At 32.2% G+C, this 63,160-nt stretch overlaps 5 protein-coding genes and 1 long non-coding RNA gene across 8 annotated transcripts; 3 read left to right on the top strand and 3 right to left on the bottom strand.

The window, feature by feature from the left end:
• Window positions 1-17,633: 17,633 nt before the first annotated feature.
• LOC112420281 (protein MAINTENANCE OF MERISTEMS-like) lies at window positions 17,634-19,416 on the top strand. Its single transcript, XM_039832112.1, has 3 exons — window positions 17,634-18,347; window positions 18,465-19,064; window positions 19,405-19,416. The coding sequence occupies exons 1-3, from the start codon at window positions 17,823-17,825 to the stop codon at window positions 19,414-19,416; spliced, it is 1,137 nt and encodes a 378-aa protein (XP_039688046.1). The 5' UTR covers window positions 17,634-17,822.
• Window positions 19,417-21,421: 2,005 nt separating this feature from the next.
• Window positions 21,422-21,782, bottom strand: LOC120579721 (uncharacterized). The gene is made up of 2 exons (XR_005645465.1): window positions 21,725-21,782; window positions 21,422-21,520 (listed from the first exon to the last, which is right to left on the bottom strand). It is a non-coding gene; the product is annotated as an uncharacterized lncRNA (long non-coding RNA).
• Window positions 21,783-24,303: 2,521 nt separating this feature from the next.
• Window positions 24,304-28,320, bottom strand: LOC11442253 (uncharacterized). The gene is made up of 5 exons (XM_003603275.4): window positions 27,711-28,320; window positions 25,494-25,556; window positions 25,219-25,281; window positions 25,065-25,133; window positions 24,304-24,969 (listed from the first exon to the last, which is right to left on the bottom strand). The coding sequence occupies exons 1-5, from the start codon at window positions 28,008-28,010 to the stop codon at window positions 24,727-24,729; spliced, it is 738 nt and encodes a 245-aa protein (XP_003603323.1). The 5' UTR covers window positions 28,011-28,320; the 3' UTR covers window positions 24,304-24,726.
• Window positions 28,321-35,072: 6,752 nt separating this feature from the next.
• LOC11442252 (probable receptor-like protein kinase At1g80640) lies at window positions 35,073-40,070 on the top strand. 3 transcript variants are annotated; one of them, XM_024777938.2, is made up of 9 exons: window positions 35,076-35,365; window positions 35,474-35,658; window positions 35,741-35,873; window positions 36,001-36,064; window positions 36,429-36,525; window positions 36,636-36,735; window positions 38,923-39,041; window positions 39,131-39,220; window positions 39,476-40,070. In XM_024777938.2, exons 1-9 carry the CDS (start codon window positions 35,233-35,235, stop codon window positions 39,638-39,640), a joined length of 1,086 nt encoding a protein of 361 aa, XP_024633706.1. In that variant the 5' UTR covers window positions 35,076-35,232; the 3' UTR covers window positions 39,641-40,070. The 3 variants fall into 3 exon arrangements, with proteins under 3 accessions (XP_039687758.1, XP_024633706.1, XP_024633705.1); XM_024777937.2 differs by having other exon boundaries at window positions 35,078-35,365; window positions 35,468-35,658; XM_039831824.1 differs by lacking the exon at window positions 38,923-39,041 and having other exon boundaries at window positions 35,073-35,365; window positions 35,468-35,658.
• Window positions 40,071-41,764: 1,694 nt separating this feature from the next.
• On the bottom strand, window positions 41,765-42,456 carry LOC11435427 (60S ribosomal protein L39-3). The gene is made up of 3 exons (XM_003603273.4): window positions 42,295-42,456; window positions 42,114-42,217; window positions 41,765-42,021 (listed from the first exon to the last, which is right to left on the bottom strand). Exons 1-3 carry the CDS (start codon window positions 42,295-42,297, stop codon window positions 41,973-41,975), a joined length of 156 nt encoding a protein of 51 aa, XP_003603321.1. The 5' UTR covers window positions 42,298-42,456; the 3' UTR covers window positions 41,765-41,972.
• A 13,976-nt stretch (window positions 42,457-56,432) lies between these two features.
• Window positions 56,433-57,594, top strand: LOC11427311 (protein PPLZ02). Its single transcript, XM_003603271.4, has 2 exons — window positions 56,433-56,659; window positions 56,870-57,594. Exons 1-2 carry the CDS (start codon window positions 56,577-56,579, stop codon window positions 57,354-57,356), a joined length of 570 nt encoding a protein of 189 aa, XP_003603319.2. The 5' UTR covers window positions 56,433-56,576; the 3' UTR covers window positions 57,357-57,594.
• Window positions 57,595-63,160: the final 5,566 nt, after the last annotated feature.

The following is a 63,160-nucleotide window of genomic DNA, read 5'->3' as shown; positions in this document are numbered from 1 at the left end:
ATGGACAAACAAGTGGTTGTTATCACAAACTTTGAATCAATAAACTTTCCAAGAACCCTATTTTTTCAAGGAGTGTGTACGTGGCTTTGTGTGAGCATCAGGACAAATGGAGATTGGAAGTGTCTTATAACTCAAGTTTAGGCGTGAAAATGGCGCAGCCCCCACTCCAAGATATGTGGTGGCCTTACTCAGATTATGACACTTTATTGGATTTATCCATATTTTTCCTCTTCTAAAGTTGACATAACCTCGTTGTTATAACTTATAACTCATTTCCGTGTATGATTTTTAATTTATCTTTGTGGCTGAAAATGATTGTTCGGGTCCAATAAAAAAAAAAAGGTATAATACCATGCTGCGTTTAACTAAACCTGTATATGATCATGATATGGTCGAGCATGAAAAAGTGATTAGTAATATTGTCTTAAACACGTATGAAACTTCAAAAGGGAATGACAGTGTTTTGCTCTCGTTGTGGAGGGATGATTAGGGACGACAATGATGTTTGGGTTAGTGGATCATCAAGAATCTAGGTCAAACTACTGCATACATGACTCAAATATGGGGAGTCTAAGAAGGCTTGTGCTTGGCTACCACGAAAAGGATTGTGAATTTGATTGTGCAAATTCACTCGGAAAAGGGTGAAAGATGTGCGATACAAAGACTTTTCAAGAGGTCGTGTATGTTATTAACTTTAGTCGCCATATGTTAACTTTAAAAGATATAAGAGCAACTCCAACATTTGCTTGTTTCATAGCGCGTGCCAACTATCATCACCAAAGAATGGAAATTTTGCATGAATTTTGGCTAGAGTACTCCAACATGTAATTATGGTTGTTTCATGAAGCATCGGTTATTTTGATTAAAATAACAATAAAAGGAATAAAGTATTGATGTGAGGTAAATTTGTGGGACTCAATATGAGTATTTTATAGATCATCATTGGAATAAAAAATAGAAGAGTTGTTTCAAGATGATTTGACACAATATAGGGTAGCACTTGGGTGACATTGTGGTTGGTGACATTGGTGACATTGGCCAACCAAAATAACAATGGATAGTGTTCACCGTTGAAGGTGGTTTAAGGTACCGTTTGAAAAATAATTAGTAGTATTGTGCGTGCCATTTGGGTGTGTTATTGTTTGATTGATTAACGAAGGTCCCCCTCTTCCCACCATATCATGTTCCTTTGCCACCCTTCAACTGCCTTCAAATTAGGCTTTCATGAACTTGAGGACCACATAACCACTTACAAAGCACTGTTTCCTTCCTACCCAACTATATAATGTGATGATTTTATCTCTTAGCACACCCACTTTTTTCCTCAATTGGAGTTACTTCGCATAAGATGCGGCATGGTAAAAACTGGTAACCAATGGAAAAGAACAACTTAATCATGTGAACGTGAGTTGGAAAGAATTGAAAAATATACACCAATGTCCGAATTATATGATGCATCTCAAAATTCACATGAGTCATCTATTTTAATTAAAGGGAAATGTTAACTAGTGCCTATAAATCATGAGTTTTAAATAATAACTTTTTATAAGAATGAGTTAGACTTCAAGACTCGTGTAACATTCATGAAAAAATTTACATTTACCTTCCTTCGAAGAAATCAAGAGGACTCAACATTTGATAATTTGTGAGATAACATATCAATGCAACGCGTCAACACTTAGTTAAAAAAAAGTATGGAAGTGATTGATGGACTAACTTGATTAACATTGTGCAATGTCAATGAAATTTGAAAACTGCGATAAAGGAAGTGACTAGCTTGAAACAAGTGTCAAAGTTGGAAACTAAGTTGAGCATTCAACTTGTGTTAAGTTTTAAGGTGATATAAATTGATTTTGAATGAATTGATTTTGTAAAATTGATTTAAGATAAAAGTGACTAGAATATAAGATGATTTATATTCGGATAGATTAATATAAAAGTAGATTTAACAATAAATTTAAAATTAAAGCTAAAATCACAGTAAAACTCAAAAACTTCAAATTCTATCTAATGTGGAATTAATCCCATCTCTACACCTTCAAAATTGAAATCAAACATATAATTATTTGACTTGACCCCTTCAAAATTGAAATGAGACATACAATTATTTGAGAAAAAATATTTTATATATGTTGTGAATAGTGACGAAGACCAGAATAAGTAAGGGGCCCAAATGTCCCCACAAAGGCAATGTAGGTGAAATGATAGATGAGGAAAGAAAAGGCGTCAGAGGAGCATATATCATTTGATTATACGAGCAAGCATGCATTCGTTCAGTCACAGATATATCATAAATGGTCTATGTGGAACAATAACAATGTTCACGTTTTGTCACACCAATGCTTTTCATTTTTATTTTGTATGGTCGTGGTCGTGCTTGTGCATTGTTTGTTGAATCAAATACGATGAACGTTAAACACTTATATATACGAAGCATGCTTTCTTTGCAACAACAATAAGGAGATCATAAATATTGCATTTCATGCAATGGGAGGGTTTGTAATTGTATCAAAGATTCTCACCTGTAATATTCACTGTTTTATTGATGAAACAGGAACGGGGTGTTGTAATTATTAACCAGGACAAAGAAGAACTATTGACATACCGGTCATTTATTTGTATATATTAGTTTGCTTGAGACATGGTCTAAGTTTATAAGTGGGACAATTCTCATGTAACAAATGTTGGAAATTTAGGTCTTAATATAAACAGATTTCATAATACATGTTCAACAATTATGAATCAATAGCGGAAGCAAACAAAACATTGAACATGATTATGATCGGATCTACGACATGTTTGATTTATTAAGGATATTAAGAATTAGGGTATTATGAATACCTGGATAAAGCTTTCAAGGCAGCCCTCTCATCAACAACGATAACCAAAGAGAGGAGATGATCTGAAACACACAATAGAGTTAGCGGTGGCTGATTTGATTCTTCCTCAACCGGTACCTTTATGCCTCACGTTCTCTTCAGATGGGGAGAAGAGAGAGTTTGCCATGTACGGTATATTGGGGACCATAGCCTCTTTTATATTGGATGGCCATTAGGGTTTCCCATTATTCCGTTAATGGGCCATCCGGACATCCACTCATTGAGTCCATATCAACTAATTAAATATTTAATTAATTATCCAATTAGAAATCTAACAGCCTTATTACTTAATTTGATCACTAATCAACTAAGGCCCACAATTGATAAATAGCTAATATAATTATTGTTACGATATTTTCCCACATAATGATATTGGAATATAATAAATAATAAAATATTCCAACAATCTCCCACTTGGGCTACATATCTTAATAATTATATCAGAATTCTTTAGGCGCGCAACTGAATGCTATTTATCTTTAGATTTCAACTTTACAATCTGGTCCACCTCATACATTAATAATGGGACCACCGCGGCTGTCGTCACTGACGTATAACGTGACGGAACCCCGGCGACCACCATACCAATGCACTTGATGACATAGATTGATATGGATGAGTGGCATGGAAATTTCATGTAATTGTGATCTCTGAATCATGCCTATTTCCAACTGATCCAACTAAAGTCTTTAATGAGATCTAACTGAAGTTTTGCAAATTTAAAATTTGCACAAATGATACAGAAATGGTTATAGCAATAATAACCTCATGAATTTTATTTCTGCAGAAAATCATAACATAAAGTCTGTATCAATATCAAAACAAAAGTATAGAACATAAAATAAGAGACTCCCACTAATCCAAGACATCCTTAATGACAACAACCACATGAAAGACCTTATGTGTCATGTCTTTGATTAGTGGTATAGCTAGCATAAAGTTTGTCTCTATGTGTTCTATCATTTAACAACAAAAGGTAATGAACCTTGTAAACTTTGTTATCAAATAAATATACAACTGAATTATGTCACTATATAACTTTAGTGGTCTTTCAATACCTTTAACAATATACAACCAAGTGACATAAATACTTACAGTAATTTCCTGAGTTGGATGTGTATTATATACAAACATCCAAAAGCAAGAGTCTGACACACTAATGATCTCCAAATTATCAGATTTCTAATGTGAGTAATAACTCTCTTGTTCTCTTTAATAATCCTTATGGTTGTCTTTTCAACAATTCAAACTTTGAATTGCTCAAGTATCTGCCAAACAATCTTATTATATACATTATTTTCAAATGTGTATAATAAAATCATACATAAAAAATCCTATAGGCAAAGTGTAGGAAAATACTTAAATTTCTGAATTCATAAATTTTCTAATGGGCAATATTCGAGACTGGAAAGTCTTTCTCGGTGGTTGAGGTCATCCAAAAATTATGTCATTTCATTTACAACTTTATTGATATAACTCTTTTGTGATATCCGAATAATACCTTGAGAAGAATCTCTAAGTATTGAAATGTCTAATACAAAAGAGGTGTCCCCAGGATCTTTCATCACTAACTTTTGTTAGAGATTTCCTTGGTTTCACATAACAAACATATATCATCGTTGACTGAATAAAATAAAATTAACATATTAAACTAGAAATATAAAATTACTCCCACTGAACTTGCTAAATCCACAATTCTCCATAATATTATCTCAAAACCAAATAAAATAATTACTTAATGAGAATTTTTGGTAACACAAAGAGACAAATTTCTTAACTTATAAGTGGATTTCATGACTTTGCAAACCATTTACTTTGTATCAATTGACACAAAAGTTTTATTCAAATGCACCATATTGTATCGTTAATGTCACCATTAAGAAACACTATATTGAAATCCATCTTATGCAGCTCCAAAATTATAATAAGCAAACTAGTATCATGACTGTCCTAATAGAGTCTTTCAATCAAACTAAATAGAATTTCTCTTTTCAGTCAATTCTTAATGACATTAGAATCTCTAATTCTTGAAGGTGTTGAGTTTGATCAAGATGAAATAGTTTCTTAACTTAATTGAGAGGTAGAACAATAATGTCCTCATGAAGATCCAAATATACTATAATAAAAGTAACTATATGAATTAGTTTAGAACTAATTCTTCCTCATTCAATTTTGTTCTATTACCATATCTCTCCCCCAAACTCAATATCCTCAAGAAAACTTAACAATTTATGTCTCAAAATTTCCTTAATTTTGTGGGACGAAAATCTTATAGTTTTCAAAACCTTAAACAATATAGAATGTCACAAGTCATAACTAAATTGACTCTAATAATTGAACTTAAAAGACACATTGAAATCATCGTTTGAAAATAAAACTCAAAATATCTTGATTTCATCAAAGAGAAATTAAAACAAAAAATTAATTCAAATAATGATTCACTAAATTGTCTTTTAAATACAAAAAAAAAAAAAAATGCTAGTAACGACAATCTAAAATTGGTTTAAAAATGAATAAAGAAATCTTTATCGACTTTGTCCATTCTTAATTGACATATCTTTCAACATCATTGGACATAAGTCAGTCAAGATTACCATTCTTCATTTGCCCTTATCTTTTGAGGTATTTTCCGAATGAGCACTATTTTATTTTCTCTTGCTTCAGCCTTTCTTATTTGCACACTTTATGAATTGATCATTTAAACGATCATTTCTAACTGTAACAGTTATAAACTTAATTGTGCAAAGATAATACAAAATACTGAATTCTCGAACAAGTCATATGATAGTCGAAATTACTGAATTTTCGAACAAGTCATATGATAGTCGAATTTTTAGCGTCTTAGCAAAGATTAAATGTTTACATAATGTGCTCCTAACATTTTCTTTGCCTAATAACCTTAACGAAATACCCACTCTCCAATGAGAGCTTGTCTTTCTCTATATTGCTTTTAAAAAACACCTTAGTTTAAGCAAAGAAAATATGACAAAATTTTTGTCATTCTAAATAACATCTCTAATACGTATGATATTTTGGCTTTATGATCTTACGTGACCTAAGAGATTTGGTGTATATTCACTTGTCAAACTTGATTCTCACATTAGGTGCTGAATTTGTGAGAGAATGTGAGTTTCACCACCCTTATCTAAGGTCTAGATCCAAGAACAATATTAATATTATTCTTTAATTCCTAAAAGAATTTTTAAGAGTTAAAATTTAACTTAAATTAACAGATACATAAACTATATTAGTTTAAAGAGAATAAGAGAAGCAAAAGTACTCACCAAAATACCTAGTGCATCATCAATATCAAGTCTTCAAACATTAATATCAATTGCTAGTGGTAGTTTACAACAATGATCAAACATTGACAATTTACTTTGACAAAGAATAAATTCTTATAATTGTCATATGTTTATCATAATATATGTGAATGTAAACTCTTAAATAATTAAATAAGTTTACACTAACACAACATCAAACATGCTTCTTTATTTGTAAATAAAAGACCTTAACAAGATACCAAGCGCACCATTAAAACACAATCTTTGGATTGCTAAGAATTAACTGCAAGCGGTACTCTCAATGTAATGATCAAACATTGGTGATAAGTCCTGTCAAATAATAGTCACCTTTGGACATCCTATTATCCACATGGATAATTACGTTATAATCACCACATATTTACCATCACAGGTATGTAACTATCCGGCCAAGTTGTGCCTTCCTTGGGGCCGACGAAAACTCGCATAAATAATTACACACTACATCTTTTGTAACTTCAGTTGAATCGAATCTACGCAACAGAGGTTACTTGGGCAACATTATTGTTTCAACCAACTCAACTGCAGTTACTAGATAATCTTAATATATATTAAATGAGGTGATAAATCCTGTCAAATAATAGTCACATTCAGGTGTCCTATTATTCACATGGATAATTACTTTATAATCACCATACATTTACTATCATATGTATGTAATTATCCGGTCAAGTTGTGCCTTCCTTGGGGCCGACGACAACTCACATGGATAATTTCATACTACGTCTTTTGCAAGTTCAGTTGAATCAAATCTACGCAACAGAGGTTACTTTGGTAACATGTTGCTTCAACCAAAACAACCGCAATTACTAGACATTTCACAGCAAATTAAATGGGAATGATCTTAAATTTACAAAGCACTACTGACATAATGTAGGCTGAATTAGTCCATTATGTTGCTAAGTAACCATAAGGTCACTCGACAACCCTTAAGTGTGAAGACAAATTCACGAATTTGAAAGAAGATGAAAGTCACAAATCACACCAATGTGTGTATGACAATACTTTAAGTGTGAAGACAAACTCACGAATTTAAATATATCGCATAAAAGCAGCAACAAACATAGCATGAAATATATTCAAAATGCATGATAAGACAAAATATTATTGTAGAAAACTTAATAACAATAAACTCTAATATGATAATCATGCTATAACCAAATATTCAATTTCAAATAAAAAAAATTGAATCTTATATATACAAAAAAAAAAAATATTCATGCCACAATTGATTCACATATACCAATTGATTCTTTAAATAAAACAATGAATAACTCTAAACTCAATTATTTCCTAAATAAGGAAATATACTTTATGTTTATAAATAAACAAACAAACAAAGAAAACTAGAGAATCAATCAAATCCCTGTCTTATGTGTATATTTGAGATGCGTCATTATACGCAAAGAATAAAGACACTAAATTTTCTACAATTATATATAACAGCCAAATATATATACTAATTTATATGTGTCTTGCTTCTCAAACATAAAACTTTAAGCACAAAATCTACGTGAATCAAAATTGAAGGATATGATAAAATTATTTGAAAAAATAAACCAAAAGTAAAATAATTGATTCTAACTCCTTCAATTTTCCAAGCAAATCACACAAAAACAAAATAAAATCCAAATATGCTCATATATTTTCAAAAGGTCACACATGATCCAAAATTTGAAACGATTTTCTTTATGAAATCCTTGAGTAAGCAGCAAGTGTAAATATAAAGGATCATCTCTTTTACTGGACCAAAAAAATGGATGTAGCACATATATTATTATTCACACAAAAAAAGTGTCAGGATCTAAAACTTATAAACACAATAGTAATCCCCATTGATTATGGCCACAAGAAAATTTTGATTATCAGAAACAAATAAATCTGATCAAACATAAGTATGTGAACCATAAAATATAAAACAAGTGAGCCAAACTTTATTTTCCTTAGCTTTCTATACAAAGTTAAATATTATCCTCAATTTAATCAAAACCAAATCAGTGGTATTGAAACCGAATAAATAGAAACCAAAATAAAGCAACTAAAGTTGATTGGTGAAAGAAAAAAAAAATCAACTAAAATCGATTCGTGAAAAGTAAAATTTCACGCTAATTTTGGTGCACATCCATCAACAAATAAGCCATCAAAATAAATAAAAAACGTCATACACTAACCATGATAGCATGTAATACACACAAGTTAATTCAAATATAAAAACAACGATGGATATACATGCCTTCAAGAATAAAATATTAACCTTTTCTCTTAATATTAATCAAATATAAGGCCAATAAGTTGCTTGTAAAATCAATCGGCTGTACCATAAAGAATATCTATCAATGATCAACAAAACAATAGTAGACCATGTGGATGAAGCTTTGAAATAAAAGCAGAATTATTTCGGCATCTTACGACATCAAAATAAAGCCGTAAAAGAAAATTTTAGGGTTCATAAGAAATAGATGCAGAAACTAAATCCAATTATGGACAAATAAAAAAAATTGGAATTAATCCCAATAAATCAAACATGAAGACCGCTCTGATACCACTTGTTGGAAATTTAGGTCTTAATATAAACAGATTTCATAATACATGTTCAACAATTATGAATCAATAGCGGAAGCAAACAAAACATTGAACATGATTATGATCGGATCTACGACATGTTTGATTTATTAAGGATATTAAGAATTAGGGTATTATGAATACCTGGATAAAGCTTTCAAGGCAGCCCTCTCATCAACAACGATAACCAAAGAGAGGAGATGATCTGAAACACACAATAGAGTTAGCGGTGGCTGATTTGATTCTTCCTCAACCGGTACCTTTATGCCTCACGTTCTCTTCAGATGGGGAGAAGAGAGAGTTTGCCATGTACGGTATATTGGGGACCATAGCCTCTTTTATATTGGATGGCCATTAGGGTTTCCCATTATTCCGTTAATGGGCCATCCGGACATCCACTCATTGAGTCCATATCAACTAATTAAATATTTAATTAATTATCCAATTAGAAATCTAACAGCCTTATTACTTAATTTGATCACTAATCAACTAAGGCCCACAATTGATAAATAGCTAATATAATTATTGTTACGATATTTTCCCACATAATGATATTGGAATATAATAAATAATAAAATATTCCAACAACAAACTCATTTTATCCTAATATATTTTTGTGCAGACGGATGTTTGTTGTTGGTTGTTATGTTAGTAACCTTTTTATTGTAGTTTTACTGGGATTAGTTAGGCCCAACTAAAATTTCTAATATGATATCAAAGTTTATCTAAGATTTGTTGAATCATCTGCTATCAAGTTACCTATGTCGAACAACTCCGCTTTAAATATTTGACATTGAACGTGAGAGAATATTTATTAATGAATAAAACTTTCATCTTACAAGCAGATTTAGTAAGAACGAATTAGACTCCACTCTAATTTCTAATATATATTTTGTTTCTGGGACAAAGATATCAATTAACAAGCTTCTTTACAATTAATTAACAAACTACTATTCAAGCATGATTAGACATAAATAAATAAATACAAATAGTATTGGCTTAAACTATTACTACTACTATTTTCGACCTTTCAACCATTCTTATGGGAAATATATAAACCGGTGAATCAAACGTGAAAATTGGATTCTAACAGGGTGAATGAAACAGAGGCATGTGGAAAAAACAGACTGGGCAGCTGATAAAGATCAATGTGAACTTGCGCTGTTTCTTCCAATAGGACAAAAAAATATGGTTGAGGAAACCTTGAATCCAATCTATACTTTGAGGTTTCGTGCTATTCTAATTACAAGCCATGCATGCATAGTTAGGATCAATTAGATTTTCAATCGCTCTCAATTGTGTGCCAAAGTAACATATATCCTTTTGGGTCACTTTCTTTCATCCATATTAGTTACAAACTCTATCAAACCTTACAAAGCACCACGACCAAGTGGTTTCCAATGCATTTTTTTCAAACAATACTGGCACATTATTGAAGCACATTATTGAAGATGATATTTTCAATATGTTGCATTTGGCTTTTCAAACAGGCGCCTTTGATCCTGGAATTTCTGACACCCTCGTTGCTCTCATTCCTAAAACCGAACCTCCCAATACCTACAAAGACTTTAGACCCATCAACCTTTGCAATGTTGTTTACAAGCTTATCACCAAAGTCTTGGTTCACCGTCTCAGGCCGCTCCTTAATATTATAATCGGTCCCTATTAGAGCAGTTTTCTGCCTGGTAGGGGCACTAATGACAACTCAATTGTTTTGCAGGAAATTGTTCATTTCATGAGAAGATAAAAAATAAAAAAATAAAAAATATGCGGCTTTTAAGCTAGACCTTGAAAAAGCTTTTGATAATGTCAACTGGGACTTTCTTCATAATTGTCTGCATGATTTTGGATTCTCAGACATTACCATCAAACTTATTATGCAATGTGTTTCTTCTTCCACTTTCTCTGTTTTATGGAATTGTAACAAATTGCCGCATTTCAAGCCTACTCATGGTCTTCGACAAGGTGATCCTCTTATCTCTTCATCTTTTGTATGGAAAAATTCTCAGTAGCCATCAACAATGATGTCAATCAAAGGAAGTGGGAACCTATCAGAATCAATAACACATGACCACATTTTTCTCATCTCCTTTTTGCGGATGACGTACTTCTTTTTATCAAAGCCAAAAGCTCCTAATTCAAGGTTGTTTTAGAGATTTTTGATGAGTTCAACAAAGCTTCAGGTTTGAAAATATATGTATCAAAATCGAGAGCCTTCTTCTCTTTAGGTACTCCACAAGCTAAAATTCACAAGCTCACCGCAATCTCAGGAATCCGCAACACTATCTCTCATGATAAATACCTTGGCTTCCCTATCCTTAAGGGGTGGCCAAAGAGAAGTGATTTTCTATTCATTATTGAGAAAATGCAAAATAGGTTGGCATCTTGGAAAGGGAAACTTCTCAACAAAGCAGGGAGGCTGACTCTTGCTTCATCAGTGTTATCTTCCATTCCAACTTACTACATGCAGCTTAATTGGTTCCCTCAAAATATTTGCGACAACATTGATCAAACTACTCGCAATTTTATTTGGAAAAGGAGTAATAATAAAGGCGTTCATCTTGTTAATTGGAAAAAGATTGCTAGTCCGAAGAATCCAGGGGGTCTTGGCATTAGAGCAGCTAGAGAAGCGAACATTTGCCTTCTAGGGAAGCTAGTTTGGAATATGGTGCAAAAAACGGATAAACTTTGGGTGAATCTTCTTTCCTGCAATTATTCTAGTGGCTCTAATTTCCTTTTTAACGCTTCAGCCCGTCCCAATAGCTCTCCTTCTTGGTCCTCTATAATCCGTGCTAAAAATGTCCTAAAAACCGGTTATATTTGGAGAGCAGGTTCATGTAACTCTTCTTTTTGGTATAGCAATTGGAGCCCTCTTGGTGTTATTGGCACTCAGGTACCATATGTGGACATTCATGATATTCACCTCACTGTTCATGATGTTATCACAAATAATGGTCAGCACTCTCAATCTCTCTACACCATCCTTCCCACAGACATAGCAGAAACCATCAACAACACCCGGTTAAATTTCAATCCATCTCGTATGGGTGCTTATATTTGGCCTCATCGAAAAAATGGTGTTTACTCCACTAAAAGCGGATACGATTGGCTAATCTCTCATCACAATCATGATACTCAAGTTACTGATTCATGGAGTTGTATTTTGAGATTAAAAGTACCTGAAAAATTCAAATTCTTGATTTGGTTGGCTTGTCACAACGTTGTCCCCACTTTATCATTGCTCCATCACCGGAACATGGTAAATTCAGCAATTTGCTCTTGATGCGGTGTCCATGAAGAAACTTTATTTCACTGTTTAAGGGATTGTAATTTTTCTGCTGCAATTTGGAACAAAATCGGTTTCTCCTACCAGCCTTTCTTCTCCTCCATTTCGATGTCAGATTGGTTGAGGGAAGGATCCAGATGCACGCGTTCAACACTTTTTCTTGCTGGTTTATGGTGGATTTGGCGGCACCGTAACAACATGTGTCTCGGCAATACAACCATGTCAGAATTCCAGCTCAGCAATAACATCTTCAATTTAGCAGATTTCATCACTAATGCTTTCCGTAAAGTTGAAGGCGCTGCCCCTTCACCTAGGTTGATCCGCTGGAACAATAACAACTGTCAGTGCACTATTTTGAATGTTGATGGCAACTGTCTCGGTGTTCCGATTCGCGCAGGTTTTGGAGGTGCCTTTCGTGACAACACATGAACATACATAGCAGGTTATTCGGGCTACATCAGTCATTCTTAGGACATTCTATTTGCAGAGCTCACAACTCTTTATCAAGGGTTAAGGTTGGCGATCAGCTTAAATTGTGAGGTATTGGCGTGCTATTCAGACTCCCTTCTTGCAGTCAACCTCATCAAAGATGATTTAAATCATTTCCATGTTTATGTTGTTCTCATTCAAAACATTAAAGACATCATGGTTTCTCGTAATTTCAACATTCATCACTCACTTAGAGAGGGAAATCAGTGTGCAGACTTTATGGCTAAAATTGGAGCATCGAGCGATGTTGAATTGACTCTCCAATCTTCTCCTCCAGAGGACCTGCTGCCTCTGCTTAGGACGGATGAATTAGGAGTCCTCTTTATGAGGCACTAGCCTCTTTCCTTTTGTCTGTTTTGTTTTTAGCCTTGTAACAAAAAAAAGATACATTTTTTACAAGTTGGTTGAAAATTTAATTTGAGGACAGAAATTAAATGTAGAGAAAAATGATACAGGCTAAAGAGTTTAGTTTTAAGATAGAATCAATTCAAGAGTTCAAATCAATTGCATTCAAGATCATTCAATCATATCAAAATTAATTTTACCTCCTTAAATATTGGAATCAAACATATATTTTAGAGATGTTTACAAGATCGAATATGAATGTTAGACCATCCCCAATAGTTTTTTTTCTTTCAACATCTACTTTTTCAATTCCCAACACTCCACATCATTTTCTCTCTCTTATTCAACACTCATTCAACTTTTACCTTTTTCAATGATTTTTCATTCAACACCCAACCCCACCACTTTTTATTTCTTATTCTTATTTAATTTTATATTTTTGTTTTATAATTACATAAAATTACAATTATCGATTATAAATAAATTAAAATAAAAAACACTTAACAATTTATTTTTTTTGTTTTTGTAAAAACAAAATTTATTTAAAAAATTTATTTTTATTTTCTTAACTTAAAATGTAATACAACAAACTAAGCACGCGACACACAAATAATATTAAGATAGTGAAAACTTGATTTTTTTTCTGTGTCCAAATCAAATGAACCAATTCTCTATTTATAGACAAAAAAAAAATCATGAATTTTGGCAAAAAAAAAATTTAAAAATAAAATAATTTTCAATGAAATAATTGAGTTTAAAATTTAAGATGAGATAAAAAAAAGACAGCCAATAAAGAACTGTCAAGTGTCACCCACTTATCCTTTCAACATGTTGAAGGCATTCATCACCTCTTTCCTCCACATCATCTTCAACACTCTGCCTCCAATGGTTCAACATATTGACTCACCCTTTCAATAGGGTCATTGGACATGGCCTTAGAAAGAAAAAAAAGTTTTACAGATTTTCTGTCATTAGAAATCAGTTTTTTTTTTTTTTTTTATGAAAAAGTCACAAAATTGAATAAAAAGTACCATAACTTTCATGTTCAAAAGATTTGATTTAAATACTAAAAAACATCACTAGTAATGGATTTTGTTTATCACTATAAATCAACTTTTTATCACTTATTTAACTAAGAAAGAAAAACAATTTCAAGGAATAAATTTGGATCAAAATTAATCATAAATCACCACTTTTTTATAAACCAAAAGAAGAAAAGTGACGAAGACTAGAATTTAAAAAGGAGGAGAGAGATATTATGAAATTAAGTCGTAAAGAACATATTTAATTTTCCCCTGTATTTATCTCATAGCAGAAACAAGAAATTCATATAATTTAATCACTCTAGTTTCAAAAAAATTACCTCACTTATTCACCTAGTGGCTAGAATCATGGACGTTTAAATGATAATTTCTATTTTTTTTGACTTATTAGTGGATATTCTTTTTTTTTTTTTTGTAGTTTAGTGGCTAGAATTCACCTTATAAAGTGAATAAGTGGGGTGTCCGGGGTTCGAACCCCGACCCCTGCATATAATAATGCATTGTCCTACCAACTGAGTTAAGCTCACGGGATATTAGTGAATACTCTTTATTGATTTATTTTTACACTTTTTATATTGTGTTTTAATATTTATTTTAAAAATTTGACGGGCCAACCCACCATAAGAACGGATATGCGATTTTTAACTTTAAATTTTTAGTTGGTCTATCTTCTCGCCATCACTTTAAACATGTTAATAGATATATTTGTTTTGTCATCCCAACATGTCTGATGATAATTGTTGAATACACAATAGAAAATTTCAATCTTCTTATCTTCTATTTGATTTATTATATTTTCTCTTAGACTACATTTCGGAGTTTAGAATGAGAAGACTTTAAAAAAGAATGAAAAAAGAGAAAGAGAAGGAATAATAATTTCCAACTTCGATTTATATGGTTGAAAGGGAGGGTAAAATAGGATCTATAATGAAGGAATGGGAAGAATTATGATTATATGTATACATGTTTGGTTCAAAAAGGGGATGAAAGTGATTTAATTACATATATATATGATTCACAAGTAAAATGGAAGGTTTTGAAACAAATTTACTTTTTTATCTTTATAACCTTACACCAAATTTCATGATTTTAAATATATTTCACTATATTACCGTTTACTGATTTCATTCATGATTCAGAGAGAAATGGTATATGAAAAAATAATGTATGAATTTTTTATCCATAAAAGAATATTCATACATTATTTCTTGAGCAAAATTATAAATAAATATTATATAAATAGTTTTTTTTTGAATGGCAAATATATATATATAAATAGTATAACAGAACAAATACTTGTAAATTAAACACCATGTTCTTTTTTGAACAAAAATACTTGTAAATTAAACATCTATTTATTGTAATTTTTATATTTCTTTTGATCAAAATTGTCATTTTTATATATTCTCGTTGAACCAAAAATTGACTTTAATCAATAGGAGTCCTCCTTTTCTTTTCTTTTCTTTTCTTTTTTATGAACAATAGGAGCCCTCTTTTGTTGATTCTATACTTTATTTTTTTGGTGGGGTTTAGCCCTCTTTTGGGATTTGAAGGAATGAATAATTCTGTTTAGGTTAACAAGTTGTTGTTGGTGGTGTTTTATGAGTTTGTGATGTTCATGGTGATGCTGGATGCATGAGAACAAAGATGATGGAAGCAAATGCTTTTGTTTGATGGTGGTGGTGGGTGAGGGGGGACATGGAATAATGGAATAGAGAGGGGTGGAAGATCATTTTACTCTCGTGTAGAATTCTAGATCTAGAGGATGAATAATGTGTAGATAGACCATGATATGATCAATACACCTCTTTAATCTAATGATAAAAATTCAACTTTTCTATGTTGGGAAAAAACTTCACTTACCTAGGCTAAATGCCACCTATTCTTTTTGGTCCATTTCATTTCGCATTTGTATGAAATGAAGTAGTTGTACGATTCCACAGTAGCACTATTGGAATAAAAAAAAAAAGTAGTTGTACGGCCACAAAAGTACCGCCAAAGTAACAATAATTCACGAGAATTGCTGTTCCCACATATAGTATGGCTGTGTCACACGAGTAAAATACCAAAATGCCCTTCGGCAGTTTGCTACCGAAGTTTTAAGGAAACCGGCGGCAGTTAACTGCCGAAGAAAACCTCGGTAGTTAACTGCCGAGGAAATCTGAACATAACCAGAACGCAGAAACTCAGTTTTCTTCATTCTTCTTCAAACTTCTTCCAAACCATCCAACTTCTCCAAATTCGTTTTTTCAGCAAAATCAAGTGCATCATCTTCATTTAAACACAAGTAAGTATATTGACTCATTTTTAATCATAATGTTAGTTTGGGTAGGTATTTTTTTTTAAAAAAATGGTAGTTTTCATGTGGTTAGGGTTAATGTATGAATTGAATTTTTGATGAGTGCATGTAGTTTATAATTGAATGTAGTTGGTTTAATTGATGATTGAATGATGTTAGGGTATAATGTGGTTTTGATTGGTGGCAAAATAACACATTTTGAATATTTTGATACTTTGCACACAAAGTGTTTGATAAAATGTGTCAATGACAATTTTATTGATTATTTAGTTAGTTTAGGTATTGGATACGATCTTGATTGTAATTCGAAAACGTGTATGTTAAATTAAGTTGAATGCATATTGAAAAAGTGTATATTGAATTAGGTTGAATGTGTATATTGAATTATGTTTAGTGTAGGTTGAATGTGTATGATAATGCATTTGATTTTTTGCGTTTGAATGTTAATGATAATGTGTATGATAATGTTTAGGTTCAATCAATGTCTTTATTTTGGTAAAGTGGTTTAATGTGAAAGCGGTTATGTTTAGGTTATGTTTAGGTTGAATGTGAAAGTGTAGGTTTTGTTTAGGTTTACTGTTTGTTGATAAAGTGGTTGAATGATATTAATTTTTATTTTTTATTTTTTGTAGATATGGCCGATCAGGACCCCATTGATCCATCGAGGATGATTGGTGGTAGGCGTGCCATGACTCAGAGCCACCGCAGGGAGAGACAGAGTGCCCACATCCCAAAGAGGGGTAGAGGTCGGAGGGGAGATGGCTCAGGAAGCTCTCAGGCTACACAGCCTGAGGAGTCACAGGTTGTTGACCCGTCACAGCCCGTTGACCAGACTGGGGTGGAGTACCTGAACTATCAGGATCAGGTACATCATGATGTGACGGACGGTGGATATGACCAGGATCATATACCACATGAGCAGGATGCAGGAGACGAGGATGACATTGCAACAGCTGCTGCACCGGAGGTGTTACCTACGGACCCTCCCTTTCCTGGTGGACCGGCTGACTTGTCCTTGCTCCACTCTTATGCCGGTCATGTGGCGTTGCCACTCTGGTATAATTCAAATAATGTAAGTGTATTTTTTTTAATTGTTTTTTCTTTATGTTAAAATATTTTCTTTAATTTAAATGTGTGTTTGTTTAATTATTATATCCACTTTTATATGTGTTTTTTTTAATTGGTTTTTCTTTATGTTAAAATATTTTCTTTAAATGTGTGTTTGTTTTAATTATTATATACACTGTTATATGTTTATTTTTTTAATTCTATTTTTTATGTTTAATTGTTTTGTTTATACGTGTTTTTAATTATTATATACACTGTTATACATTGTTATGTGTTTTTATGTTTAATTATTATATCCATATTTTTTTTCTATTATTTCAGGTTCGTAAGACCCGCGTGCTTAAACCGATTAATCATGGGGCGAAGATTCTCACTCTCGGACGCCCTAACGGGAATGAGAATTGGTTTTGGGATGCGCTTCAGCAGAGCGGGCTACATGACTTGGTCTACTTGGGGTACTCCTCCGTGCCTCATGCCCTGCTGCTTACTTTATGCGAGAGGTGGCATCCGAAGACCAGCACCTTCCACATGCCGATGGGGGAGATGACTGTGACATTGGATGATGTCGCATGTCTCATGCATCTTCCTATTGAGGGGCGGATGTTGGCCCATGGGAAGAAGATGCCCAAGCATGAGGGAGCGGCACTGCTGATGACGTATCTTGGTGTGGCCCAGCATGAGGCTGAGAAGATCTGCAACCAGGAGTACGGTGGGTACATTAGCTACCCCAGGCTGAGGGACTTCTATACCTCGTACCTTGGTAGGGCCAACGTATTGGCGGGTACGGAGGATCCTGAGGAGGTTGAGGAGCTGGAGAGGGTCAAGACATACTGCGTCCGGTGTTACCTTCTGTACTTGGTCGGATGCTTGTTGTTTGGCGATAGAAGCAACAAGCGCATCGAGCTGATATATTTGACGACCATGGCGGACGGCTACGCAGGGATGCGTAATTATTCCTGGGGAGCTATGACCCTCGCCTACCTATACGGTGAGTTGGCGGATGCATGTAGGCCTGGACACAGAGCGCTTGGGGGGAGCGTGACACTGCTCACTGTAAGAAAACTGAAATTTTATATTTATGTTAACTTTATTTTTTTGTGAACTTTTAATTTTTTGTTATATTTTTCCGTGCGTAATAATTTATAAATGTTATTTGTTTGGTTTGTGCAGGCATGGTTTTTGGCGCATTTTCCAGGGTTTTTCAGTGTTGATCTCAACACTGACTACCTGGAAAACTATCCGGTTGCAGCGAGGTGGAAGCTCCAGAAGGGTCATGGGGAGGGGATCACGTATCGGTCACTGCTCGATCGTATACAGTTAGATGATGTATGTTGGAGGCCGTACGAGGAGCACAGAGAGATCCAGGACTTCGAGGAGGTTTTCTGGTATTCTGGATGGATTATGTGCGGCGTCCGTAGGGTGTACCGTCACTTGCCCGAGAGGGTTTTGAGGCAGTACGGATACGTGCAGACCATCCCCAGACATCCGACTGATGTTAGGGACCTCCCCCCGCCTTCCATTGTGCAGATGTTCATCGATTTCCGCACTCACACGCTTAAGGCGGACGCTCGGGGTGAGCAGGCAGGAGAGGATACATGGCGGGTGGCGGATGGCTATGTCCTGTGGTACACTAGGGTGTCTCACCCTCAGATCTTGCCACCTATTCCAGGAGATCTTCCGAGGCCTGCAAATGAAGAGCAGATCATTGCAGAGCAGTGGCAGCGGTATGAGGCGGGAAGCTCGCCTGACACCTATGACATGGTTAGTGGCGCTGATGCGCAGTTAGGCCAGGAGGAGGTCATGAGCATGACCCCTCAGCAGTGGTATGAGGCCATGACCCATATGAGGGAGCAGATCGCGCCGATTTTGACCAGGAGGAGAGCCCAGAGGCCGAGGAGGAGGCACCATCATCAGGATCAGGACTAGTAGTACTATTTTCCTTTTTTAGGATTTATTTTTTAGTTTTAGTCTTTTGATGACATTGAGTTATGTATATATGTATATTTGTATATTTGTATATTTCTACTTTGATGACATTATTTTTAATTTCATGGGTTTTTTTTACTTTGTTTAATGTGCAAAAATAGGTTGCTTTAATGTGCAAATATAGGTTGCTTTATGAACATAAAACATAAAAATAAGTTGAGAGTAGGAAAAATAGGGACGAGAGAGAACTTGACAGAATATAAGTGTCCCGTTGATTTGCTCGCAATTCGTGAAAGAAGAATTGGCGAAGATTTGAGAGAACTTGAGAACTTTGTGAAGTATGTTCAGTTTTCCTCGGCAGTTAACTACCGAGGTTTTCTACGACAGTTTTCTTCGGCAGTTAATTGCCGAAATTTGCTCAAATCCGGCTGCAGTTAACTGCCGAGGAAAACCTCAGTAGTTAACTGCCGAGGAACTTCTGCACTACAAAATCTGGCAGAATCTCCTCTCATCCATTATTGATCTTATCTTCCAAAAATTCTTTAAATGTCTCTCAAATTCTCTCTAACAAACACAACCAAATCCAACAAACTTTATTCAAAAAAATCACAAGTAAGTAATTATAATGCTATTAACTTACATTTTAGTTGTTATAAATGTTATTATTTTTTAGTTTTTGAGTACATTTATTATTTTTTAGTAGATTTACATGTTATAATTAAATTTTAGGGTATATGTTAGTTGATTAATGTTGTTAAAATATTTGCATGATGTTTATGTTATATGATATAAATTTTTTTATTTTAGTAAGAGTATATGATTTATAATTTTAGGGTTATTTTTATGAATTTTAGAGTGTATGTATAATGTGTTTTTGATTGATTGTTTTTAGTTTCTTATTGTGTAGATTTAAAACAATGGCGGGGTGGATCGACGTTCATGCGCAATTCAACGGCGGAGAACCTCAGAGGTTGAAGGTTCGGTGCCTTGGTGTAACGTTAAGAGGTCTCAAGGATACACTGACTGAATTCAACCAAGGAGTCAACCCCAGAGACACAAGGATGGTGGAACACATTTGGTATAAACGTCCAACACTCGACGAGGGGAGAGTATCATTCAGTTGGGTGGAATTAACGAACGACGAAAACGTGACGACCATGTTTTGGGAGCACAGCATGTTCCAGTGGATCGATATGCGGGTGAAGTTGCTTAGATCAACTGAAGATATCATCAAAAGTTTGATTCCGCCACAAGATCGTCATTAGTTAGGGTAAGGTGCATTCCAACTACAACAATTGTATTCCTTTGAATGAGGTAATTCAAACTTGTCAAACAACAGGACTCAAGCATTTCGCAAGCACCTCATGTTTCTCCTTTGAAAATATTAAATTTTTGTTATGCTGGTTTAGATGAAGGTATTAAGTGTCAAGGATTGAACCTCAATTCGGTGGCACTTGAATACCATCATCTAAAGCAAGCCTCACAAAAATTTATTATTTTCAAAGGGAAAACATGAAGTGTTTGGCGAAATGCTTGAGTCCTGTTGTTTTGCAGGTTTGAATTTATCCCATTCAAAGGTAACACAATTGTTGTGGTTGGAATGCACATTCCAACTGCAACAATTGTCTTACCCTGGATGGGGCAATTCAAACTTGTTAATCGGCAGGACTCCAGTATTCGATGAGCATCTTAGACAATGGTATTCAAGTGTCAAGGAATGCACCTCATTCTTTTGACACTTGAATACCATCGTTCAAGATGCTTATCGAATACTGGAGTCCTGCTGCTTAGCAAGTTTGAATTTGCCCTATTCAGTGGTAAGAAGATTGTTGCAGCTGGAAGGTAAATTTCAGAATGTAATGTAAAATGCAATGTAATGTGATAACATATATTTTGTTTTGAATGGAACAATAATTATCTTATTTTGTTTTCAAATTTATTTATTCCAAATACAATTTTATTCTAAATACCATAATGTTAAACAAAATGTGTGCGACACAAAAATAAAACATAAAAAAATCCAAAACAATTAGGCATTAAAAGTCATTACATTCATTCTTCCTCGTCACACAAATCAATCGGCTTGTCCGCTACAGTCCCTGCGGTACCTTGTTTTGGTTGAGGACCGAAATAGCATGTCCTCCCGCTCCTCCTCAACCTCGAGTGATTGTACACCGGCACCTTCGAACCCTTCTTTTTTTCGGAACCATCGCAAACAATTCCATGCCATGTCATAGGTGACTTTTCTTTTTTCGTCTCATCATCGTGAACGTTACCCTGATTCTGATTCTGAGACATATCTACATTTAAAAAAATATGGCGATCAATTCAACCTACACTAACCTAAACTATCCTAACAATTCTAACCATTCTAACCTAAACTATCCTAACATATCATAAAATCAACAAATCAATATAATCGAACCTATATAATCGAAATTTAACAAAAAATAACATACAATTCGACCACAAAGCAACTATTGCATAGGATTCAAAAAACTTACTTGTTTTTGTGATTAAAATTGGCTTCTAATGGCTTCAAATGACTCAAAATCGCACCTTCAAAAATTAAAAACGCAACAATGGAGTTTTGGAAACTCCTATGAAGTTCTGATCTTATAACATTCTCCTCGGCAGTTAACTACCGAGGTTTTCCTCGGCACTTAACTGCCGCCGGTGTCCTAAAAACTTCGGCAGTTAACTGCCGCCGGTTCCTAAAAACCTCGGTAGCAAACTGCCGAGGGGCATTTTGGTATTTTACTCATGTGGCACAGCCAAACTATATGTGGGAACAGCAATTCTCATAATTCACGTGAGAAAGAAAAACGAGAGGCTCAGGAACAATTTCACTGACTTGGTTTTTGTCCCAACAAAACCGTCCAGGGCATATTGCTTTTGAGTTTTGACCATTTAAGATGCAGATGCAACTCATTACTGTTTTTCGTGGAAATTGATCTCCTTTTACTTGGTCACAACAATTCACAAGTTTTTGTTGTGTAAGATACCATAAACTGTGCAGAGATCATATGCAGGGGCGGATCTTCCTTGGGACAGGCAGGTGCCATGGTACCCCCCAAGTTTTCTATATATATTAGATTAGGCATAGTCTTAACGCTAGTATTCAGTTGGTGCGGCGGAAATGAAGTATGGTTTTCATATGGAGGTCGCGTGATCGACCCTGCCATCCCCTTTTTCTTTATTTTTCTGTAATATTTTTTCTATTTTGTTAAAAAAAAGCCCTTACACAGATTTGAACCCGCACCCCCTACCCTGCAATCAAGCAAAATAAACCACTGGACCAGTTAACAATTATGATACTTTCTTCACACAGTTTAAAATATATTTCATACAATACTGGCACCCCCAAGAAATTTTTTCAAGATCCGCCACTGATCATATGCCAACCAACAACCGATGAAATATTTGCTGAAAACAGCTCAAGTAAAATGAATAAACAATAAAATACTTATTCGTTGAAACAATGTAAGTGTCAGCAGGCATTTCTAGAAAAATAAAATTAAAAACGACATGAGGAACATGGTCACTAATCTTAGCCCATGATTTGTTTATAAAATCTTATAAATGCCTTCACAATCGTGTTAACGATCCTTTGAAGTGACTAAAATGTAAAGAGAAAAATTAAAACTTGTTATTTTAATAAACTCGTGATTTGCTATAATGCACCTACAATATTTATTATTAATTTGTTAATTAATAGTTGATATTATCCACTTGACGCTATAAAATGAATTGTTTATTTTAGATATTCATATATAGAAGATCAAACACCCACAATGTGAAAAGGAGCAAGGGACCGACAACACTATATGTTTCAGCTTGATCATTAGGATCTGAACTATTTTGCTAAAAAGAAAATAATATAGATTATTGTTGTTAATCTTCTGAGTCTTTGGGAAAAAGATATGATAATCTGAAGTTCGACCATAAGATAAATATAACCTAACCAATAATATAGGTTAATACCAACAAAGTCACTAGTTAACCCTAAAAAAAAAATCACTAGTTAAGTTCAGCAGCACCTTGTTTGTTTTCCAAAACATGACAAATTCTGCGCTGAACCAACACTTCAAAACTATTCAAAATTTCTCAAAAGATCGTTGGACCTCTTACTAGTATTGTTGTTATTATATTATTAAGCTGCACTTATTATATTATCAAGCAGCGATTATGTGTTAAGGTGACAATTATATTATTAGACAGCCACTGAATAAATGGGAAACTCAATGAAAAATCAGTAGGCAACATTGATTAGGAGAGAGACCAAGATCTTAATTTTTTAGAAGGGATAGACCCAAGTCACTCAAATTTCTTGAACATCCACTGTTATTTAAGTGTATTTTCCGTTTTTTATCATTCTCTGATTAATTTACCACTATTTTTTGGGTAATCCTACCATAAAAGTCAATCATTACTATTAATTTGTATTTTGGTGTTTGATTTCTTCAAAAAAAAAAATTGTATTTTGGTACCAATTTGCATTTGTATAAGATACATGTACAAAATAGACATTTACAATCATTAACCTAACTAGTGATCCATTTGATTTCATTGCCTGTTTGGTTTAGCGGTGCAATGTTTGTCTCAAAGACCAATTGCAGTGAAAAAGCAAAAGCTGGAAAACATAGCTTCTCCAGTAACGTGATTTTCTGCATGATTTTACATGTGCAAACGCCATACCAAACTCTCAATTTATCTGATGGTACCAGTTCAAAAAGAAACAAATGCAAGGAGAAAAAACGTCTAAAAAGTCAAAACTGAACTCATCCAAAAAAGTCTCAAAACTGAAATCAATTCATTTCCTTTATTTTTGTCGAAAATCATCCCACTCGTGATAAACAAATATGACCACGAGCTTCTACTTTAAAGAAGAACATAGGTTGTCATTTGGTATTTTGAGTGATTTTCGGTTTACTGAAAGCAATTGATCAAAGTGATCTATTGTACGCATCTGGCATGCTAGGGCCTTCCACATCCATATTGTTGGGGTAAAAGGACATCTAAAAAACATATCGACCGACATTTGTGTGACACTTAAGCTTTCAGAAGATGTGTGAGCTTCAGATTAACACTCTCAAACAAATGAAACATCCTATATAACGAAGGACAAGACACATGAATTTGCAGAGTGAAGTGCGATCATTCAAAGTTGCAATTTGTAAATAACTTTGAAGACATCTTAAAGAAATCCAAAAGATTTAACCAACAAAAGAATGGTACATTGGTACTTATCTTACATGAATCGGAAGAACCTGCTACTCTAGTAGTATAGTATCTCTACTCTACAGCCTTTTATGGCTAGCACTACCCAAGAAAATTTCCCTTTTTACCATTCACTTGTTTTCCCTTCAAGAGAATTGTAGTTGTATCAAGCAATGTTTCTCATGGCCACTGGATTCTATTGGATGGAGTCTTCAAAATGCTCTCTATCGACCTGTACATTGCTCAGAGTAATTGTTCCAAAAGTCTTGAACAAAGTAGGTCTATCTCAACTCATACAATCATCAGATGGCATCATATTTAGGTCTGGTATCATGAAAACACTTTCTCCAGTAGACTCAATCCTGTTTGGCCTAGACTCTGATGCTTGTGAATGAGTATCATCTTGAGTGGCACATGTGAGGACCTCAGAAGGTACTATTCTCCGGTGGGGTTGACCAGCAAGCGTACCCCGCAGTTCAACGGATGTTGAACAACTTGGCTTGCTATGAGATTTTGATCCGAAACCAAGCTGAGAATACAAAAAATTGGAGTAAGTACCAAACAAAATGAACACATCAGAAAAGTAATCCAATATGACTCACAGGGAAAAAATTGTTTATATACCTTCATCCTCTTCAAACTTTCATTTGTAGTTCTCATCACCTCAAAATTTGCATTTCTAGTTGCTATCTCCTGCAAACAATATTGATATATTAATAAATGAGTATGTCACCTTAACATATGCCTAAAAATATATATACATAGATCAGAAAATTACCCTTTCTAAATGTATCCTTTCCTTTAGCAGGGTGGTCTCCTCTTCCTTCAATTCTGCAAAAGACTGAAGAATGGCAAAAAAAAATGATCATTTAATTAATATTCATATAATAGAATATGTCAATTAGGAATTGAAAGGTCACAAGCAATGGCTTCTCAACCAAGTTGAACAGTCGAATTCTGAATTGTTTTTTGAAGTAAAAAAAAAAGGAGGTAGCTTCATTGAAAAGAAAGGGAAAAAAAAAGTGAGAATCAAATAAACAAAAGTAGCTTTACCTTTTTTCTTTTGCACCTTTTGGTAGAGGCAGAGTTGCTAGTGTATCCACTTGTAGCAGTAGCCTGTAAAATAAAAATAAAAATAAAAAATCAGTATTTTTAAGCATTAGTTATAATGATGGCATATGGTGAAGGTTGATATAAAAGGGATTGAATGAGATCCAAATGAATAATTTAAAAGGAATACAGAAGATACAAAGTTTTTGGGCAAGTGAAGTCAAAAGAAACATAGAAATAAGAAAATGAATAGTGAGACCGAATATGTCAGCATAACCCAAGGGAAGGTACAATACAAATACAATTGATCCAGTTAAAATAGAAAAATTATGTTACAAAGAAGTTGCTCAACTGCTTGACGCTTGTTCTACTTATATGTATATGATATGAAAAAAATAATATTAAAATCAAAATGAGGCAATTACATTTACGATCTGTTTATACAATTGGGACACGTTTCAGATGAATGACAAAGACAACGAAGCTGGCATATCCTCAACTTTGAGGCCCATTGATTATTCGTAATGCAAAACTAATCCACATAGGACAGCCCAGCTGGCGTTACTAGAAGCACGCGTTAGCACGTGATGGGATCTTATTAGGAATGCTCACGTGACTTAGATCCCATAAGCTAGTGACTAGATCGATCGATCGATCGATCTCCAATTTCATTTCATTCAATTTAAATTGTTATAAGATATATAGAGGCACTATTATTTCATTTATCCTAACTTGTTTAATCTTGGCCCTTGGGGATGAGCACAGCACAGCGCGCTGCTGCATGCTGCATGCTGCCGACTGAAGTCAAGTGGGCCAAAGCAAAGGCCGTAGATTCTTTGTCTCTTCTCTTCCTTTTGCGCACCCAACCCAACAAAATCCCCTAATGTTAAGGGGATTGTAATCTAGTAGTAACTTCCTTCATATTTAAGACAACCTCACCCCTTCCCTTCAATCACTTTCAACCCCGTGATATTCATACCTCATCTAACCTACTACATACACATAATGCTTCTTCTTGTGTTGCGCGTTTATTTGCGTCTAGCATTACCTCTCAACACGAGAAACCCCTCCAATGACTCCACCAACCAAAATGAAAAAAAAAAAAAAAAAATATCCTGACTTTCAGTGTCGTAGTAGTAGATAAACAAATTTACTACTTTACTAAAAAATTACTACTAAATTGGTTGACTTATTTTTTATGATCGTAAAAAAATCAAATATTGTTAGATCTGTATTAAATTCCTATCATCTACCGAATCCCCAATAATAATAATAACCCAACCCAACCCAATGTCCCAATCAAACCATAGAAGATAAGACAGACCCATGGAAGAGATTTACGAAGCAGCATCATCGCGCCACAATCTTAACCCCCAGTCAGGAATTGCAGTCACCAAGCAATCCTTAAACATTTCATCACTGCATTAGCTCACTGGGACCCACTAACCACTACTATTTCCAATTTACCAAAACACCCTCGATCTAACCGCAACCAAATTTTTATTCATTTTAAAACACTCTTTCATTAAATTAAAATTAAATGAATACGAAAATTCTTTACATTACATATTTTGCATTTCCCTCTTTTTAAGTCAAAGTAGAAAAGTGATTTGCGATCTTATTAGGAACAAGGAAGGGTGTTTTTGTCAATCAACAATAAAATAAACATGAAAGCAAGTGAGAACAAAAGGCCACACGATCTTTCCTCTTTCATTACTGCTGACCTCATGCCATCCAGATGCCACCAACAACAACAAGTTCGTAAATAGTGACATAAAATTCCCCAAGCTAAAAAAAGTGAAACGAATCAAACGGTTTCGATGAGTTCGTCATTTTTTCTTTTTCTTAGAAAAAATAAAATAGTAAAATTGACAGATTTTCCGTCAGTATCGAGTGTCAGCGGAAAATCGAAAACGAAATGCGCGATTGGAAAACACGAAAAGCAACTGGCTTTTGGCCTGTAAATAAAGAGATCAAGGATAAAACCGTCAAAACGAAAAGAAACTTCGCTGGAAAGCAAAAATGTCTGACACACACGAAAACCGTTTCAACCGCCGGAAACTACATCGCTCCACGGCGTAGAAACGTAGTTACACGGCGTCTATAGAATTTTCAGTCAAACAACAAAAAACAGATTTCAGATGAAGAGAAAGAGAACGGGATAGATAGAGAGAAAATGAAACGAATAAAAAATCATATAGAGAGAAGAAAGTATAGAACCTTGGATCTAGCAGCGTGGTTGTAACGGCTTGAATCTTCATAACCTTCGGCGGTGACAGACGGAGAAGCGCCACCGCTCCAAGAGAGAGGAGTGGTAGGACTGCATCTAGTTGAAACAGCACGGTCGCAGCGAGAAACGGAAGCGGTTGTCCTCGATCTTGAACGCCGTTGTTTGTGTCCCCAGGAGAACGATAAACCACGAGATTTGGTCTCAACAGGCTGCTTCAGCCGTAACAGAAGCTCGACGACCACCGTGTCATCTTTCATCGCCGCTCTCATCCATTCGTCGTTGAGCATCATCGTTTTGCAGAGAGAGAGAAAACTCAGAAGAGAAGAGAATTTGTTGTGTGTGTGTGTGTGTGTGTGAGAGAGAGAGAGAGAGAGAGAGAGAGAGAGAGAATGGAAGTGTGGTGGCGAATGTGTTGGTTGAAAATGAAAAAGAAGAAGAGAGGGTAGAGGATAGGTTTATATATATGTTTATAATAAATTGTGATGAGAAATGAATAAAAAAATGAAATGAAATGAAAATAATAGAAAAATGGAAAGAGGGTAGGGATATTATGTGGCGGTGAAGGAGAATGAAAATGGAGTAGATTCGAGTAATTCGTCTTTCGTTTCTTTGTTGTTGTTACTAAAGCTTAAAGGCAAGAGTTGTATTGTGTTGTGGTAGGGTGGGTGGGGTCTTACTCTTTCTCATTCTCTTTCGGACCTTGGGTGGGTCCCACACATCCTTGTGTGTGCCACTATCTTTTTAATTTTAAATCAAAAAAAAAATAAAAACAATAATGTTTTTTTTTAGGAAAGATGAACAAGGCAAAGACGAGATTTGGTTTACAAGAGCTTGAGGGTTCAAGTACTGCCAAAGGGTTTAAAAGAAGTTGTTAAGTTTGCAACTAAATTGGTGACTTTGTTTCCATCGTTTAAACAAAATCATGATCCTTAGATATTTATAATGCTTATAGAACTAACTTCATAAACATAAACACTAACGCGTAAGAGGGTATAATATATATGGGCAAATTCCTCAAAACTTCGTTTGTATTTGATTTGTGGCTTTAACGGTTTTGTTGGTTATACCATCCTTTTATTGGAATCTCATCTCATTTGATAAAGAACACATGATTTTTTACAAGCATATAAAATACCACCCACCCACCCCCCACCCCCCACATTTTATTCTATGACTTGAACTTCATTCACGACAAGTTTGGAGTCTAGTTCGATAATCACTTTGGAAAAACCCATATTCATAAGCAACGTATAAAAGCTTGTTTTAAACTCATGTTACCGCCTCTTGAGGGCTCAGTTGCCAACTTCATCTATCATCTCGGATGCACATAACACTAAAAAACATTATCATTAAAATAGGCAAGCCATCTATGCATTGTTTCCAACTTTTTTGTGCAGCCAACTTCATCCTGGTACTGTTGTTACTGATTTAACGTCACCCTTTATCCATTCACATAACGACCTGAAGCCCCCCCCCCCCCCCCCCCCCCTGCATGCATCGCTTTCCATTGATAAAGATTGTCCACCACCGTTTGAAGTGAACTTGATGCAGTGTTTTCCTTGTCTTCCTATAGCTTCTCGTTTTCCCTCTTCCATGTGCATCAAAGAGCCAAACAAAACCCATGTTCAAACTATCATGTGAAAGTTGCTCTAACAGATTGACGAACAGTACTTCGAAGTCATATGTCATATCTATTATACTACTGCTTCTTTCTTAAAAAGACATGTCAGTCAATATCACTACTCTACCTTTGTATTTGTTAACCACGGGTAGTTAAAATAGACTAGTGATATTTGAACATCCATTTGAGACAATTTTTGTGACAACTTCTTTTCTCTCTCTTTTCATTAGTCAAAAACAATGGAGAGAGAAAAAGGAAGAGAGAGAATAAGAGTATAATGTGAGTATGAAAGAGAAGGTTGTCAAAAAATTGTCATAAAATAAATGTACAAATATCATTTCTCGTTAAAATAACTACTTATAAGTTATTTGATGTGCGAGTATTCAATAAGTCATCCACCTTGTGTCCATGACAAATTTTATATATGAGAACTCTCGCTTTTTTTAAGGAGACAACTAGGGTACCCATAGAAGAATGGTGGGTAATTTACCCCAACCAATACACATTAGCCACATAAGCACATATTCATGAACTATCTTGACCTCATCAATAAATTGCTCATATTCATTGGTTGGTGGGTAAATTACCCACCATTTTTCAAAGGTAATTTAGAAAAAACCTTTTTTTAAACATCCAAACCCTATAATAACTACATAATGAACTTTTGACAATAAAAATGATCAAAACAACATCATATACAAAATGGACCTAAGTTATTTTTCTTATCAAATAGCTGAGATATTTACATTGAATAAGATATTATTAATTATTAATTGACTAAACTTTACTAACCTTTCGGCCGAACTCCGATTTAATAAAACTCCTTTTCTTTGAGAGTTGGAGGGCTAACACAAAAATGAAAAAAAGAATATTGTGAATAGATTTGATTATCGTCGGGTTTTATTTCTTTTAGGCAATTTTAAATTAAGCTAGATAAAAATTATTTAAATATTTCATTTATCGATAAAGTTTAATATTAATTTTAAATTTGTATTTTATTTTCTTTAAATTTGTTCCTTTGTAAAATTGAAAATTTGCTCTAGCTTCACCACTTATTATCAACACTATGTGAGTGTGTATATATAATTAAATATATAAAGAAGATTTTTCGTCATATTTTTTGTTCAAAACATTAAATAAAAATATTCATAATCTAAATTAATTTTAAATTGATATCAAACTAAATAATAGGATCACGATGATTGAATCTTAAGCCAGACTTAGGTCTCGTTTGGATAAACAGCTTATATTGATGCTTATAGCATTAGAGCTTATAGCACTAGAGCTTACATCATAAGCTCTTATATTCAATAAGCTATTTACGTTTGGATATGTACACTAAAAAGTACTTACATAACTTGAAGTGTTTGGATGTGACATTACATAAGCAATTATCAAAATTTTAAATATTTTTAATTTAACCAAAAAACTCAAAGAATCAAACCACAATTAACAAGATTTTTTTTGATAAAATTAATCAAGATATAAAAAACAATATTATAATATATTAATTATAATTATATATATATATATGGTATAATATCAATATCCGTCCTTAAAAAAAATATCAATATTCATACAAGACAAAATTAATATCAGAGGTGTAAATAATAATAGTCTAAACATCATCATACACAAGTATAATAATATATGATAAACTTTCTTTTAAAAAAAAAGTATAATAATATAAATATAAAAGTAAGAAATAATCACGTATGTAAAAGTTTAATAGTCTTACACCATTGTTAAAAAAATCTTTATAAACAAATAGTTTTTTTTTTTTAATAAATCTTTATAAATAATAGTTAAAAACAAAAATAAAATAAAATAAAATAAACCTGTATATTTCTAGGCATCTGATCTCTAATGATATTTCTTACTCGCTCCATTTGTTTAATGCTCCCTTGATTTGGCTCTTCCCAAGTGATATCTTGAGCTATACTATCTTGTACTTCAACACTATCCTCTAACACAACATGTTCATCAAACATGCGAAATTCTGCATCATATTTGTCGTTCCTTTTTATGAAGTTGTGCAATGTCATACAAGCAACAATGATTTGATTCGTAGTATCCAATGAAAAAGGAGGCATGTTTCCTAAAATTTTCCACTTAGCTTTGCAACATCCAAACGATCGTTCATTTGTGCTTCGAAGGCTAGAGTGCATATAATCAAACACTTCATTTCTCCCTCTAGCTCTAGGCCCCAATCTGAAATGAGGGAGATGATACCTAGTGGTTTTGTAGGGACCCGTGTATCCCATAAAGATAGAATAACCAGCATCAACAAGGTAATATTTTTCTACAAAGACAATTCTAAAAATTATTTATATCCCTAAGAGTCACATTATTGTAACATTTAAAAAAAAATAGATGAAAACAAAAATTACTAAATTGATAGGTCATCTTGAAGAAAAAAACTATTGCAAGGAAGTAAAAATAAATAATTATGAATTAATGATGGAAGCAAGACAAGTTGAAGATGAAATTATTAATGGTTAGTGAAAAGATGAGGAACAAATTGGAAGATGACAATATGTAGAAAAGGAAGAAAAAATTATAAAAAAAACATGCAAGGAAGAAGAAGCAAAACAACTATGAAAAAGTTACCTGGTTATTGTATCTGTGCGCTGCAGTTTGTAAACACCGTAAATAATCTTGAGACGAAATTATGATTGTAGAACTTGAAGGTGTTTAACATATATATAAAAATTATGTACAGTTTGTTAAAAATAAAAAAAAATAAAAAAAAAAAGAGAACAAATTATGTTTGTTATTTTTATCTTTAATGATGTTGTTACGTGTGTTACTAAAAAAGATAAGTGTATACTATCTTTCTCAATTCATCATGGCAAAAGATAAATGGTGTCTGCCAACATATAGTTTTCTTTCGTTCAAAAAATAATAATAATAATTAAAAAATAGGTTTGTAAAGAAGTGGAATGGGGGAGAATCAAAGGATGTCCCTTGAATTCCATAAGCTCCGTGATAAGCCTTATGTTAAACTAAAAAATTGGCATTATTAAAATATAGCATAAGCAGCTTATGAAATTACGATAAGTTATTTTTATTGATTTACCCAAACATCTTTAAAAAGACTTATAGGAGTAGATAAGCCCACATAAGTTTAAAATAAGTCAATCCAAACGGGGCCTTAATAATGATATTTAAAAATACCTTTTCAATATAATAACTAAATAAAATACTCGTTTCCTAACAACTTTTTTTCTTTCAAAAAAATAGCTTAAAAATTTACATTTATTAGTAAAAAGACGTATATTTTTTGTTGTTTAATAACAAAAACATATTTGTGATATAAAGAAAAACATTTATATTTCCTAGTACAAATTCCACCACTGTCAACGGGAAGGTTTTCAAAATTTTATCCTATATCCCAAAATACGTACCTTCCCTACGATTTGCCTATTTTACTCTTCAATATAAGGTAAAAACACCAATTTTTGTTTTACTTTTCCCAAAAAATTACCGGTTCACCTTACGTCTCTAAAGTTCAGTTAACACCTATCGGAAAACACATAATAAGTTTTTCGGGTAGGCTAAATCATCACCCTCCCTTTCGCTTCATCACCTTCTTGTGTAGATCTACTCCGTTTGCAAGCATCATCATCTTCCATTATCATCTACTTTTCGCGAAGTGACATTTTTAGAATCAATTATTTGAGTTTTCAATTCAAATCCGAATTTATTTGTCTTTGCGTTTTGATATGCAATCTTTGTCTTCAAATATGTTTGCTGATTTCGTTACGGAAAACACATTCGAAGTTTTCTCCAATTGTGGTTCCAGAAAACCCGATCACTATTTTCCAATATTGGTTATAAAAAACGCAGTCTCTATTATATTTTCTAAATTTGTTATGTTTTGGTAATGATTCAATAAATTTGATTTATCATACCAATAATAATACTAAAATGTTAATGAAAGAGTTAATGCTTTGTAATTTACCCCCTCCGTCCCTAATTATAAGACCTTTTTGAGAATTTTTTTTGTCCCTTTTTATAAGACTCCTTTGTTATTTCCAACTACAATAATTATTTCTTTACATACATGCCCCTATTTATTATACATCTTTTTCTTCAATCAACAATAAATAACATGTTGAAAACATAAACTAATCTTCTTTTTTAAAGGATAAAATTGTAAAAACAATAGTGATTACAAACAACTTTAATACAAATATCCACTATCTTAATTCCCGTGATTTTGACAAAAGGGTCTTATATATATAGGGACGGAGGGAGTATAATTTATGCTTGCCGAGTTGAGAAACATGTCAACCAATGGCGTGCCACTAAGCTTCACTATTGTTGAATATTTGGAAGATTCTTTGTTCTTGGGAAAAACTTGCTCATAACTTTCACAATGAAATTGTATTATTTTGTTTTCCGAAAATTTGTTATGCCAAATATGTGTTCTCGTAATTCTGATCGATGGGTACGATTGCTTCTTTCAATTGATTTCAGGAATGAAGTATTTTAAATAATGATTAACGAATTTCTGAGTACTGTATACCAAAAATGATTAAAAAATGTTTCCGAAGAAATACATAGTTGGACATGTTGGGGGTGAACTCATCTGAATCAAGAAATGCCAAAAATGAGGGTGAAAACAAAAAGTGTAGAAAGTTAAATGACAAAAAAAATATTAGAATTTTTTAATAAATTGTAGAGGTGAATAATACACTCTAGCATCCTACGACACTTTGTATCCGAGAATTGCTCTGCATTCATCTGTTTATGCTCATTTCCGTCCTATGTGAGTTAACTCATGCTGAAAAATACACTTACGTGAGAAAATAGATGGGAGAAGAGCAATTATGTTTGTATCCTATATATGGGTCGGGTTTAGTTTTCTCAGTATAGTATTGGTTTTATTCGAAGAAAAAAAAATTAAGAACTAGCAAACGGAAATATTTTTAAAAATTTGAAAATCATCCAAATCAATTTAAACTCAAATATTAAAAGTTAAAATGAAATCTAAATCAATCCATATATAAACAATTAAGTGAGTGAATTCTAATGGTTAATGAGTTATAAAGGATGAACTCAAATTCCTTTATCGAGTGAAATAATTTTTGATCAACTTTTCTTATCTTCTGATCGAACTTTAAATTCTATAAACGGAGGGTTAGTACAAAAAATCCATATCTAAGTTCTATGAATTCGATTCATGGTTTGAATAGCTTTTTACTAGACTTCCTTCGTTTCCTTCCTTAGTCATCAACCTACCACACATTGTTTTCCAACTAAAAACATTGATTGATTCTAGTTTACCCGAGTCATTTTCAAGCCACCTGAGAATTATAAGTATCATCTCTTTTCACATCTATCTGAAAAATCTAAAAAATGAAAAGCTGGTTTAAGACTAAATTGACCATCAAGTGAAGCACATAATAAGCCTAATATCCTCCCAGCTATTAATTAACTTGTCATTATTTGAAAAATATAAACAAGCATAGAAGATCTAGATGGAAAGAATGTCCAAAATGTTGTCATTTCCTAAATACAAATCATATTTGGAGCTAACTACTCATGCAATGCAACAACTTCCTGTCTTTTCCTTTTCTTTCTTCTGATGAGCTGACCCATGCATCAGTACCTTTAACAAAATGGAAAACGAAAATTCACCAAAAAGGAACAAAAATATAAAATATATTTAAAAATAAGTTATTGTTTACAGCAATTCACATGTTTGTCGGGCGCTTGCACCTCTACCTTACCATAATAATAACATTAATTTTCTCTGTCTATCCAAAAAGAAAATAAAGACATTAACATAACCAAAACCAAATTAAAAAGAAGAGTTGATAAACAACTCTTATTTTGAATCATTGTTATATAAGGAAAGCTGAAGAAGAAGAAAAAAAACATAAATGAAGCTTGTTGTTCTTCTCATGCTTCTCATGGTGCTTCTTCTTATTCTTATTTTGAGTTTCATATGTTTATGGATTTACTACAACAACTATTCATCAAAATCCAAAAGGAAAAATAATGTTCAAAACTCAGGTATTTCATTTATTTATTTACGTGTACTCTACGCTGTTCCATTGCTGGTTTTTAAGAAACTTAAAACATTCTGTTTTGATTGTTCTGTTTCTGAATACCAAGATGCAGAAAAGGGGTGTGTTCCAATAATTGATTACAAGCAAATAGAAAAATCGACCGACAATTTTCAGGAAAGTAACATCTTGGGTGTAGGTGGTTTTGGATGTGTTTACAAGGCACAATTTGATGATAATTTGGATGTTGCTGTCAAGAAACTACACTGCCAAACACAAAATGCTGAGACAGAATTTGAGGTAACCATTCATTTTTTGTTTCTTTTCTTCAAAAAAAGTATTTATATCTTATATTGAATTTAATAGTGGGATGAATTTGCAGAATGAGGTGGATTTATTGAGTAAAATTCAGCATCCAAATATAATTTCTTTGCTCGGTTGTAGCATTAATGGAGACATGAGATTTATTGTGTATGAGTTAATGCAAAATGGATCCTTGGAAGCTCTATTACATGGTAATGTTTTGTATTTGATGCTAATTTTTATATATATACATGGTAGAAGACTTTTACAACTCTCAGTTACATAACATTCTAAACTCAGTTACATTTTTCTTTTTTTGTGCAAAATTTTATGTTGAAGGACCATCTCATGGCTCAGGATTGACTTGGCATATGAGAATGAAGATTGCTCTTGACACAGCAAGGTGAACTTCCTTAAGAGAATCTCTCTTCAACATCTCAAATCTCTCCCACTTTTGTACTTTCAACTAAAGAAAATCTAAACTTTCTTGGAATGTAGTTAAGGCTTTTTCAATCACAACATTAACCAAGTATACAAAATTCAAAATTACAACTGTTAACAAATTAATGAACAATTCCGATTGGAGAAGTTATAGATCGTTTTCATTCTGCATCTTAAAAGTTTTGTCCCCTTAACAAAGTTTATTATGAATCTTCTTTAATTATTCTTCTAACTTTTTGAAGCTGAAATCTAATCAAATTTCTCTTATGAATATTAAAATCTATGTTAACACACTTAACATATTTACATTCTTCTTTGATGACCAGAGGATTAGAATATCTACATGAGCATTGTTACCCTCGAGTGATTCATAGAGATATGAAATCTTCAAATATTCTTTTAGATGCAAACTTCAATGCCAAGGTAAAAAACTGAATTTACTATATATTTTATCTTCTTCCACAAAGTATTTTATTCACCAAAGTTTCTTATCAATTGACACCCACCCACGTACTAATTGGCGGTGGATTCAGCTCTCTGATTTTGGTCTGTCCATAATTGATGGGTCCCAAAAGAAGAACATCAAGGTTTCAGGAACATTGGGATACGTAGCCCCAGAATATCTTTTAGATGGTAATGCCAACTAAACTTGTTATTACTACCTCCGTTCCTTTTTAATAGTCACATTTTGACATTTTACACAAATCAAGATAATCAATTGATACTACATTTGATGCAATAAACTATACACTTTTACTATAATGACCTTATTCATTTAATATCTCATTTCATATATTTCTCTCTCCGCAATAAATAACTAAGAACAATATTAGTAAAACAATATTTAATGTTGCATTGATCTTTGAAAGTGACACTTAAAAAAGAAACGGAGGGAGTAATATTATTTCACCGCATATGCATTGGTTTGACATGTTGCTACTTGCTAAGCTTTCAAAACAATCATATCTTAGATATTGTTTCAATTGGACCCCCTCATTGAATTCAATTACGTCATGAACTTAGGGTGGTTTTAATTTTGAAAATAAATTATATGTACATTTTTGTCCTTATCTTGGTCATACACCTGCCATATACATTTTCTAAACTGACTATGTTATGGGTAACATGCATGATACAATCTTACACGCTGAGATTTGATCTATATGAGTGACAAAAAATATATCCGCAAGACTGGAACTGAAATTGGAGCTGTTTATCACCAAAGATCAACAACTAGGAAAATGATTGTTGTCCGAAAAATTGGAACGTTATAATTTATCCATATAGTTGAAAACTTGATTCAATTTGGTAGGATGTTGATAACCAAAAGCGTGAATAATAATACTCCCTAGGGTCCTATTTATAGGATAAATTTGACTTTTTAGATACATTGAATAATGTATGTATCTAGTCAAGAGCCTAAACCAAATACATAAATTATTTAATGTATCTAAAAAGTAAATTGTCTCTTGTAAATAGGACCGGAGGGAGCATTAGATGTTTTTTAATATTCTTTGCCTTAATGGAGATCGATAGAAAGGACCCTATCTGAATCAAACTCGAAGCTTAAAGGACTTAACTAAAACTTAGAAACTTAAAGGACCTATCTGAAACAAACTCGAAATTTAAAAGATCTATCTGAAACAAACATAAAATTTAAAGGATCCGGGGAAGTATTTGGCCCATTCTTTATAAACACTACTTCAATCGAATTTCAAGTTATCTTTTTTTTTTTCTCCTTCAAAAAAAAAAAGTTGTCTTATTAAAATCTAACCGCTGAAACCAAGAGTACATGGAGTAGAATTTAATACTTCTTTATTTTATTACTAATAGCAGTGGACATTATATTAATATTTATTGGTTTTTACTTTCTAACAAATTAACAATACTAATTAGTTCTTGTAAAAAAAAAAAAAAAAACAATACTAATTAGTTATCTCATGTAATATATTTTTGCTATTTCATATTATAAATGTAACTGATACTTGTTATTTTGTAATATTAATTTAGTATAATATTTTTTTTTTAGAGAAGTATAATATATGCATGTGTGCGTGTGTTTTTTCTTTGATGAAATTAGTATATATATTTTTTTAATAAAAAATCAGTATATTATTCCCTTCGTCCCATAAAAAGTGAATCATTTTTGCAAAAAAAAATAAAAATGTCCTAAAAAAATTGACTCATTTAACTTTTCAATACAATATTAACTACTTTCATCACTCATAATTCAATATATTCTACTTTGCATTTATGATAAATAGAAAGACACTAATACTTAACAAAGACATTCAAAACTATTTTTCTTCTCGGCTTAATATATCATTTGGTCCTTTAACTTATTTTTGGTTTTCATTTTGGTCTCTTAACTATAAAGTGTCTCAATTTGGTCTCATAAGTTTTCTGCCGTTTACCATTTTGGTCTTTTCCGTTTGGTTTTGATCCTTGGTGTTTTGTTTTAGTTTTTGTAAAATTGATTCATATTGGATTTGGTCCTTATAATATGTAGAATATTTGATTTTAGTCCCTCAAAATGAGGACTAAAGTGAATATTATAGGGACCAATTTCAATATGAAATAATTTTACAATGATTAAAACAAAATATCAAGGACCAAAACTAAATATTTTATATTTGCATGGACTAAAACCAAAAAAAGTATTTTTATAGGGGCTAAAATCAAAATGCCAGATATTTGCAGGGACCATTTCCATATTTAAGCTTTTTTTAATTGTGGAGAAATATCGTTTGGGTCCAAACTTAAACGAATTGAAACTTTTAGAATGATTAATCGAGGGACTCCAATTCAATTATTCTACAGATAAATTGACTGATAAAAGTGATGTGTATGCCTATGGGGTTGTACTCCTGGAGCTCCTGTTTGGAAGGAAACCTGTAGAAAAACTGGCACCAGCTCAGTGTCAATCCCTTGTCACATGGGTATGGGATGTGTCTGAATCTTATGAATTCATATTCAATACGGTTTCACTCTCAGATATGGAGGATAACATAACTATTTATGAATGCAGGCCATGCCTCAGCTCACAGACAGGTCCAAACTTCCAAACATTGTGGATCCAGTCATAAAGAATACAATGGATCTCAAGCACTTATACCAGGTTTGTTATCCAGGAATTCAATCTCAAAAAGTTTGTGTTCAGTACTGTAATAAACAATTGAAGTGACTTTTATTCACTGTAGTAAATTTCAACAAAAATAAAAGTGCTATAAGAAACAATTGAAATGAATTTTATTTACAAATTTCTCGCTAAAATTAAATGCTAGCATGTTCAAAACTATTAAAATCCAGTTTGTGAACTTAACCCCACTTTGTATATCAGTAATGTAAATCCAGTTTTGTATCTTGCTTGTAGGTTGCTGCGGTAGCTGTGCTATGTGTGCAACCAGAGCCAAGTTACCGGCCACTAATCACAGATGTTCTTCACTCCCTCGTCCCTCTTGTTCCAGTTGAGCTTGGAGGAACACTTAGAGTGACACAATATTCAACCGATCCATCTAAGAGTTTGAGCCAGAGATAGTAGTCCACTTGATACATGAAAAGTGAGAATCAAGTATATGATAATGTGATCATGAATAACATGATGCTGCCACGCCAGTTAGTATTACCAAAGACATGATTACCTCGCTGCTTCTATATTGTAGGACAATCACTACCCAATGGTTATGCCCTACACTCTTCAATTCTGAAAGATGTTTGGCTTGATTTAAACGAAGGTCGAGAAGATGAGAAGAGGGTTGAATTGTTGATAACAAATGTAAAGGATAAATAATTAAATTTCACACTGTAATTTCGACTGTTTTGGGGGTCCGTCAAAGAAGATAACAGGGTTTGGATTGTTGATAAAAAATGTAAAGAATGAATGATTAAACTTCATACAATGTAATTCAATTCGACTGTTGTTCAGTAAGCAGAGACTAATAAAACCCCTGTTGAAATACCCGTTGCAACGATAACAAGCTCACTGACCAATCACAACACTGCTTGCAATCCAAATTAAAGTATTTGCAGAAAAATATGAGTCTGGTATAAAATCTGAAGGGAAAAAAACTACGGCTTAGATATAAAACAGAAAAAATATGGAGATTTGTGTCATACTCAAGCATTTAAAAGGAACTCAAGATAGAATTTACACCAACTCGCGCATTTCCGCGATCAAAACGAATGAAGTATTTAACATAATTGATATTAAAATCCCAATCCCCCACGAGAAACAGAAAGTACAACTTTAATTAGTCAGGTTGAACATAAAACTGCATCTTAGTAACAATGAAAAACATCATTTACCACACGTTTGTATTACCTTCTGGCTACAACAAAATGGAATTTGCTTAAATCAATATTGAAATTGGAAACCAGTAATTCCGATTGTAGCATGAATGAATACTTAAAAGCTTGACAAATGTGAGGACTGTATTGAAGCTGAAGGTAGATGGTATCTGCTGCTGCCTTACCAATTACTACCGAAGACATGATTAAAACATTTGTAGACCTCGCTGTTTCTATATCACAGTACAATCACTACCCAATAGTTGTCCTACAGAGGGCCATATTGGCTTGCTTTAAACGTAGGGAGAAAAGATGATGGTCGATAAATGTAAAGCAAACACTAATAAAACGGTAGAATTTAATTAAGTAGAAAGCTAAATGGAATTCAAGGTAGAATTTAAACCAATATATGCATTTCAACCATCAAAAGGAATGAAATATTGATACGACAATCACAATCCCGATTTTTTCAAAAAAAAAAAAAAAAATCAATTACTAAGGTCGAACATAAAACAGCATGTTAGTAAACAATGTAGCTTCGAACTTCAACACAATGGTTTTTGCCTTGATCAATATTGATATTAAAAACCAGGGGATCCAATTGTCGCATTCAAATCAAGAATAATGATTGAATACTTGAAAACTATGTTCTGCAGATTACACTAAAATTATAAAATAGAAAATTTGGTGAATTATTTGCTGAACAATACAACATTTCTACGACAGAGCAAATGGTAAAAAAAAAAAAAAAAAAAAAAAATGTAATAAAACACGTTAAGCCAAACACTTGAGCATTTGTTAAACTACATTCTACAGTAATACACCGTGGTAACAAAACACGCCAAGAACCTCATCCTAGACCCAGATATGCCTATAAACCCATATCATTTCCTTTTAGCTAAGGAGAGTAAGAAATCTTATAGGAGAGAGAAATCTCAACAAAAGATTAACAAATTGCAAGTCCAATAACAGTTAAATTACCTAGCTTTTAAAAATATCCATTGGATATCGGCAACCCACAATTGAATCAAGTTTGACCCTCCAGAAGTGCAACTAGAATAAACACAAGTTACCAAATACCCATTCGAAGGATCTAGATTGAATTATACATTTAAAGCATTTATAAAAAGATAGACTAGTCTGTCAGAAATAGTTAAAATAATTTAACATTTGCATAAAATCAAATTCACTTCTAGTTATGAAACTCAAGCCAGCAATATATAGTCAAAAGATTATGACAAATGAGTGAAATCACAATCACCACCAACAAGGAACAAAACAATTTTCTAGTATAATGGTAGTAACATGATCGCTATGGTTAGCCTATTGAATGAACTAGAACGCAGCAAAATGAAAAATATATAAGCATTAAACATAATACAGAATGCAAAGAATCCAAATTGATTTAAAAAGGTGTTAAACACCTTTAATTAACTACAATAAGTTCCTCAAAACACTGCTGAAAGTTCTTACTTGATATAGATCCAAAGTATGACATTACAATTCGAAAACATCGATTGTCTTAAATTAAACTGAATAAAAAAAAAACCTAATAAAGGACAAAACGCAGCAAAGCAAGGACCTCAGAATCCAAGCTTGGTACGGCGCCAGTGACGGCGCTTAGCATTGTACCTGAAAGAAAAAAAAAACAGAACAATCAGAAAATGAATCAGAATTTACAATAATAGAAAAAATGGGAAGAAATAGTGAAAGAGAAAGAATACCTGATGGTATTGTCGGTCCTCATACGGATCCAGTAAGGGATGGGCCTGTTCTGCCTCATCTTCTTCGCCAATTTCTTCTTGATTACGAATGTCTTGTGTGACGGCTACAAACAACAAAATCGAACATCAGAATCAGAAATTAAACCCTAACGTAATTGAAGAGACTGTGATTTGTGAATACCATTTTCGAATCTTGCCTCCGGGGAATGCTCGACGGCTGCACCGAGAATGCTTCTTGTAAACCCTAACACGAAGCCTAATCTAATTTCAGAATCTTTTTATAGCACCGCAATCTTTTTATTTTGTGGGCTTTTATGGGCTCGGCCCAATGACCCGCTTATTTTTCTGTTTTTCATTTAATTCCTTCATTCAAAATCAAAATATTCTCTCTCATACCCCCCTTTAAACTATATTCTACCCTTTTGGTCTATAACAACTTTTTACTACTCAAAATTTTAGTTTTGAATGTATCTTAATACCCATAAAATTCATTTACTCGGAATACACTTTTTTTAGAAAAAGTTTTGAGTTTTCTTAACATTATTTTTTAAGATAGTTTAGAGTTTATATTGATATTTCTTTACCCTTCTCAGGAAGAGAGAACTTGAAACCAACAAACCTCTCAGGAACCAATAGAGACTAATTGGTTAGTGACTATTTTTAACGATGTTTGGATTGAGAAAAAATTAGGGACCTTTTAGTGTATTCTTTTGTTAAACAAGAAAAATAAAACAAGTCTTTCAAAAAAAAAAATAATAATGAAACAAGACAAAGCGTAACTAAATCCTAGAAAAGGAAAGGCCAAGAGGGAGGCTTATGAACCATAATCAAATAATCTACACCATTAAAACCCAACATTTCAAGGGTATTTGCAATTGCACAAACGTTTCCCTCGCAAAGGATGCAGTAGAGTGTAACATTCTAATTTTTCTTCGTGTAATCTCAAGCATATTGGCACAGTGATGACAACCGTGATTGACCGTAGTCACTAGTTGTCTATTTGTGTAACATTTTAAGCATTGAGTTGCAATTTATCTTTTTTGAAACAATACATCCAAGATGTTTACATTGTGTTTTTCAAGTTTTAAGAAATAAACATCTTTGATGTATTGTTTCAAAAATTGCACACAACGATCCCAGATAGAGATGTGAGTAACAATGATGATGTCATATGTTTGCATGAGCGGGTGATTGTGGGAAGTTGAAAATGAAAGACTGTTTGCTCAACCAATAGAAGAAGAAAACTAGGATGAAAGATGAAACAAAGGTGGTTGGAGTTTTTAAATTAAAACTGGAACTTCTGAACCAATATAGTCTTGAAGAAGAAAAAATAAAAATACAAGGGGTGTGTAAGAAAAATGGAGTGAAAATAACATCTCTACAAATAAAACACTAACTTTCAGCTACCTTGTAAGTCAGCCCAGATCATTTAGGGCCACTCAGATTTTAAGCAAGAGATTTATAACTTAAAAATGCTAAATTTGGTATTAGAATTTTTTAAAACTTAATATGCTTTTTGTATTATACAAAAGGGTTAATATGTCTTTACCCCCTGTAATTTGAGCGAGTTCCGGTTTACCCCCTGTAAAAAAAAAAAATTTAGATTCCAACTCTGTAAAATATTTGAAAAATTAATATAAGCTAATTTCTGAATTTTTTTTATTTTTTGAAAAAAAATCCAAATTTTTTTCGTTTTTTTTAAATTGATTTTTTTTTTCTTATTTTTAAATTTTTGAAAATTAATTTTCTAGTTTTAAAATTATAATAATTACACAGTGGCGTGCCACGTCAGTGTCCATTATTACACACGTGTCAGGTTTTAAAAAAAAATTAAAATAATTACATAGTGACGTGCCACGTCAACCTCTGAATGAGACCAGGGGTGTTTTGTGGAGAATCTTCATATTACATGGATGTAGGGATGTTTTGTGGAGAATCTTCATATTATAGGGTGTAATCTAAACTTTTTTTTTTACAGGGGTGTAAACCGGAACTCGCCTAAATTACAGGGGGTAAAGACAACTCGCCTAAATTACAGGAGGTAAAGACATATTAACCCTATACAAAATGAAAGGTTCGCAGCTAAACTTGTAGTTTTTTTTTTTAATTAAATAGACAAACTGACAAAGCTATTAGAAACTCACGCATACAAGTGAAGGAGTCGAGGTAAACTCGATCGTGTCGTTTAACGTAATAATTTTGACATTTTTGTCAGTTGAATTAAGGCCAGTGGACAAACTTATCTTATTCTCCTTTTTCCAATCCAAACAATGGAGGGTTCAAAGGATAAATCAAGGATTTCAAAATTAATAACTTGTAGTTAGGTTAAGTGTGGATCAAGTTGGTACAAATATTATTATTATTATTATTATTATTATTATTATTATTATTATTATTATTATTTGTTTAACATGTAATAAATATTGTTGATGAAAGTTGAAATTTGTCAAAAATTGTAGAGTTTCTTTAACTGTGATTCCATTACTTCAAGCGATTAAGGTTAAGGGGTGAGCTTATGCCCCCAATCGTGAATTCTCTAACTTCTTCCGTACAGGACCAAGAGATGAATAAATAAAAGCAAAGGGATAAAATAGTAAAAATCCTGAAATAAGTTTGTTTGATTGACTGATTGTGTTTATTACAACACATAATGTGGTATTTATAGTGTGTATATTGCCTATCAGTCAAACGATGTGACCTCTCATTCAACTAATTTATAAAGGTGTTGCGTGATAATTCCCTTGTTAGTGGGATTGTGTTGCCCCAAGTTCGGCTTCACTCTCTTTTCTTGGTATGATTTGTTGACACGGTCCTTTTGTGCGAAGGTCCACTAAAGATCACGTCTTTTTCCTCATTCGTCAAAATGGTTACTGGCGTTGATAGCATATATCATGGATTCGCCGCATCACTGTCAAGTCTTACTATGCTTTGTCTCAGTTCTATGCCTTTGACTATCCATGTTTTAAGTTAGTGGTCTCGAGAAAGAATCAACTTCCTCGCTTAGATACTCTAGGTATCGTCTATCCTCCACTCAGCTTAGTTACCACCTTGCCTAATTGTTCAATCGTATATTTCTCAAATTTGATTAAGGATAATTATTTTTATATAAACAAATGTCTCATGCATTGTAACATTGATTGACCCGTGTAAAACAAGATGATGTGATACAATTAATGTTGTTGCGTGTTAATTTAACAACTTTTCATTTAACAGTGTCAAAATCATGTCAAATTTAACAACATCTCAGCAATCACACAAAATATCCATGAGAATTAGAATTAGATTCATTCATTAATTCGTGATAGACAAAGAGTGAATAGTACCACCAGCCAATTACAAACCTTGCCACCTAAATTATAATCAGTACAAGTACATCAAGACTAAAGTGACTGTCAATTAAGACTGGCGGGAAATTTAGACCCATTCGGACATCAATCAAGTCAATGACCATAGCTAATTTACACAATACTTCCTAAATTATCGCCACCAAACCTATTCTCAAAATTTTGACCGTTATGTAAAGCCAAGTTTTTTGAAGCTGCCTCCTAGTCTCATAGTGTCTGTGAACAAAATCTACTTAGGATATTTGAATAGACCGTTTTCGTGAGCAATTCAAACCCTTGTCGATTAATTTCCTTTTACATGCCAGTAAAATAACTGCTTAAGTTTTGTAATTATCTGTATTAACTTTATGGTGATTTTGACATGGACGAAGGAGGTCTTAGAAATACAATAGTAAATGCAAAAATGTATATTATTTACATAATGATATTTGTACGGTTATTTTATGAAAACTTTCTCTATCATATTTACATGTTGTTCTTATACTCTCTCTTCTTTTTTCTTTCTCCGTTGTTTTTGACCAATAAGAAGAAAGAAAAATATGATTATCACAAAAATTATCATTAAATAAATGTGCAAATATCACTGCTCTATTATTTAATACACAAACCAAACCTAAGTCTTGGCATTTTGCATTTTTGCACTGCACCTTTGCATGTGCATAATTTTGACTAACTTTCCTGGGGGACAAAAACTACGTTCAATGCCCAACCAAATGTTTTGCTATAGGGTGGACAAAGAACTACACCTCCATAAATTAAACAATTTAGTACCATGCTAACGACATTACTAAAATCAATTGATTAATCTACATCATACAAGAGAATTTACTCTCATCGTTTCTTTATAAAAAATGAGATGAGATTCTAAACAAATTTTGTATGATGCATCTATTGTACAGTTGTTGCACTTAATTTTAATAAGGATTGTTAGTGAATTGTTTAGAACAGAACAATTAGAGCATGCACGTGGTAAGTTGCTTATGCAATAAGAGATATTTTAAAGATACTATAATTAATCTGGAGAGAAATAGTGCATTTTGATTATATTTTATTCTGAAACTAGTTACAAACTCGTGCTTCGCACAGGTTCAATAACGTATTCGATAAAAAAAAAAATCGAAAGAAGAGATGTTAAAACGACGAAACATTGTGATTCATCATAAAATATGTATGGGCTGATTAAGAGAGCATATAATCAATTTATGAGATTAGGAATTGACATAATATTTAGGATAAAAACAATTGGAATCAATGATGTGTGAATTTACATATTATCCAAAATTATAAAAAAGAGTGTTGTTGTTATAGAGTTACCAAAAAATGATTGATACTCATATTTACATCAAATGAAATCAAGCAAAGAAGTAGCATCGGTGATTGAAGATAATCTAGTCTAGGATTAGAGTTAAGGTGATTTGTTGCAAGTGTGGATCATGAACACCAAATCTTTATTTGGAAACGACTTGAACGTGCATATTTTTAGGTGACTTCTCTATATCAAAAATTAATTTATCACCTACCTCTAACATATGTTCTCGGCAAAATTTGAATCATTGGCCGCCTAAGTATTTTTTGTAACTTGCTCTCTTTGTCGTTATCAAGCGACACTTATACCTTTTTTGAGCTTGTTTGTCGACGAGTGTGATTGTTTTCCGTGTTCCTTTTAGAAATGTCATTGATATCTCATTTGAGAAGTGCTAGGTATAAAATAAATTGCACTGTTAATTAGAAGTTATATATATGTACATTCCTAAAATATTTACCAAGCATTATAAAGATTTACTGTAGGAAAAGAGCATGTTTTATTTTGTTCAAGAGATTAGGAAAATAACATTACAATTAACATGATACTAATTGGAACCAATGAAGGAACCAACAATGTGCAGATTAACGTTACATAATAGTTAGGTTTATATAAGAGATCGCAAGTTTCATAGACTAAACAAAAAGGGATTTTTGTCAATAATTACACCAGACAAAATGAAAAGAACAAATGACATCCCAAAGTCAAGATAGTTTACGACTACAGTCCAAAGCGATACGTCAAAATAGTAGAAGTTCGACAACAAAGATCTACTTTGGAACAACTCGAATTTGCAAGTTCTTCTGTGACTTTTCGAGATCCAAGATGAGCTTACCACCTTCTTCCATCACTCGTTATCTGCAGAAGTTGAACCACTGTCCACCCAAGTAATTTTCATAGCTTGCTCTATCGGCGGTAATGAGGTGACAGTTATACTGTCTTTGTGTCTGGTCATCAATGAGAGTGATTGTTTTGCACTTTTCTTTCAGAATTGTTCTTGACACCTCGTTTGAAAAATGCTAAACAGGAAAATAACTGCAATATTAGTCTAATGCATATTTACATGGATAAGATGTATTCGAATATAGTTACATATAATTTATAAAATAAAGGTAGCATAACTGATTTTAAGCTAAAGAAAATGTAGCATGAATTCTAATTTATCTTCTTATTATCTTCATATAAAGTCTAGATAAATGCATGCATGTACATTATATGTACCCCGTTGACCAAACAACATTGTTGAAACAAATGGAAATTATGCATCACTTTCGCATGTGCATATATAGCCAGCACCATCTGGCATTGATGTCTTCGAACATTTGGTGCAATTCTCATAATACAATCCAAACTGGTTATGATTGAATTTAGTTGTTTTCCAAATGGTGATGCAGTATGTTTCCTAACACAAATTATGCACATGAAATAAAGAATAATGCAATATGTATTTTTAATTTGTGCGTAAAAAAATCAAAGCATGTTTGTGCATAAAAAAAGCAGATATTGACTAAGTTTATAAATTCAGCAATTGGCCTAACCTGAGATAGTTTGGAAAAATCGTTGTACGAAGTACTTTGAGAAGAAGTCGAACTATGACTTAAGTTCTAACTGTAGCTTTGACTTTGAGCTTGAGAAGTGTTAAGGTCACAACAACAATTCAAGAAACATGGTAAAAAAAAACAATCAAATTGGATTGTGAAATAATAAGTTACTCTAACATTGTATTGTGAAATCATAATGCAAATTTACTAAGTCTTAAACTTCTCAACAACCGGATGATGTAGGTTGATGAGCAGCCTCAAACCTGACCAATTGTTACATATATTTGCCATTGACTACAAAATGGATGCAAAGAACTCAAGGTAAATAGATAGTAAATGATAAAGCTACGAAGTATTTTTCCCATAGTGTCACATCAACTATATTCCCACTACATAAGGAAAGACATCTTTCGGGTCATTATCAAACTTATACAAAATCCTATCATCTAAAATTGACAAAATAGAAAATAATACTTTTCTATTTAGCAATGTTTAGTTTTTTTTTGAATAAGAAAAATATATGCATAGTTTGTTACGATATAAAGGTGCAATATATATATATATATATATATATATATATATATAAGATAAGTATAATTTTTTTAGGCATCTATACATTTTTTGGAAGAAAAAACATCTACAATTTTACTTTTAATTAAAATCAAAATTTTATAACGCATTAGCTTAACAAAAAAACAGACACACATAAAGTATTACTCTAAGCACTAATATGCGTGTCTGTATATTTGCAAGGTTGAAAAAAGAAAAGAAAAATATTTTGTAACATTAAATGATAGCGTGAATAAAAATATTTGCGAGGTTGTTATGATTAAACGATATTTAAATTAAATATATAAGTGATAAAAAGATAATAAAATTTCTTTGAAAAAAAGGTAATAAAATTAAATGGAACCTCCTTAAAAAAAATTAAATGGAATGGCTAAAAAAAATTAAATGGAAGAAAAAAACATATTGAAATATAATATTAGAAAATAAAAGAAAAGGTTCCCAACGTGAATTGAAGAGAGATGCTTGTGAAATAAATTGTCGAGAAATAGTTTTTTGAAGTAGCATTCAACAATTTTTGGCCAAAGCTCATTCCATTCAATTTTATGCATTAAAAAAAGTGTCTTTTTTAGTAAGTACTTAATTGATATTGTACTTGGCCTAACTTCTCCTTAAAAATGTACAGAAGTTGAAAAAAAACCGGGTCAAACGATATCTTAATCTCCCACTATGGCAGTGTAGAAGCAACTGAATTTGGAAGAAAAAATTAGAAAATAGTTAAAAATAAAAAAATTGGAAAATAGCCAAAAGTTTTTAAAAATATGAAAATTGGAAAATAATTACAAAAAATCGGTGAGGTAGCACTCAACCAAGCAATACTAAAAAAAATTATACGCATTAGCGCAACAAAAAACAGACAGACGGACATAAAATATTACTTTAAATGTTAATGTGTGTGTGTATATATTCGCGAGGTTGAAGAAAGGAAATAAAAATATTTGATATCATTAAATGACAGCATAAATAAAAAAATTGTGAGTTTTTGATGATTAAACAATATTGAAATTAAATATATAACTGATAAAAAGATAATAAAATTCTTTTGAAAAAAAGATAATAATAAAATTAAATGTAACTGTTCAAAAAAATAAAATAAAATAAAGTTAAATGAAAAGAAAATATATTGAAATATAATATTAAAAAATTAAAGAAAAGGTTCCCAGCGTGAATTGAAAAGAGGTGCTTGTGAAATATTATTAACGAGAAGTAGTTTTTTAAAGAAGCATTCAACAACTTTTGACCAAAGCTCATTTCATTCATTTTTATGCATTAAAAAAGTTCCCTTTCTAGTAAGTACTTAATTGATATTGTGTTTGACCTAACTTCTCCTTAAAAATGTAGGAAGTAAAAAAAAAACCGAGTCAAACGGTATCTTAATCTCGCACAACGGCAATGTATAAGCAACTGAATTTGGGAGAAAAAAATTGGAAAATAGTTAAAAATAAAAAAATTGGAAAATAGTTAAAAAAATATAAAAATTGAAAAATAGTTAAAAAAAATCGGTGAGGTAGCACTCAACCAAGCAACACTAAAAAAAATTATATGCATCAGCGTAACAAAGACACAGACAGACGAACATAAAATATTACTCTAAATGTTAATGTGTGTGTAAATATTTGCGAGGTTGTAGAAAGGAAATAAAAATATTTGGTATCACTAAATGACAGTGTGAATAAAAATATTTGTGAGGTTGTGATGATTAAACAATATTGAAATTAAAATAATTGATAGTGTGTTTGACCTAACTTCTTCTTAAAAATGTAGAGAAGTTGGGAAAAAGCCGGGTCAAACGATACATTAATCTCCCACAACGGCAATGTAGAAGTAACTAAATTTAGATGAAAAAATTGAAAAATAGTTAAAAAAAAAAAATTAGAAAATCGTTAAAAGTTATTAAAAATATAAAAATTATAAAATAATTAAAAAAAATGGTGAGGGGCAAAATGGGAAATGCATCCTAAAAATGATGAGTGGCACCAACCACACTCTATTAATAGGAAATTACTAAAATGACCCTTCTAAGGGCAAAATGGTAAAATCATAGGGATTTATCTTTATAATATAGTAAGAAGATATGCAAGGTGACTTTTTCTTATAACTCATTAATGAAATGATCGTGTTAATTTGTACACATTTGTGTCCTAAGAGTACAAGTTAAAAAACTAAAAATAGAATTAAAAAAAAAATATATTAAAAATATAACTTTTGAAATTTTTAAGATTTAAATGCAATTTTTTTTTTTTAAAAAACTTTTATTTTGGTTTCTTAACCGGTGACGTTAAAGCATAAGATAAACAATATGATATGATAGCTTTTCTAACATTTCCCATATTTAAAAGTTGAAAGGAGTAGTAGAGACGTAAGATCATCCCCAACGGAAGGGTCTTAACCTTTTAAGACACGGTACCTATTAGTATCCTATTAGGAGAGAAGTATTTTCGGGGTCTTAAGACCCCAAATCTTAAGTGAGACCAACACTTTTTAAATGTTAAAAATAAAATGTAATGATATAAATTTATTGATAGTTGGTTAGTGGATTCCATTTAAAAAATATGTATGAGATGCTCGGTTTGAGAGATTGAGTGCTTATTAGGTACTACTAATGAAAAGTTATAAATAAATAATTTGTACGCGTGAGACTCATTTACGTAAAAAAAAATGAATGTCTTCACTGTTGTTCTAAGAAGTAAATGGTATACATTGGTTGTGGGAGGAAAGAGTCACATCAACATCTTGATTCATCTTCACGGCTCACTATTCAATTTCTAACTTGTTTGTGCATAGCAACTTGAACTCTTTCAGAAGGTATCTTTGACTAATAAATTGTGAACTAGTAATTAGAAACAAACTAGCCAGAAGGTCCTAAATAGAACAGAACAATCCGTGTTTTCATTTCCAGCTGTAGAATTTGGTAAATGTAGATTGTTCCAAAGAATTCATAGGTAAGAACCAGTTGTGAAACTTATCTAGATTCAATGTAAAAGGTTATAAAATATAAATGAGTTTAAAATTTCACCTAAGTCAGGGGACAAATTAAGTCCAATTCCACAATACAACACTTGTAAGAAGAAATTTTGCAGGCCGACCAAACATACTTTTAGTTTTGTAGCAAACTTTGAGATGAGACACTATTAATTAAGCCAATAAAAGAAAAATTATGGACTTTTTAGGTTTGATAAGTTTTTAAGTGATAGATCATAGAACAACAAAATAAAAGCAAAAGTCTTTTTAGGCGTGATCTACGATTTATGTTTTGTTTTAAAAATTCTATATATATAGAAGAAGAAAAAATGTAGACCAAAATGAATTAGTCCTTGGCCAAAGAACATGACCAATGAAGCTACGATTTGTAACGTTTGAATATTTAATATAAGAATTTTGTTAATAAATGTCTTGAGCAATTTGGAGAAGGAATTGTTTTTGGTTACAGGAGAAGGAATTTATTACTTGATGTATTGTCTTAAAAAGAGATGTTATTTTTGTCATGTAATAATTACATAATTTTTAATCCAAACTTATTTCTTTTATAATTTTAACCAATACTTTAACCATGCCCTAATTAGTATTCTTCTTCTTGATATAATAAAGTGACCCACAACTCTTCCAAACATGCACTACATAGAATAAAAAGGAGAAATATATGCATTATATAGAATCAGTTCCGGTCCTTCAAAAAAAATAAAATAGAATCAGTTGCGGTAGAAATAAGCAAATCTGCATTCAAAACATAAGAATATGGTATTTTCTAAGTATAAGTTAAAAAAAAAAAAAAAAAAAAAGAACTAACTAGTAGAGAGGGAGCGGATTCTCCATCTGTAGTTTACATATAAAGAAATTAAAGTCTTACTCAATTAATGATTAGAGATTACATTTTACTCTCTCACGTGTAAATTACACATGAGAAAATTCATGGTCGTAAAGATCATTCGACTTATAAAATGGTCATGTATATTATATTTTTAAAGATTGACTATTTACATATCTAAATCTCTTTATATTGTCCTATAGTTTGACTCTTTCCTACTTTAACTATTGAATTATGCAATGTGGTGAATTTTCCATAATGGAGATTTTACGGGCTTTCAGTATATGTGCAGGACTCTATAATTTTCTTTACAATGGCCTGATTTTCTCTCTAATGGCCGTATTGCCCCATATGTGTGGTGAATATTAATATGAAATCCAATTTCTAGAAATAACTTTGTGTGTGGAGTGGGGGAATTTAAGGGTAATTTACAAGTAAAATGTTAGGCATACTTATATGTTCATGATGTGTTTGATCTTCTAAAAAACAAGAGATTGAACATGACAACTTTAGTTATATTGTGTTTGATTGTAAAATTGTTTCAGGGATTAGATAAACTAGGGGCAAGAGACATGAAAAATATTAAAATTCTTGTCCACCACTAAACCACATCATAACTTTTTGTTACTACTACAAATTGTTTAAAATACCAAAATAGTCTTGGATCCACCAAACATAGTATAAGACAAAAAATTGTTCGATATCATATAAGTTTGTCATGTGTTATTCTCTTCAATACATATCTTTTAGCGAATCAAACCACCCTTAACCAAAGTTTCACACAAGAAGTGGTCAATGAGAATGAGACTCTTAGACCAGTACTCCAGAAGGGGGGAGCGCCTCCTATCACATTGACTTCTGTGCAAATTTTCATAGAGAGAGTAGTCTTTTAGTCGTTGTTAGACCAAGAATGGTCATACTTTTGACTAATTTTTATGTTCATTGGTTGTCTTTGACACCTTGTTTCTTAGGACATTCCCTTTCTTGGGATAGATCCGGTTTCTCTTTTCATAGGTTTTTCACTATGTGAATCTGATGTATTAATTCAATGTAATTAAGATTGATTTTTGACCCACATTTAACACACATTTAAAGTCTCGCATTTAATTAGATATAAAACCTCGACATAAGATGTAATAGTTATATCCAATCCAAATTCTAATATGATACAAAGCCTACTCAAGGTGTTCAGTACTGAACGTGAGAGGTGTGTGTTGAAAGTCTCTCATTAAATGAATAAGACTTAAACATATATATAACTTTATAAGTTGGTTTAATGCTCATCTTACATGCTGATTTGGTAAGGATGAGTTAAACTCGATATATAAAAATAAGGATGAGTTTAACACGTCAACAATCTAGTACCATTAATGAGATATGAAGGAAAATCAACGATAACCATTTTAAGTTAAGAATAATTGTACAAGCGAATGAGACATTACATCTTCGCTCAACATCTTAAGATATTACATATACGAGTCTTTTTCCATATATATTTTTTAATATATGACTCCCACTTTAAACACTATTCAACAATAGGACCTTACGAAGGTAACAAACTAATTCATCAAAGAAAAGACCAAATGACATAGGGGGATGTCGTATATGCACATGCATGTGTGAGTTCAAGTCAGGACTCATAAAAAAACATAATGTGCTCAATTTATTACTAGTTTGTGGAAGGAAATCCCATGTTATGCACTTATCCATAAGCCAAACCCTTGTCATATATATTTTGTTGTTAGATTCAATGGATTATGGAAATTGTTGGCATGTGAAGGAGAAAGATAGTCCACACATGACTCGGACATGATAGGTGTCTACAAAACCATGGGAAGTTTAGATTATTTGCTCAAACAAAAACAACCCTGAAGAGAAATTAATAAGTAGAATACAAATTAATTAAGTAGTTAAACACTGCTATTGCTAATTGCTCCCATCACCCATGTTATGTTATGGGACCCATTTCACGCGTATGTATGGTAGGGTCCTAACAAGTTTATATATTTATTTGACTTTCTTGACCTTTTGTGCATACAATTTGATGTTAGCTGGAAACCAAAATTAAGCTCCCCTTTAGGAAAAAAAGAAAAAAAAGAGACATAGATAGGGATATTTATAAAGTTCCTAATCTTTTTTAATCCTTGGCTTACATGTTACTTGTTCTTTTGTCTCCCTTTCTATTCCTTTTTCCTCTTTCTTTCTACAATAATTGTTATTGTTATTATTATTTTCCTTAATTAGGTTTAGAAAGAAACAAAAAGCAAATGTTGAATAGTTTTACCTTCCTATCCTTCATGAAGAAAATAACAACATAACATTGACCATCATCTTAATTGTTTTTGTTACATGTGGCACACATACATGAGAGCACCAACCTATGCAAAAATAAAAAATAGACCCATCATTGTTTTTATTATATTGGACTGGTCACAGATGGGATGTGAGTGACCAAAATTACCTCTTCAGTTCAATGGACGACAATAATTTTGTTGTAAATTAAACACATAGAAAGGGATCTTCCCTGCAGCCTCATGATTCTCACAAACAACAATTAACTGCTTCATTTTCAGCAGATAAAATAGCGAGTAATGTTTTTCCGCCTAGTACTTTTTGTCTTATGAATGTTTTTAGGATTTTATATATCTAGTCTAGTTGAATTTTATTTATTTAGTTAGCATTACCCTATAGTATGGCGATGAATTATAAAGCACATGGATGCATAGTAGCTAGCTACTAGAATAAGGGATTTGAATACTCCCTATCTCATCAAGATCAAACAATTTACATTTTGGTTTTGTGTTTTGAACTCATTTAGCAAAGTAAAAAAATGTTGTGGACTTGTAACTTTAATGTGACGGTCGAGATCTATGATTGCGTCAAATGCTTGATTTAGAGGAAGTAGTGAACGCATAAAATAAGGTTATCATTTTATGCTCAAAATGTCTCAACTAAGTGAAAGTGAGAAACTCCCTAACAACCACTGATCTGTTGACTTGTAGGAGAGCCAAATTCATTTGATGGAGGAAAGTGTATCGCGTTTGATATGCCTCCATCACACACAAAAACTATATATAGTAGAGGAAAGTGTTTTGTCGTTCATTTTGTTATGATATGATAATACTGAAGAAAATTTGATCAAATGATTTGATAGGTTAGGGTAATTATATGATGGTCCAAGAATCTTTGATCCTAAAATCGATTTGCCCCAACTTGCAATTGACCCAATTATAAAATACATATTGATACAGTGATACAAACATATTGGTTAAGTAAATACAATTATAAACAGTATTCATCGATGTTTAAACAGAGAACTATTGCAACATAGGATTGTTATCTTGGTCACGACCATGGTCTAAAACGTGATATTGTCTGTTAAATACTAACAGAGAGCTCAAATTGATCTATAAAAATAATTTTGAGAAGGATATGTTCAAAGATCTTCTATACAATACAAGAGAATACTACAAACCAGTCATTATCCACAAATTGCTTCCTTAGGATCAGTTTTCACATGAGAAGAATCTATGAATTGATCTTAATAATAATAACTTTAATAAACTTATACTTTTGTGTCCCGCGTATATTATTTCTTGAAACACTTATTCATTGATCATGGTCTGTAAATTGCAATACACCCAAGTAATTATTATCATAGCTAAATAAAAAATACATAAAGAAAAACAAGGTATGACCACAAAAAAAAAATCCTTTGTGGGACCCTCTTCCCTTATTAAATGGTACACAGATCCATTAGAAAAAAGTGTCCATCTGAAACAAACCCCAACTACAAAAACCCATCACCCCTCCTTCTCCACCACCTCCTCTTGGTTTCACAACAAAACTCTCTATCACTACTCAAAAACACTTTCCGAAAAGAATACATTTGTTTTCCCTAACATGGCTAGACCACAACAACGTTACCGAGGCGTCCGACAAAGGCATTGGGGCTCTTGGGTCTCCGAAATTCGCCACCCCATATTGTAAGTCTACATAACATCGTGATGTTGTTAAAACTTAACGCGTGTCAAAAATCACTAGTACACCGTGATCCTGCCAAACTCATTGCCTCAAAAGATTTTGACGCATTACATATATCCACATTTCACATTTCTTAGAAGCATATTCATTTCAAGTAATAAATTAATTATGAATGAAAAATAATAACATTTTTTTTTCTTCATTATGTGCAGAAAAACTAGAATATGGCTTGGTACTTTTGAAACTGCAGAGGATGCAGCTAGAGCATACGATGAAGCAGCAAGATTAATGTGTGGAACAAGGGCAAGAACAAATTTCCCTTACAACCCCAATGTGTCACAATCATCATCTTCTAAGCTTCTCTCAGCAACTTTAACTGCTAAACTGCATAGATGCTACATGGCTTCATTGCAAATCACTAGGCCAATATCTCTGCAACAGCCTCAGAAACAATCTTCACAAAGTGTCAACATATCTACAAACAATGCTCCCATGAAAAGTAGCCAAGAAATTGATACTACTATGAAACATGAAGAGGAAAAAGAATCAGAGGGAAATTGGGTTTTCAAGAAAGTTAAAGTGGAAAATTCTCAGCAATTTATTAAGCCTCTTGAAGAAGATCACATTGAACAAATGATAGAGGAATTGCTTCATTATGGGTCTATTGAGCTTTGTTCTGTTTTTCCAACACAGACATGAAAGTGAAACACTTTTTTTCACGTCTTTGACTTTAAGCATTTCACATTCTTATTATGCTAATTTAACTAATTAATATTATTAATGCTTTAGGCATTCAGCTAGTGTCCTCTTTTGGTCCTAGATTTTTTTATCTAAGTGACCCATTGGACAATGTTGTTATTATTTTATGTACATCCAATTATGTTGTCATCAGTCTATGATATTATTATTGTGCATGTTTCTTGGCACTTTGTTCAAAGATTATGATCCTTGCAATTTGCATTCCTAGTTGTAGAATCAGTTTCTTGTCTGTAATGTAAGGGAGTTTTGTCAAAAGACACGGCTACAACTTTATTTCAAAGACTCTCGAGTTTTATGCACTGACATTGCACTTAATTCTGACACAAGTGTTTGAAAATGAAAATTTTCCATTAAATGTATGTAGCAATAAAGATATTAATAATAATGATAATAATATACTACTCCCTCCGTCCCAAATTGTATGACGTTTTGACCATTTCATACCTATTAAGAAATGTAATTAATATTATGTAGGGAAGAGAAATTATGAGTTGTTTTACAAAATTATCCTTAATAAATGGTATGAAAAAGATAAATGAAATAATTGAAAAAAGATAGAGTAATTAATAGTTAAGGATATAATAGAAAAAGTAACATTAATATTTCATTGATATTGTAAAACGATATATAATTTGGGACAATTTTTTTTCTTCCAAAACGACATACAATTTGGGACGGAGGTAGCCCTCCAATGCTAAAAGTTCCATTTGTAATTTTCATATATATTACAAAATATGTAATGTTTTTATTTTCTGTGTCTAACTTGTAAATAATTGTTCATAAAATATCATTTTATACAAAAGGTGACTTATATTTAAGGACATGCTATTTTATCACTTTTCGTCTTCTCGAATGAATTTGAACCAATTACCCTTCAAAATTTGTTAATTAGTAGTATTGTATTGTATAAAAAAAAATGAAAGACTTTTGCCATTTGACAAGAAGTTTTTCAGCATAGGGAGACTATATTGAGATTTGAGACCCTCTAAAGATCATAGTATAGTATAGGATTGTCAATTATTTTCCAATAGAATGGGCGTGAACAACATAGTATTGACTTGCTGCACAAAAGATATGATTATGGTTAGCATGTAGGATAAAAGTTTTTGGGGGAAAAAGGATATCTTTTTTTGCTTTGTTGGCCATTGTTGCTTTAAAGAGATAAAGAATGGACACTGAATAAGATTGAGTGGATATTCTGATGATTAATATAAGGTCCCATTTGTATCACAAAGGGGCTTTTAAGGTTCATTTTTGCAACTCCTCTTTTCTCCAAATCATACCTCACTCTGCCTCTCATGCACGCTTCCTTTCATATTTTTCCTCTCACACTTATGCATCTAAGTTCAAACCAACATCACTTTCAGACTTTCACAACATACTCACCAAAAATTTCATGGACCCTGATGAGTTTTCAATATCAACAATAATTTACTTTAACTTATCACATTTACACTTAAATTAACAGCTCAATAGTAAAGCCTATTAGAAAAAACTCAATATTACTCTATCTCTAAATAACTTTTTTTTATAAAAAAGGTAGATAGTGTATTTAATGTGGAAGAGATATTTAGGGAAAGTTCTAAATTTACTATAATTGTTTCATAGATAAGGAATTAGTGTTTACATCAAGAAGTGATATAACCAAAAATTAACTTTCCCCTCTCTTAAAAAGTGTTATTACATAAGAAAGCTACCTCAAGTAACTTTTGATATGTTGCTTCAGAGGAATTCATTATCGTTACCACAATCTTTGAAACGATCTAAGAGAAGCATGAAAACGATAGTGATATCAAAATTCACTGAATCAATTTGGGAGACAATGTCATCTGTGTGGAAAATCGTTAGATTTGGCGAAATCTTACATTTATGCATGAATTTGATGTGTTTTTTTTAAATCTTCAATTCTTATAGGAAGGGGTCGTAATAATCTAAAGTTTAATCGGGAAGCGAAATAAAAGTTGACTAATTAAGAATTGTTCCACCTAAAAATTGAATTCAGATTCTTCTTGTGACCAATTAATCTTTTAGTTGAGTTCATTAACCACTTGAATCCAATTGTTTAGTATATTTAATATGTGTTTGGTTCTCAGTAGAATTAATTTTGATGATTGATTATGTAAAATTGATTTTATATAAAAAGATTTTTGATTAAACACATTTAGTAAAAGTAAATCGAACAATTAATTTTAGGCTAAAAAATAAAGTTGGAGGCAAGAGTCCATAGTCAAGAGTGAATTCACAAGACAAAATAAACTCTATTCCAACACATGCTAACATGTTGAAATTAATTTTACATCTCTAGAATAAATTTTTCATCGTGAAAATGTGAAACAATCTATAAAAACACATACTTAATCGTCTGTGATAACCTCATGTCAGTTTCATCAACTTCATATAGTATTCAGTTCAGTTCAACATAATAATTACCCAATTCTTAGATTCCATTACTTATTGAAGCAGTTCTTGTATCCACAATAATTATGGTTTAGAGCAACAAACCATGGCAGGTGGTTTTTTTTCCTTCTATTTAATAATATATATTAACTATAATCATTGGATTGACATGATTTAAAACCTATTTTTTACCACCATGCTTATTTTTTTCTTTAAGATCTTCTCCCATAATGTTAAACTGGACATATTACTACATGGCACATGCATTCAACATTTCCGATTGAAGGGTCCATGCTGCATGCACTGTATGTAAACATGTACTGAACAATAGTATTTAGAGTTTTCTTCGTAAAAAAAAAAATAGTATTTAGAGTTTTCAGACATGAAATAAAAATAGTGTTTTTCTAATAACTAATACTTCAGATTTTAAATTTATTTAATGGAATGTGTAATTTGGTGTCCCATCTCTATCAGTGAAACTTCATGATTATTATCACCTGTTTGGGAATTGATTTTGCTCCCCACAACCATCAAATAATAAAGCAATTTAGTCTCATTATTTTGTTTTCCTTTTGAATCACTAAAGTTGGTTAAATCATGGCATCTTATAGTGAATTTATCATCATTAACAGTTTGAATTTTGTGACACAGAGGAGCACTTTAAGGTTCACCTGCCCTCACATTCCCATTTTAGTTTATAAATGACAAATGCAACAATATTACTTAATTAATTGGAGTCAAATTCGTGAGAGATGAACAGAGAAAGAAGAAAAGAGTTAAATGTTGTATGACATGTTTGTTTTATCTAGGAAATTATATCGATTGCCTTAGTTAAATATAGTGGATGAGTTGATGACTTGAATTGCACACATAATAGCACTTTGACTTGTCATTATTATTACTGCTAAATTGTTTGCAATAAGAGTGTTTATCTCTTGTTTGTCATTAAGTACCAATAAAATATTAATTACTACTTGTTTAGACTAAGTGCATACTACTTACAGTATCAATTATCATCAACTCACGATTCTACTCCTGTAACTACTTTAATTAACAAGATTACTTTGCAAACAAAGACTTATTACCATAGAATTTAATACACCTTGTTTAGGGGCCCCTCCCTTATTTCAAAGTTATAGAATTATATACATGAGAATGATATTCTCAGAAATTATTTGCACAAATATAGTATACATTTGGTAAATTTTTGTAGAAAATTATTTAGTTCAAAAATATACAATTAGAAATATTGCAAATTGTTAGGTCATTCTAGAGAGCCTATATTATTGGGGTGGGTCATTACATTAAACCAAGAACAATGACAAATAAGCTTGAATATCATATCTTCATTCAAAATTGAGACATCATATATGAGTTATTTCACTTATATTTTGTTCTAACCTTCACATTAACCTTCAATGTGAGACTCCCACTGTGGACAAATAAATAAAAGGAAGTGGATAATTATTAGTAGTTGCATTCTATTCCCATGTGAATAAAAGTTTTCCACCCTTAACACGTGAGAATATAAGACTTACAGCAACTCGTGGTAAATCATATTTCTATGAATCAATAATATCCAGGAATGATTATTACAAATGTGTATCAAATATGAGAATTTAATATTTTCAATCCACTTTTTCAAATAAATATGTGATAAACACGCTCTTAAAGCTATGCATAACATTAACGAGACAATAAATATGAGAGGGAGAGGCAAAGAACATTTTTTTTAAAAACGGTCAATTTTAGTAATTTGTTATTATATATGTTAGTATTTTTCTTCTTCGTTTAAATTTGTATCCATGATCTCTAGCTCCTTTGACCCTTAATTAGCTCAAAACCATTTAAGTTGCCCAACCGTAGGGAGGAAATAATAATAACTAATGTGCGTTTTCTACCGTTCTTTGATTTCAAGAATCGTAATAGAATATAATTTTATAAGTCATAGCCTAGTTTTAAGGTAAAGTATCAGAAAAACAAATTTGGATTCAATCGAGATTAAACAATCCAAAAAGCTTATAATTTTATTTTGCAATTTTAAATATCGAGTTTGAATCTAGATTGTTTGATCTCCATGGAACAACCACGCATTTCTTGACTGTATGAATAGTAGTGTTCACAACTGTGCATGGGAGATCCATAAGAGGAAAGTAAAAGTCATTCTCAATTTAATTTCATTAGAAGGAATTCCATAAAGTAGGAAACAATGTGTGTGGATGTTATTGTTAAAAGACAGGTAGGTGAAGGAGTCAAGGTTGTGATTCTCCTTATAATGAAAAGCAGTCAAAACCAATCATGGTTGATATGTAGAATGCTGGAAATGTTAAGAGGAGACAACTATACATGACATTGTACCTCTCCCCACTCCCATTTAGATTTTGCAAAACGTCTATTTATTATTTGTTTTTCAGGTGCCTTGCATCAAGCTAGGTAGGTCATATAAATCCAAAAGGGGACGTGGAAGAGAATAAAAGGATTAAAAAAAAGTTTGGTGGCCTACTTTTCTAAAATCCAAAATACTTTCAAAGAGCTGTTTTGAAGCATAAGAAATTTTTAAAATTTAAAAAAAAAAAAAAAAAAAAAAAAAGCTTTCTTTGTATATGGCATGATATATTTTAGTATGAAACAGAACAAACAACACACCATTCTCTCAAACAAAGAACAAGCAACACACCATAATAAACTTCAACATACCACGACATTTGGTTTTAGATTTAGCAGTACAAGACATGTCGAGTTTCCGCTACTTGTCTTTCCCCATTCTTTCACGTTTTGATCCACATGGTTTCAAACTACTACCCTTCTCTTAACCTAAGCAAACAATCAAGGTCACTTGGCTCCACCACATATGCTAAATAATCTTTTAAAAAAATTGGTACTAGACCCTCCTAGACTAGTGTAGGGTTCATTCTACAAATGTAAAACTAGACAAAGAAAAAAAATTGAGTTTTGTTTAAGTTAGACTTTTAATTATTAAAACGTAAATGCAATTGACTTTTTTTTTTAAGGATAAATGCAATTGACTCTATTATCATTACATAAACTAATTAATGAAAATACGGACACCTTGTATAAATTTTGACATATTTCTGACAAATAAGTTTTATACTAATAATTTGATTTTCAGTGTTCAATATTATTTCTACCGTAATGAAGTTGTTCCTGTTTTAATCATGTTTAACTATTTTGTAATAATAATTTAAATTATATTATTAAAAACTATATTGTAGTGGATAACATAGTTTAAATATAGGATAAAAACGGAAGGAAAAAATGCAAACCAAATTTATGTATAGTGTTCAATGTTGTTTTTACTCTAATAGAGTTGTTTCTATTTTAATGTT

This window comes from Medicago truncatula, chromosome 3 (assembly GCF_003473485.1).
Source record: "Medicago truncatula cultivar Jemalong A17 chromosome 3, MtrunA17r5.0-ANR, whole genome shotgun sequence".
Classification (NCBI taxonomy): domain Eukaryota; kingdom Viridiplantae; phylum Streptophyta; class Magnoliopsida; order Fabales; family Fabaceae; genus Medicago; species Medicago truncatula.
This window is presented reverse-complemented; position numbering and strand designations above follow the sequence as displayed.

Coding starts and splice junctions, on each gene's coding strand:
- LOC11442252 (XM_024777937.2), top strand. CDS start 35,233: ATGAAGCTTGTTGTTCTTCTCATGCTTCTCATGGTGCTTCTTCTTATT. Junction 36,526..36,635: donor ATGCAAACTTCAATGCCAAG/GTAAAAAACTGA, acceptor CGGTGGATTCAG/CTCTCTGATTTTGGTCTGTC. Junction 36,736..38,922: donor CCCAGAATATCTTTTAGATG/GTAATGCCAACT, acceptor ATTATTCTACAG/ATAAATTGACTGATAAAAGT.
- LOC11435427 (XM_003603273.4), bottom strand. Junction 42,022..42,113: donor AGGACCGACAATACCATCAG/GTATTCTTTCTC, acceptor TTTTTCTTTCAG/GTACAATGCTAAGCGCCGTC.
- LOC11427311 (XM_003603271.4), top strand. CDS start 56,577: ATGGCTAGACCACAACAACGTTACCGAGGCGTCCGACAAAGGCATTGG. Junction 56,660..56,869: donor GAAATTCGCCACCCCATATT/GTAAGTCTACAT, acceptor CATTATGTGCAG/AAAAACTAGAATATGGCTTG.
- LOC112420281 (XM_039832112.1), top strand. CDS start 17,823: ATGCCGATGGGGGAGATGACTGTGACATTGGATGATGTCGCATGTCTC. Junction 18,348..18,464: donor GGAGCGTGACACTGCTCACT/GTAAGAAAACTG, acceptor TGGTTTGTGCAG/GCATGGTTTTTGGCGCATTT.
- LOC11442253 (XM_003603275.4), bottom strand. CDS start 28,010: ATGATGCTCAACGACGAATGGATGAGAGCGGCGATGAAAGATGACACG. Junction 25,557..27,710: donor ACCACGCTGCTAGATCCAAG/GTTCTATACTTT, acceptor TTTATTTTACAG/GCTACTGCTACAAGTGGATA. Junction 25,134..25,218: donor AAAGGATACATTTAGAAAGG/GTAATTTTCTGA, acceptor TATTGTTTGCAG/GAGATAGCAACTAGAAATGC.